Source organism: Lactuca virosa, chromosome 1, assembly GCF_052849685.1.
Source record: "Lactuca virosa cultivar CGN04683 chromosome 1, Lactuca_virosa_CGN04683_v6, whole genome shotgun sequence".
Taxonomy (NCBI): domain Eukaryota; kingdom Viridiplantae; phylum Streptophyta; class Magnoliopsida; order Asterales; family Asteraceae; genus Lactuca; species Lactuca virosa.
This window is the reverse complement of record NC_136426.1, coordinates 231,800,242-231,872,330: the sequence shown is the minus strand read 5'-3', so window position 1 is coordinate 231,872,330 and position 72,089 is coordinate 231,800,242. Positions and strand designations below refer to the sequence as shown.

The 72,089-nt window shown below is 35.3% G+C and overlaps 1 protein-coding gene and 1 long non-coding RNA gene across 2 annotated transcripts; one reads left to right on the top strand and one right to left on the bottom strand.

Moving 5' to 3' along the window:
- Positions 1–29,660: 29,660 nt before the first annotated feature.
- LOC145108919 (uncharacterized) lies at positions 29,661–44,075 on the bottom strand. Its single transcript, XR_013708646.1, has 3 exons — positions 43,922–44,075; positions 30,761–30,978; positions 29,661–29,827 (listed from the first exon to the last, which is right to left on the bottom strand). It is a non-coding gene; the product is annotated as an uncharacterized LOC145108919 (long non-coding RNA).
- AGL26 (tRNA (cytidine(34)-2'-O)-methyltransferase) lies at positions 34,827–37,534 on the top strand. Its single transcript, XM_079083876.1, has 7 exons — positions 34,827–35,034; positions 35,166–35,266; positions 35,884–35,952; positions 36,427–36,485; positions 36,676–36,736; positions 36,814–36,867; positions 37,213–37,534. The coding sequence occupies exons 1-7, from the start codon at positions 34,860–34,862 to the stop codon at positions 37,492–37,494; spliced, it is 801 nt and encodes a 266-aa protein (XP_078940002.1). The 5' UTR covers positions 34,827–34,859; the 3' UTR covers positions 37,495–37,534.
- Positions 44,076–72,089: the final 28,014 nt, after the last annotated feature.

The window sequence follows — 72,089 nt, the reverse complement described above, 5'->3', positions numbered from 1 at the left end:
AGGAGCCGACTCGACGAGTCGGTTAGGGTTTGTCCCGATGAGCTGTCTATGCTGTAACTCGGCGAGTTAGGGTTTAACTCGACGAGCTGGACCTTCACAAAGACTTCTGGGGGACGACTGGACTCGACGTGTCACAAGAGTGCACTCAGTGAGTCAGGTCAAACTGGGTCTGTTGACTCATGATTTACTTCTGTTGACTTTAAGGTTTGGCCAACATTAGTAGTGAAGACCATGGACGGGTAAAATGGTCTTTTACCCATTCCAAGAGTTGAGAGAATGAGAGAACAACCTTAGGTGTAATTGAGTATGAGTGGAGTATTGATTTGAGATACGTATCTAATGTGTTAGGCGGAGGCTAGTTTGAGATTTCCGAGTGCGAGACTTTTTCTTGCTAGCTTACAAGGTGAGTCTTCTCACTATACTTACCATGAGTGGTACTTTCGTGTGATTGAGATGTTTATTGTGCTTATCTGTGTATCTTAATATTTTGCATCATGTCTTGTGATTTATGGTGAATATTGTTATTATGAATTTATTGAGTTGGGACCAGAGGGTCCCACTGAGACACATTGACCGGAGGGACTTTTTGAGTTATAGCCTAGAGTGGCTAATGAGCTGTGTGTGGTATTTTGGGGAACTCACTAAGCTTCATGCTTACCGTGTTATGTGTTATGTGTTTCAGGTACTTCTTAGGATCACGGGAAGGCGCCAGCTTGATTGTGCACACACCTGCATCGGAAATATGTTTTTTTTGGATCTTGGATTTGTGTTATAAAAAGTTTTTGAGACATGTGTTTTGATAACTTGATGTTTGTGGAAATTGTGATTTTGAAATGAGATATTTGGGTTTTTAAATGAAAAATTTTGTTTGAAAAATTACGTTGTTACAATGTCACAGGATATTAATTGTATATATGGGTAAGTCACTGGATGATTATAAAGACATTCTCAAAGTAGTTAAGAAGAACCAATAGAATGTATATGAGATAATCAGTTTAAAAGAATATATTTATGTAAAGAGATACACAAGATGTTGACTTCAAAACATATATATATATATATAATTATGAATTATAATTGAATTATGACTTCATTATGGAATGAAGAGTAAGTTTTTTTTGGAATTAGGTCGAAGAAAAATAAAATAGCACAGTCCACTATAAAATTAGAATACACTAGTTTACAAGCTGAAATCAAATATGTTTAGATGAGTGAGTTCATTGAAAAACTATGTTGAGTCCTACCATTCAAGGATAACATAGAAATAATTTGTGACTTCAAGGGTATACTTAATCAAACTAAGATACTCTATGTAACACCGTAAATTTTCAAACAAAAATTTTCATTTAAAAGCTCAATTATCTTATTTCAAAATCACAAAGATTCCACAAACATCAAGTTATCAAAAAACATGTCCTAAAATTGTTTATATGTCACACCCCCAAACCGGAACGGCGGAAACGTTCGGGGGTGGATGATTTCATGTATAGTATCACCACAATTGCATCATAGTAATCAAAGTAAGCACAACCATTACATTGATTAAGTAAAACATTTACATCTGTTTGATTGGTGTTTATACACTTCAAAAGTATAACAAAAGAAAAAGACGTGACTCTAAACGCTCCGTATTCTCAAAACTCCAGAAGGTACATGTCTATTGATTTCCTGAGAATACAAGCAGTTTTGAAAGAGTATCAGCATAACGCTGGTGAGTTCATAAGCATGTTTTTGAAAGGAAAAATCGGTTAATGAATCAATGAATGTATTCGTTTGCTTCCAAGAAAATCCATTATTTTCTAACATGTGTATTTTGTTACGGAATCTCATATCGTAATAGTTCATATATCTAGTTACCATTGAATGTGTTGTGCATTGTTTGATTGAATAAGAAACCTCTTTTTACATGAAAAACCCTAGTTATCACCAGTATGTATAGTAAGTTTGGAAAGCTCTGAAAACTTTAATATGTATAGTAGTTCTATTACTTTATAATAAAACTAATTAAAGTTATTACCATTCATACATTAATCGTATATTCTTAGTACCAAATTTATGAGTTGTTATAACCATACTTGACCATTTAATTGCCTGAACGACGTTCTTCAGGCGTCGGAATCGAAATGACTTTGTCACCCAGGCCTGCCGGCCTAACTCTAGCTAGCAGTTATGGTGTGGGATTGTCAATCCCGTATAGATCTATACACAAACTCATGTTTTCCCTCCAGGAGACTCTGGTTATAATCTCAGGGCTTTTGTTAATACTTAGGTAAGTACGCGAAGAATGCTCACTCATAAAATGCTATACTAACGATTAAATGTAGAATAAAATGAATTATTGAATTTAGCTTGCTGTCTATATATCTCATAAACTACACATTATATATTTTATATATCTGATTGCATTGAATCTACGTTTTGCACATTGATATGTTAATTGTTCCATAAACTATGCCTTTTATAGTTTATATGTTCGTTAATTCATTCAATTCATGTATTCCATTGAAAGTTTTGTGATAAAAACTTCCCTTATGCTCTGCATAATACAAAAGGGGTAAAATATCTATATATTTTATAAAAGTATAGAAACTGTGTGATTGTATCTGTTTTAAGTTTATTGAAATCCATTTTGTATACGTTTCACAAAATCGTTTATGTTTGACTTGTATTCCCCCCTGAAAATGTTAAAAATCATAAAAGCGTAGGGGTATGAACTCACTGTTAGTTGCGTACAAGTGTCGAATCAACGAACTGAAATGGAGACCCTCGAGTTGTAGTGTGGCACTTAACGGAATCCGGGACTTGATTGAATCGAGGAAAAGTGGGTTTTCAGACTAAAGCACCACTTAGGAAGTGTGTACGGCCGTGAATGAGGTTTACGGCCGTGAAGGGGGTTTATGGCCGTGAACTGTCTACGACCGTGAACTGTTTACGGCTGTGAACTCCTCTCGAAGGGTGTACGGCCTTTGAAGGTTTGAAGTGTGTACGGCCGTGAACTGGTGTGCGGTCAATGAAGATTTGCAGATTTGAAGGGTGTACGGTCGTACACTCAAGATCAAGGATGCTGAATTCGATGAAAAACGTGTTCTAGATGCTCCGAAATGACTCCCAACGATGATTTTCGATGATTCTCGGAAGAATAAGTGTGTTTTTGGGGTGTACGGTCAAGGGCTTAGAGAGAGAAGGAGGGAGTGTCCAGTCAGAAAAGAGTAAATGAGGGGTAGGGTCTCGTATTTATAGGGGTTTCGTGGTCGGTGGCGGGGTCCACCCGACGATGGCCGTAAACGAGTGTACGGTCGTACACGGGTTTACGGCCATAAACTCACTTAGGACGAAAACCGATGTTTTGATCGATGGATAATTCGAAATTTCATGAAGTTTTGGTTCCGACACATATAAAATTTTAATTATATAAAACTAGATGATTTTCTAAACCAAGAAGTTTGACGGAAACTTAATAAAATTCAAATTTTATTAACGGAAATCGGATAACGGAAATGGAAAAAAAACGTTCGGGTTGTCACATTATAACACAAATCCAGGATCCTCCAAAAACATATCTCCAACTCAGATGTGTGTACAATCAAACCGGTGCCTTCCCGTGATCCTGAGAGGTACCTGAAACACATAACACATAACACGGTAAGCACGAAGCTTAGTGAGTTGCCCAAAATATCACACCCATCACATTAGTCATTTGAGGCTAACTCAATACGACCCACTGGTCAATGTGTCTCGGTGGAGACCCTCAAGTCCCACAACTCGGGTGGACCCTCTGGTCCTAACTCAATAAGCTCATAATAATAATACTCAACAAAAATCACAAAGACATAATGCAGAATATCACAATACACAGGTCAGCACATAAGAGACCTCGGTTACACAAAGATACCACTCATGGTAAGAATAGTGAGAAGACTCACCTCGCAAGAAATCGGATAATCTCAAACTCAAATCACCGGTCTAGCCTCCGCCTAACACATACGACAATTATCCCTAATTAATAACGACTCTCAATGAAACTAGACTAACCCTTCTACAAACTCACAGAAGGGTAAAAGACCATTTTACCCCTCCATGGCCTTAATAGTCCAAAAATTAACCAAACCCTAAAAGTCAACGCCAGCGAGTACGTTACGCGTACAAGGTCTCTACGCTGGGCGTACTCCGATGCCACACATGCATCGGGGATTATCAACCCTACGTTGCGCGTACTGGGATTACGCTCGGCGTACGCCCCAGTTTTTCTCTTTCTACTATTTTGGTCTTAATCAGTTAAGACCTTGGCTCATATCACAGATCTAGACTCCCTAAAGGCTCTTACTCCATAAATTCAGTGACTTTAAGCCTTTACATGGCTGATAAAGTCACAAACACCCAAAAATCTCATTCTCTTATCTCAAAATGCTCATATCTCATACATGGGTTGATTCAAACGTCCAAGTCTTGATTTTTATGACACTATTCCCATAAAGACACTCAAAGGAGCTGCTCATAATCTCTGGAGCTCATTTTCTCATAAATCATGCAACTTTGGGACCAAAACCCTAAAATGGTCTAACATAATGCACAAAACAAAATAGTGAGAAAGCTTTGAGCTTTATACCTCCAAATAAAGCTCCCAACACAGATATGCTCAGATATATTGTTGGGTTTTAGTATATTACAACATCCTATGGTGCACCTACAACCCTAAAGGCTTTGGATCTATGTTTTCTCTAATTATACATGCAATATTGTTCCAAAACTTTAAGCCTACAACTAGCATACAAATGATATAAACAACATAAAATACTAGTTAGGAGTTTACCTCTTTATGTAGCTTGTAGAACTTGTGGTATTTGGCCTTTAAGAACTTAGCACCAATAGTATGAAATGCCTCAAATGGAATCACAACACACCATGAACAAAGGATGACATTTTGAGAGAGAATACTAGCCACCAGAATCGTCCATAGTTCTCTAAGAAAAGATGCACACGATTTTGGTCATGGAGCAACATATTTATATGTAGGATTCCAAAGGTCATGGGTTAACCCTAATCCATACCCATGGGTTTATGATCCATGGTTCATGTGGTCCAACTCTTTATGTATCCATACATAAACTTAGCCCAACATGGATCATAAGCCCAACATATAAATATCACTAATTTACACAATTAGTCCCCATTGATTTAATTAGTCTCTTTTGATCACTAAATTAATTCCAAACTAATTCTTGATCAATACTAACTAAATCATATGATTTCATATTAATATATTAGAACTTATAATATATTAATAAACCATAAATAACCTCTTCTCAAAAAGTCCATCCTAACAAATTGTCCTGATGATATGCAACCCAAATGGACCATGCTACTCTTGGGTCAAGTACATACCAATTATAGTTATGGGCTTAGACACCTAATCCAACAGTCTCCCACTTGGATAAGTCTAATAACTATTATTGCAAGTATGACTCCAAAATCCCGACTAGCAATCGTAGCTCTTAAAAGCCGTTGTCGAACTCTGACATTGTCAATGACGCGTCTAATAGATAAGGGATCATATATTCCTCCATTCTACAAGATATCATATGGACTGAGACATGGATTATAATCATTCTCTCTGTCCATCTGCTTTTTCCTGATTTCCGATTTATGACGACCGACTAATTGAACAAATCAAATCAGTCTAGGCTCGGCCGAGCGCTTAGGGGTGTCATCACTAAATCATCGAGGGGACCACAGATATCACTTTTATCTCTCTAAGGTTAAAAGGAATTGATAAACTTCGACTCATATGCTTGCTCTATATACTCATCAAATAACACACAACGATATGTTTTATAACACCAAATTACTGGTGCGTTTACATATGTCAATGTGCAACCGACTTGTAAATACAACTCACATGTCTCAGTTTCAAGAATATAAGATATTATCGTCTCACTAATCACTCGTGATAAAATCCATGAAGTGATTTATATGAGCGTGGGTTGAATCTAATACTCGAATCTTATTCCAGAAGTACTCATGAACACTGCATCCACCTTGTCCTACGCAAACTACAGACCCATTCATGACAGCCTTGCCTCAATACCTACTTCCAAAGTATGATTGATTGTGGATGGTTTGAATAACCTAGTTATTCGGGAAGTCAAAACATGCAAAGTGAAACACAATAATAATACTAATCCTATATGGCCCAAAAACTTTTGAGTCATATTGATTACTCATTATTCATTGTATAATGTTTCAAATAATCAACTTAATACTTGAATTAAAACAATAGCTATGCCATGCTCCATGCATGCACATTATGTTTGTCTATGGTCCTTACTTTGTGAAATAGATCAATTGAACACATCTTCAATGAAACTTATTTCACAATTCCAAATCTTTATCACCAGTGTAAGAATTCCAAATTCTTGTCACTGCCAGAATGTGTTAGATTCTAAACTATCATGCAATGATTCCTTTGTAATGTCTAGGTACCAAAAGTCACGGAGACTTGACAACTGATATTACAAAGTATTCCAATGGAGAGCAATTCCATGGAAACGAAGTCTCATATTCAAAGTACATTCCTTTAAACATCCTTCTTGCATTAAGTTTTCTAATCTTACATAGATTTAAAGAATAACTTCCACTTATGGAAACATTTCCATATTCCCATTTTGACTATCACTTCTGAACAAGAGTTAGCTCTTCTCAGAGTATGTCAATGGTCCTTTCCAAAATTTTAAAATATACTTCCAACTGTCCATGAGCAACCAATCTTTGGTAAACCTCAGATTGCCCTCGACAATTGCTTAACCATTTTAGTCATATTCGGTTCTAGACCTTTTTCTCTCTTAATGCCCTAGGCATTTGGAAAATTTAGAACGGATGAATATTATAGCACATGTAATCGATCCTATATCCGAAGCATATGGGACACGATTCATGATGTCTCACATAAAGACATTATACTAGACCAGTCTTTTGCTATAATATTTCTATTTCTATTTGACATGTTCTCATAATTCGAATTATGAAAAGGGATGCCGTAATCATAATCGAATTTTAGAACGCAAATAATATTTCCATATATAGAATTTCCTTATGTTGAACCATTCCAACATAACATTCATATATATATATATATATATATATATATATATATATATATATATATATATATATATATATATATATATTTGACTAAATTTGATTAAAATCTCAATCTAAGCTTTTAGAATTGAAATGAAGTATGAATTCCTCTCCCTTAATTATAGCAAAACAACTTTTCAAACCCTGCAACTTGGCGAATTGAAACCTTTGTTTTCTATAATTAACATTACTAACTTGAAACACTTACCATAATTGATTATGCTCCCACTAGCATAATAATTACTTTACTAGCATAACACTTATGCTCCCACTAGCTATGACATGTACCCAGAAATCAGCTGGACTTCTAGAAATCAATACTTATTGACTTTCATTACCAAAGTTCAGATTTATAAAATAAGATAAATTTCAAAAAATTTCTTTATTTATAAAAATTGCGGAAAACTTATCCTTACAATGCAAATACAAGTGAAAATATGTTGTTATCTATTCCTAAGCAATCTATCATAACTCTTAAGGAGCAGCTCACAAGCCTGATCATCGAACCATGCGATCGAAATCCATCTCTTCGCGATCAGACTCAACATACTCTTCCTTTAAGCTTCCTTTCATTTCTTCGATTCTTCAAAACATCAAAATGTAATTATATTACATCATGTATTAAGAATCTCCAAATAGGAGCTTAATAGAGTAGACAGTGGACTTATCTAAAGCAGAATCATACACTCTGACTTTACCATCCTTGTGGTCCTTCAGGTAGATATGGTATCTTTGCAACCAATGCCCCTTCTCTTGGCAATAGAAACATATGGAATCTTTAGTAATGGTACACGAGACTATCTCAGAATTAGCCTTTCTCTTTACCATTTGGTCAACCGGGTTGACTATGGCCGATCCCTTTCCATTGGGAAGAGAAGACTTTTCTGGACTTCCAATGTTTCCATTGTCAATGTCCATGTAAGTTTGGGAAGTAGATATTCCAATCAAATTTGCTTTACCAGTGCTCCAAATCATTACTGATTCAGCAGCAACAAGCAAATAGGTAAGATCATTAAGGGTCATGTTGTGGTCTGCCATATAGTAGTCCTTAAGGGAACCCACTATATGACTTAGGAAGTGATTGAAGAACCCAGTCAACGCCAACTTCCTTAAGACTTCGACACCAATCTCTTCCATCTTGTCAATATGTAACTTCATCTCCAAGACGTGAGCACATACAGACTTTCCTTCCTGCCAATAGGGCTTTGAGAGACCTAGAACTTGTGGGTTAGGGAGAATTATTGGAGACGACGGAAGTGAAGTTCCACTAAATCACAAAGAATGGATTAACCTTTCACCTTGATTGCCTTGTGGAAAATCATATTTATAAAGAAAGTTTTTTCAAAAGATTTGGGAAGACTAGTTGTCTGAACTTAGACATTTATGAGGGAGAAATTCAAGTTTAGTTGATTTTAGTCCTTAATATAACACCTAAATGAAATATTAAGGCTAGGACCCAACACAATACTTTACAATTCGAAAGAGGGATGTCGTAATCCAAACTGCAAAATATTTGAAGGTAGGTAAATGACGATTTACCAATTTCCACCACGAAAAACGAAAAAGAATTTTAGGTTTTAAGTGAATTGAAATTCCTAGATCATTTTAGATTCATTGAACCATTCAATGGCATGTTTAAATCTCGATTGTGCCCTTCAAGTTTGTGACTGGGATGCCGAGGATCACAAACAAGGTGTGAATAACCATGCAAATTAGCTTGATACACCCAATGTTACAACAACCTAATCAATGTGTCGGTTAACCACACACGCTCCACTAACGACTTAACAAGGTGCAAAGTGCAATTTCATGGGTTAGCACCATATTCACATTTTCCTAAGTAACTAAAATTTGAGAATTTATAAGTGTTTAGTTACTTTATATTTATCATTATACTTTTAATGAAGGGAGAATTAGAGTCCTATCTTACTCATTCGGCTAACGACCCTCCACCAGTCAAGGAAGCGGTGGGTGAGAGTGGACACCCATTAAACTGCCATTTTATAGGCAGTAACCTTATACCCCCCTTATAGACCGGCTTCGTGAATGAGGCCTACTAACGGTAAGACTGACTTTGTTCTTATACATATATATATATATATATATATATATATATATATATATATATATATATATATATATATATATATATATATATATATATATAAATGTTAAACCTATAATATTATAATAGTATAAGGGTATATTTTACACATTTAAAATACTTGGTGGTTTAATCTATTAATTAAACTATACTCTTAATTTAATTAACCTTAAACCATGTCATTTATGGAGTTATTAACTTTCTTTTAATTAAACACTTTAATTAACTTAATAAAGTTCATAAGGTTTGAATTTTAACCTTTTAAAAATTCTAGGATTTGGAATTAAAGTGATCATGAGAGAGACTTTACAAATTCCAAAACTTGAGGGCAAGTTTTGAAACTTGTCAAAACCTTTCAAATCCATAACTTATGAGTTTAAAGTGGTTTAATGAAAAAACTCTTCAAGTTCCATAACTTGAGGACAAGTTATGGAAGACTTTAAAATCATTTAAGAAAATAAGACTCTTCATTTTCATAACCTATGAAACTTTATGAGTTTTAAAATTCTTGAATGAGACTTTTCATGTAACTTGAGGACAAGTTACAAAACTCATATCAAAAATATTTTAGATCAAACTTTGAACAATAACTATCATCATACAACTTTTTATTGACCAAAAACAAACTCATAAATTAAGATAATTCATATTAAACAAATTTTAAGAAATTAGCCTAATCATATAAACTAATACAAGTCTTGAAACCTTGACAATTATCTTGCTTTTGGATGAGGATAATCATTACCATAGCATCAAAATCAAATTTTATGAACAAAAACATTTTGTGGTAATGATCATAATCCAAAACAAGCCAAAAAACTCGAAAATCTGCATTCAGGATGTCACACTCCCGAACCAGACGGCGGAAACGTCCGGGGGCTCGTGTGACTAACAATTGAATTATCATCACAATGAATATACATGAAACATAACACATTCATCACCAACATTAGATATAACAACCAAAATTGTTCACATAAAGTACATTGTTATAAATTACATAAGTTCAAAATGTTAATAATACGAGGAGCGATGTTACATAAAATAAAACCATGCATACTTGAAAATCTTCCTGCTTAACGATTACCTGAGAATACAAGTTATTTTGAAAACGGTCAACATATATAATGTTGGTGAGTTCATAAGTATGTTTGAATAAAAGTCTTTGTATCCTTGTAAAAACCCAGAAAATCCGATATTTTCTGTAAAGTGTCTGAAAATGATGTGAAAATCAAGTATAGATGCATGTGTGAATTTCGTAGTAGTAACATATATGAATGTAGTTTAGATTTCTTTGTATTGTAAGTAAGTGATAAGTGAATATTAGTATTTCCCCAGAAAATCCGATATTTTCTGATTTGTTATAATGTCGAGGTTCTTGTATCGTTAAATAAGTTGTTTTGTATTGACACAATCGAAGGGTTAATCTCCGAAATGTTAAATTGGTATTGGAATCTCTATATGAGCCGTTATAATTATACATGATAATGACTAGGTTGCCTGTCTTAACATTTTTCCAAATGTCGGTATTTGCTCAAGGTTTTGTCGCCCTAGACTGGCCTAGTCTAGCTGTAGCGAACAACTAAGGCGTGGGGGGTCACCCCGTATAGATCTATACACAAACTCTCGCTCTCCCTCTAGGAGACTCTGATTATAACTACAAGCTACGACTGTGCACTCAAGGTGCCACCCGACACGTCTCACTAGATTCTCAACCTTTCGTACTATGTTTAATGTTTACATGTATGTTATACGTTATCCATCCAAAGGTACATTTATACGTATACAAAGTTCAATAGTTATGTAAAGGTATAGTTACAATCTACTAAGCATGTGAATTTCAGTCCAAGCCCAATTAGCATGTAACTGGGTCACAAAGGCCCATTAACATGTAAGTGGGTAATTTGGGCCCAATAGGCATGTAAGTAGACCACCAAGGCCCAACAAACATGTGACCCATAGGTCAGGCCCAGATTAACATGTAAATGGGTCGCAAGGCCCAATAAACATGTCATGGAAAATATTGGGCTCAATATACACTTAAATGGGCCCTTAAGGCCCATTGGCCATGTAACGTGAATATTAGGCCCAATAAATTTGTTATCGTTGTATTACGTCCATTTGTTATTATTTCGTTATTTGTTTTAGTTCGAGATTTACTGAATTGAATATAAAAAGTCCTCTTTTGTGAAAACGACGTTCTTGGTCGATAAGTTTCAAAATTTTCAATTAAGGCCCAAATTTTTGTAAAAATGACACTTTAGTCCATAATTTGTAAAAATTTGTAATTTTGTCCCAATGTCTAGAAATTCACGGTTTTAGTCCAAAAATATATATTTTGACATTTAAGGCCCAGTTTTACAGAAAATTGCATTTTCAACCCCTTGTTTGTAAAAATTTACACTTTCGGCCCAATTTTGATAAAAGTTACATTTTTGGTCCAATTTAGAAATAATCGTTATTTTCACCCCTAAATTTGGTTTATTTACATTTTTTACTCAAACTTTGGCCAAATAACATTTTTAATCCCAAAACTTCATTTTTTCGCAAATTTGGGCCGAAAACCGTGAGGCCCAAATGTTTGGCCCATTAAGCTCAAATTTACATTTTTGGCCCTTTGGAAAGTATGTTTAACATAAAGATCCCTTTTTATACACGTAGGACCTGTTTGGTCCCTATGAGTACATAAATGTCACTTTTGCCCTTATCTTTTGTTTTCTTGACAATTTTGACCCTTAGCAAGATTTTTGTTTTAACTTTTATTTCTTAAACATGTAATCACTTTTGGCTTGATAGTATGATGTATATAGTGTCTTAGTTCATGGATCTTTACTCAATGTCACTTAGAATGTCGATATTTGTTTAGATCTAACACATTTTTACAAAATAAACTAAGAATTCACACAAGACATACAAAATAAACTAAGAATTCTCCTCCAAAAATCATATGAAAACCGAAAAAAAGGGGGTATGAAGCTCACCTTTGCTTGATGTTTCGGTTTTTGAAGAAAGAATGGAAAGGATTTTGGTCCTAGCAACACGTTGAAGTGGATCTCGAACTTATGAAGCTTCTAAGGTGTGATCATGGAATAAAACTATGTAAGGAGTTTTTCATGTTAAGATGAAAGAAGATACTTGTGTTTGACAATAACTTACCAAATATTGGAATGACTTGATGAAGATTCTTAGAACTCTAGCCAATTTTCGAGATCTTGGAGAAAGGAGAAGATTCTTTGAGAGTGTTTGGAGAGTGCTTGGAAAGTGTTTGGAAGAGTGTGTGTGTGTGTGTGTGTGTGTGTGCTTAGCTCTCGGCCGAGATATCAAGAAGAAAGGGGAGAGAAGGATGAGGTGACTTTGCATGGAAATATGTGAGACCATGCATTGTTACATGGTGAACAATATGGAGGTGGCACCTCCAAAGTCAACCCCCCTCCATTTCATTTTTCATTTTTTTTGTTAAATGGTGTTGGGCCGAGAGTTTGGGCCAAAAAGGTAGGAATGGAATAGTTTGAGCCCAATAAACTTTAGTTAGGATTTTTGGAACCTAATCATAAAATTTTCGGCCTATTGGTCCCTTGGAAACACTTACGGTCCAAATAGAATAAAAGAATGGGTTTATGACTCACTAAGGTTAACTGGATTAGCTATGGCCCAATAAGGCCCATTAGGGTTAGAATGAATCATTCTAGGCCCAAATGGTCCAAAATGTTATAGATTTGTGAATTGGGTCCATTTAGAATCCGAATAGGGTTTCCAAGCCCATAATAGTTGAATTGGATGCTTATTGGTCCATCAGGCCCAACAAGGAAATCCTAGTCGAATATGGACTCAAACCGGGATTCTTAGGGTTTTCAGACTCTTTGATGAACATGAAAGGTGAATTTAAATGAGCATTGAGTGATATTTGTTTAGAGTATATGTTTTACAATAGTTGAATGATTACACGGGAATAGAATTTCCTAGCCAAAATGCTAGTTGTGACACAGGACTGCCAACTCGTCGAGTCCCTTGATGCACTCGACGAGTCCAAGACAATATTCAAGCAACTCGGTGAGTCACCCAGTGGACTCGGCGAGTTCATTGGGCAGAAGACAGAAAAATCGATTTTTTTGCTTTGAAAACTTATAAAACATCATGTATATTAGAAAACAACCCATGTCTCTAATACCACTTTTGGGTTTTAGTATATTACAACATCTTATGGTGCACATACAACCCTAAAAGATTTGGATCTATGTTTTCTCTAATTATACATGCAATATTGTTTCCAAAGCTTTAAGCCTACAACTAGCATATAAATGATATAAACAACATAAAATACTAGTTAGGAGTTTACCTCTTTATGTAGCTTGTAGAACTTGTGGTATTTGGCCTTTAAGAACTTAGAACCAATAATATGAAATGCCTCAAATGTAATCACAACACACCATGAACAAAGGATGACATTTTGAGAGAGAATACTAGCCACCAAAATCGTCCATAGTTTTCTAAGAAAAGATGCACCCGATTTTGGTCATGGAGCAACATATTTATATGTAGGATTCCAAAGGTCATGGGTTAACCCTAATCTATACCCATGGGTTTATGATCCATGGTTCATGTGGCCCAACTCTTTATGTATCCATACATAAACTTAGTCCAACATGGATCATAAGCCCAACATATAAATATCACTAATTTACACAATTAGTCCCCATTGATTTAATTAGTCTCTTTTGATCACTAAATTAATTCCAAACTAATTCTTGATCAATACTAATTAAATCATATGATTCTTATTAATATATTAGAACTTATAATATATTAATAAACCATAAATAACCTCTTCTCAAAAAGTCCATCCTAACAAATTGTCCTGATGATATGCAACCCAAATGGACCATGCTACTCTCGGGTCAAGTACATACCAATTATAGTTATGGGATTAGACACCTAATCCAACATCTATAGCCTGGACTCCCACTCCTTCTTCTTCAAAGCTCCTTCTTCACTCCAAGAACATAGGGTTTGATAGGGTTGTTTGTCTGAGAATGGTGGCCAGGAATGAGGCCATCATATCATTTATATAGGGACACACCCCAAATTAGGGTTTTCACTCTGGGACTAGTACGCCCAGCGTACCCTCTGGTATACCCAGCGTACTAGGTGGCTTCCGCGTCAAAAACATGCATATGAGTACGCTGAGCGTACACTCACGTACGCCCTGCTTACTCATTTACCACCTTTTCTAAATAAGGGATAAACTTGACAATTTACCAAAAGAACAAGGGTTTATAAGGTATACCTGTTCTTGGGATGTTACAATTCTCTCCCACTAGAATCAGACTTCGCCCTCGAAGTCAGGCTCCGAAAATAACTCTAGATACTGCTTGTGTATCTCGGACTCCGGCTCCCAAGTGCAATCGGACCGCTTCCGATGTTGCCACTGGACCTGAACCAGGGGCACCTCCTTGTTCCTCAGAACCTTCACCTTCCGATCCAAAATCACAATCGGTCTCTCAATATAATTCAGGCTCGCATCTACCTGAATGTCCTCTAATGGTACTAATGCCGTCTCATCGGCTACATACTTCCTCAACTGGGACACGTGGAAGGTGTTATGAATTTGGCTCAACTCTACTGGTAGCTCTAACCGGTAGGCTACCCTACCTACTCTGGCGATCACTCTTAAAGGACCAATGTATCGAGGCCCCAGCTTGCCCCGTTTCCTGAATCGGATCACCCCTTTCCATGGGGATACCTTCAGGAGGACAAAATCTCCAACCTGGAACTCTAGCTTGGATCGTCGCCGATCCGCGTAACTCTTTTGGCAACTCTGGGCTGTCAGTAACCTCTGTCTGACCTGCTGAATCTGCTCGTTCGTCTTAAGTACTATCTCGGTGCCACCCATCACTCGCTGCCCTACCTCTCCCCAATAAATGGGAGTCCGACACCTCCTCCCATATAGAATCTCAAAGGGAGGCATACCAATACTCGAATGATGGCTGTTGTTGTAAGAAAACTCAGCCAAGGGGTAATAAGTGTCTCAACTTCCTCTGAAGTCCATAACACATGTACGCATCATGTCCTCAAGCATCTGAATCGTCCTCTCGCTCTGCCTGTCTGTCTGCGGATAGTATGTGGTACTGAAATGTAACCGGGTACCCAACTCCTCATGAAATTTCTTCCAGAACCTAAAAGTAAAGCGCACGTCTCGATCTGACACTATCGAGGTCGGCACTCCATGCCGAGCTACTACCTCTATCACATAAATCTCGGCCAGTCTCTCTGCAGACGAGCTCTCGCTGATAGCAAAGAAGTGAGCAGTCTTCGTCAGCCGGTCCACAATCACCCATATTGCGTCAACCCCACGCGCAGTTCTCGGTAACTTGGTGATAAAGTCCATAGAAATTTGTTCCCACTTCCACTAGGGAATCTCTAAAGGCTGCAAATGACCATGTGGACGTTGGTGCTCCGCCTTAACCCGACGACAGGTCAAGCACCTCTCTATAACCCATGCCACGTCCCTCTTCAGACATGGCCACTAATAGTCTCTCTTCAGGTCCAAATACTGATGGATTTTGAGCATTCTAACACTTCCTAAGTGTACATGCAACCCTAATAACCTTGGATCTATGTTTGTCTAATTATCATGCAAAGTTGAAATTCCAAGGTTATATTCCTATCTAGCATACATGGTGAACATTTTTAACTTGAATGAAAGATAGAATAACTTACCTTGTTGTTGATTATGATCCTTGAAACCTTGTGAGCCTAGCACCCCAAGTGTGATGCCTCAAATTCTTCACACAACACCAAATGCAAAGGAGTAAACTTTGAGAGAATCTTACACTTGCAAAATTGGCTCTAGCCCTCTTGTTTCTTAGTGTAGCCGATTTTGGGGAGAACACCTTTGTTTATATAGTGTGTTGTATTAGGTAAACCCTAATGTAACATGACTCTTCATTTCTTGATCCATGGGTTAACTCCATGGAGCATCCTATGGGTGGAACCCAACTTGATAATCCATGGAGCCTCTTAGCCCACTATATAACATATGGAAGATTTACATAATCTACCCATATATTTAATTAGTTATCTTTTGATCACTTAATTAATTCTAAATTAATTCTTGATCAAACTAATTAAATAATATTATTAATATATTAGAACTTATAATATATTAATAAACCATAAGCGTTATTTCTCTCATTTTAGTTTATTCAATTGCATGGTGCCATGCAACCCAAATGGACCATGCCGGGTCGGGTCAAGTACATACCAGAAATAGTTATGGACTTAGACACCTTATCCAACAGTCTCCCACTTGGATAAGTCTAATAACTATAACTGCAATACTTCAGGAACCGATCGGCAATCGTAGCTCTTTCAAGGTCTCTCGGAACTGAGAAGATGATGATACGCCATTTAAGATAAGTGATCATATAATCCTCTGTTCTAGATATCAGCTGGACAAATACATGGAAAAATGTCTTACTTACTGTACAGCAGTTTGTTTCCCGATTTCCGATTTGTTTGACAAAGAACTTAATTGAACACATCAACTTAGTTCTGACCGGGCCCGGTACATAGGTCAAAACAAAATCATCGAGGGCCCATATATCAGCTTCTAATCCAAGAAGGAACAGATAAACTTCGACTCATATGCTTGTTCTACTACTCATTGAATTATACACAAGAGCACGTTTTATAACATCGAGTTACCAATGCGTTTTCGTACAATCAATGCATAACCAACTCATAAGTAACAAATCATATATCTAGGTTTGAAGACTTATATGATATTACCGTCTCACGATCACTCGAGATAAATTCCATGAAGTGATTCTAGTGAGCGTGGGTTGAGTCCAATGCTCAGAACTTATGAGCACTCATGAGTGTTGTAGCCATGTCCAACAACTTAGACCTCTGCAACCAATCATGATAGTCTTGATTCATACCTACTTCCGACATATGACCGACTGTGGAGGTTCAAATAATATGATATACCAAAAATAATTATTCTGGAAGTCAAAACATGCAAAAGAAATATAGTAAACGATCGACAAGATATAGCAACACTTTACTCATAAATAAAACACCTTTTATTCATCATCTAATGTCAATTACACTTTACAAATTTCAAGGTTATCTAACTACTAAATCTAATATCATCCTTCAGCCCTATGCTCCGAGCATGCTGGAGATGCTTAACCCGAGTCAGTCCCTTCGTGAGGGGATCTGCTGGATTCTCATCCGATGATACCCTCTTTGCCACGAGGAGTCCTTCTTCTATTCGATGTCTGATGAAATGGTATTTTCTGTCGATGTGTCTGGATCTCCCGTGATCCCTTGGTTCCTTGGCTAAGGCAACTGCACTTTCACTATCACAGAAAATTTCCATTGGCTCTTTAATAGCTGGTGCAACTCCAAGGTCTCCAATGAAGTTCTTCAGCCATATCGCCTCCTTTGCTGCCTCGCTAGCTGCTATATACTCTGATTCGCAAGTTGAATCAGCCACTGTCTCTTGCTTGGAACTCTTCCAAGAAATTGCTCCTCCGTTTAAGGTAAAGACCCAGCCTGACTGAGAGCGGAAATTATCCCTATCAGTCTGAAAGCTAGCATCACTATACCCTACAACTCTCAAGTCTTCACTCCCACCGAGGGTAAGGACCCAGTCCTTAGTCCTCCGTAGGTACTTGAGGATATTCTTTACCGCAGTCCAGTGTGCCTTGCCAGGGTTCCCCTGATACCTGCTAACCATGCTCAAAGCAAAGGCTACATCAGGTCGAGTACACGTCATAGCATACATGATCGATCCTACAGCCAAAGCATAAGGTATTCGACTCATTTATGCTATCTCAGCCTCAGTACTAGGGCTTTGTGTCTTACTCAATCTGGCGTTACTCTGGATGGGTAACTCTCCTTTCTTGGAGTCCTGCATGCCGAATCTCTTCAGCACCTTATCCAAGTAGGTACTCTGACTAAGTCCAATTAGTCTTTTACTCCGGTCTCTCAAGATCCTTATCCCTAGAATATAGGCAGCTTCTCCTAGGTCCTTCATAGAGAAACACTTCCCAAGCCAGGACTTAACTTCCTGCAGAGTTGGGATGTCATTTCCTATGAGTAGTATGTCATCCACATACAATACCAAAAAGCTAACTATACTCCCACTAGCCTTGACATATAGACAAGATTCATCTTCACTCCTAGATAAGCCAAATTCTTTGACTTTCTCATCAAAGCAAAGATTCCATCTGCGAGGTGCTTTCTTTAACCCATAAATGGATTTCTCAAGCTTACACACTCTATTAGGGTACTCTGTATTGACAAAACCCTCTGGCTGACTCATGTAAACATCCTCAGCCAACTTTCCATTAAGGAAAGCGGTTTTGACATCCATTTGCCATATTTCATAGTCATGAAATGCAGCTATGGCTAACAGAACCCTAATAGACTTAATCTTGGCCACTGGAGAAAAGGTCTCATCATAATCAACTCCCGGAGTTTGTGAGAAACCCTTTACAACCAGTCGTGCCTTATAAGTGTGTACATTATCATCCATGTCGGTCTTCTTCTTGAAGATCCATTTGCACCCTACAGTCTTACGACCTGGTACATTCTCAACCAAGTTCCAAACTTGATTGACATACATGGACTGTATCTCGCTGTCCATTGCCTCTTTCCACTTGGCTGACTCAGGGCCTGCCATGGCTTCCGCGTAACTGTTAGGTTCATCCAGACCTATCAGTGTCTCATCACTGATAAGTGTATCACCTTCCGCAGTAATATGGAATCCATAGTAATGCTCAGGTGCATTCCTAACCCTTGTGGAACGCCTCAGAGGTACAGACTTGTCAATTGGCTCAACAGGAGTTTCCTCCTCAAGTTGAGTGCTAGGGTTTGAAGTTCCTTCACCACTTGACTCTTGAATTTCTTCAAGGTCAACTTGCCTCCCACTGTCTCCTTGGCTTATGAACTCTCTCTCTCTCTCGAAAGAAAGCTCTCCTAGCTACAAAGACCACATTTTCACTAGGTCTGTAGAAGAGGTAACCAAAGGATTTCTGTGGGTAGCCGATGAAAATACACCTCTCACTTCGAGGTTCGAGCTTATCATGAGTCTCGCGTCTCACGAAAGCCTCGCAACCCCAAATCTTAATGTGGTCTAGTTTGGGTACTTTACCAGTCCACATCTCATGAGGAGTTTTGGCAACTTTCTTTGTGGGGACTAGATTAAGGATATGGGCGGCAGTCTCTAAGGCATACCCCCAAAATGAGATTGGTAGCGAGGCTCGACTCATCATGGAACGAACCGTATCCAACAAGGTTCGATTACACCTCTCAGCTACACCATTCAACTGCGGTGTCCTGGGAGGTGTCAATTGTGAGACAATCCCACATTCCCTAAGATAGTCGAGGAACTCTGAACTAAGATACTCACCACCTCGATCGGATCGAAGCATCTTAATGTTCCTGCCCAATTGATTCTCGACTTCCTGTTTAAACTCTTTAAACCTCTCAAAAGTCTCTGACTTATGCTTGATTAAGTAGACATATCCATATCTACTGTAATCATCAGTAAAAGTCAAATAATAACGATTAGCATCCCTTGTGGCATGTTTGAAGGGCCCACACACATCCGTGTGTATAAGATCCAACAAACCTTCACCCCTCTCACAAGAACCTGTGAAGGGTGACTTTGTCATTTTTCCAAGTAAGCATGATTCGCAACTATCATTTGACTTTAGGTCAAATGACTCCAAGACTCCATCCTTTTGGAGTTGGCCTATGCGTTTCTTGCTTATATGTCCAAGACGGCAATGCCATAATGATGCTTTATCCAAGTTATTATCATTAACAAAATCAATACACAATACATTATTTCCTAAGTTATCAACCACAGATACAGTTTCATACACACCATCACAAGGTAATGCTTTAAAATAAAGAACATTATTAAAGAAAGCATTAATCGAACCAACTTCATTATCAAATGAAAAGGTGAAACCTTGTTTATACAATGCATGAAAGGAAATAATATTTCTTGCCATTACTGGTGAATAACAACATTTATTCAAATCTAAACTAAACCCACTACTTAGCGATAAAGTATAAAATCCAATCTTGGTGACAGGTAAAGCTTTCCTATTCCCCATGATTAAGTTTATTCTTCCATGCTCCACATTCTCACTTCTTCTTAGTCCCTGCAAATCAGAACAGATATGAATACCACAACCGGTATCAAGGACCCAAGAGTTAGAATGGGGTGAGTTATTAGATAAGATAGTGTAAATACCTGCATGGTTGGGTTTAACTTTCCCATCCTTCACATCTTGCTGGTACTTTGGGCAGTTCCGCTTCCAATGTGACTTTTCATGGCAATAGAAGCATTCAGCCTCTTTTGGGTCAGAATAAGGAGTGACGAAACCTTTCTTGGTTCCACTTGAAGAAGAGCCATCAAGGGTCCTAGCCTTGGTACCCTTCGAAGAGCTCTTCCTCTTCTTCCCTCGACCTCTCCCGATTGCCAAAACCGGGGCGGAGTTTGGAGTAGGAGTGTTAACAACTGACTTACCCTTAAGACCTGTTTCTGCGGTCTTGAGGAGTCCCTGAAGTTTGCTGAGTGTGACCTCTTCCTTATTCATGTGATATGTCATGCGGAACTGATCATAGCACGATGGTAAGGAGTGCAAAATGATATCTATTGCAATCTCCTCAGGGAAGTTCACATTAAGCTTCAGCAACCGATCCACATACCTTTGCATTTTCTGCATGTGGCTCGGGACGGATTCCCCGTCCTTCATCATGGTTGTTATGATAGAGCATATGATTTCATACCTCTCTTGTCGTGCACTTTGATGGTATCTTTCCATCAGATCTTGGTGCATTTCAAAAGGGTAGAAGTCCTCATAGGACTTTTGGAGTTCCGCTGTCATGGTGGCCACCATGATGCATGCCACTTTTGTAGCATCCCTTTCATGTGCCCGGAAGTCAGCGATCTCCTGGGGAGTTGCAGTGGTCTCATCAATCTCCTTAAGATCCTTGTCAAGGACATATTCTTTGTCCTCGTAGCGGGTAATCATCCTGATGTTTCTGATCCATTCATTGAAGTTGGATCCATCAAAAGTGACTTTCCCACACAAGTTCATAAGGGTAAAGGAGCCATTAGGATTAGAGCCAGAAGCAGCATTGTTTGAAGACATCTGAAAGAAGAGAACAAGATTAGTTTAGATATTAAGAGAGTCCTTAATAAAACACCCAAATGTAATATTAAGACTAGGATCCACTCACAATATATTATAACTTAGAAGAGGTATGTCGTAATCCAAGCTATAACATATTTGAAAGGTAGGTGAATGACGATTCACCAATTTCCACCATGAAAAACGAAATATAAATATTAGGTTTTTAATTGGTTCTTAGAAATTCCTAGATTCTTTTGAGATTCAATGAACTTTTCAAAGGCATGTTTCAATCTCGAGTGTGCCCTCCAAGTTTTGTGACTGGGATACCGAGGATCACAAAACGAGGTGTGAAGTAACCATACAAATCACTTGGTACCCTTAAAGTTTATCACTCAATCGATGTGCCGGTAAACCACAAACGCTCCACCGATACTATGATAAACCTTAAGTCACCCTTTACCTACCTTGTTAAGTCCAAGTTAGTGTGCCGGTTAACCACACACGCTCCACCAACGACTTAAACAAAGTGTAAAGTGTAATTTCATGGATTAGCACCTTATTCACATTTTTCCTAAAGTAACTGAGATTGGGAATTTAATAAAAGCATTTAGTTACTTTATAATATTCATCATACTTTTAATGAGAATTTATAAGTCCTTGTCCTACCCGTTCGGCTAACGACCCTCCACCGATCAAGGAAGCGGTGGGTGAGAGTGGACACCCATTAAGTTGCCATTTTATAGGCAACAACCTTATACCCCCCTTATAGACCGGCTTCGTGAATGAGGCGTACTAGCGGTAAGACGACTTGATCTTATACATATATATATTAGTAACTTATAATATTATAAAGTATAAGGGTTGAATTTTAACTTTTAAAATTCTAAGGGTTGGAACTAAAGTTTTAATCAAGACTTTACTTGTTCCAAAACTTTAGGGCAAGTTTTGTAAACTTCCAAAACTTTTCATTTCTTATAACTTATGAATTAATTGAGTAATAAAAATGAAGACTCTTCATTTTTATAACTCTTGTGTTCTTTTAATGGCTTTAATAAAAGTGAGACTTTTGGTTTTCCATAACTTGAGGACAAGTTATGGACTCCATTAAAACACATTATGATCATGAATTAAACTACCAAGAAGGTTACAAACAATTCCTATGATCATCTAATCTTCATAAGTTCAAAACATGAATATGAATACTTTCAAGAATCAAAAATTACACTTAAAAACTTGTAATTTTGATAATTGTCATTGTAAATGGATTAGCATAAACCTTACACCATCTAAAACAAGTTTTAAAACACCAAAACAGTTTAGGGTAATGTTTCTAGTCCATTTCCAGCAACAATTGTCGAAATTCTGAAAACTGCAGCCTCTACTCGTCGAGTGCAAGAACAGACTCGACGAGTAACTTGCATTTGTTCATGGACTCGTCGAGTCCCCCCATGGACTCGGCGAGTTCATACGAGCTAGAAAATAGAAAAACGATTTTTTCAAGCAGTTTGCACAAAAAAACAACAAACAAGCCTAGGCTCTGATACCACTGATGGATTTTGAGCATTCTAACACTTCCTAAGTGTACATGCAACCCTAATAACCTTGGATCTATGTTTGTCTAATTATCATGCAAAGTTGAAATTCCAAGGTTATATTCCTATCTAGCATACATGGGGAACATTTTTAACTTGAATAAAAGATAGAATAACTTACCTTGTTGTTGATTATGATCCTTGAAACCTTATGAGCCTAGCACCCCAAGTGTGATACCTCAAATGCTTCACACAACACCAAATGCAAAGGAGTAAACTTTGAGAGAATCTTACACTTGCAAAATCGGCTCTAGCCCTCTTGTTTCTTAGTGTAGCCGATTTTGGGGAGAACACCTTTGTTTATATAGTGTGTTGTATTAGGTAAACCCTAATGTAACATGACTCTTCATTTCTTGATCCATGGGTTAACTCCATGGAGCATCCATGGAGCATCCTATGGGTGGAACCCAACTTGATAATCCATGGTGCCTCTTAGCCCACTATATAAGATATGGAAGATTTACATAATCTACCCATATATTTAATTAGTTATCTTTTGATCACTTAATTAATTCTAAATTAATTCTTGATCAAACTAATTAAATAATATTATTAATATATTAGAACTTATAATATATTAATAAACCATAAGTGTTATTTCTCTCATTTTAGTTTATCCAATTGCATGGTGCCATGCAACCCAAATGGACCATGCTGGGTCGGGTCAAGTACATACCAGAAATAGTTATGGACTTATACACCTTATCCAACAAATACATCTTAGTGGCCCCTGGGTGGATCGAGAATCTCGATCTATGTGCCTCCTCCAACAATACTCGACGAGCTCCTCCTGTATAGGGCACCCAAATCCGCCCATGGAAAGTCATAAGCCCACGACTGTCCGTCACAAACTCGAAAACCTGCCCAATCACACGTTCTCTCTTGCGGTTCTTCGGTCTCACAGCCTCCACCTGAGCCTCTCGGATGGTATCTAAGACTGGAGTCATCACCGTCATCCTCATACACACATCCCGGATTGGAGCACTCTCGGATCTGCGACTCAAGGCATCGGCTACCACATTAGCCTTGCCTAGGTGATATAAGATCTCACAGTCGTAGTCCTTCACTACATCCAACCATCTCCTCTGTCTCATATTCAGGTTGGGTTGATCCATCAGGTATTTCAGGCTCTTATGGTCCGTGTATATGGTACACCGGACACCATAAAGATAGTGGCGCCAAATCTTGAGGGCGAACACCACCTCCCCTAACTCCAAATCATGGGTGGGATACCTCGTCTCATGAGGCTTCAGCTGCCTCGACGCATATGCTATCACGTGACCCCTCTGCATTAACACTGCACCCATCCTTGAAATAAGACGCATCACAATAGATTACGAAGTCCTCCACTCCCTCCGGAAGGACTAACACCGGAGCTTCGTACAATCTCTAGCGAAGAGTTTCGAATGATGTCTACTGCTTAGGCCCCCAAGCAAAAGTAACGCCCTTTCGGGTCAATCTGGTGAGAGGAAACGCAATCTTGGAGAAATCCTTGATAAATCTCCGATAGTAGACGACCAATCCCAGAAAAGTCCTGATCTCGGATGGGGATCTCGGCACCTCCCATCGCATAACTGCCTCAATCTTGGCCGGATCGACCAATATCCTATTCTGATTAACGAGGTGTCCCAGGAACTGGACCTCTCGTAACCAGAATTTACACTTGGAGAATTTGGCATACAGCCTCTCCGACCTCAATACCCCAAGAACCTCTCGCAGATGCTCCTCATGCTGCTCTCTGGACCTCGAATACACCAAGATGTCATCGATAAACACGATCACCGACCGGTCCAACATAGGCCTGCACACCCGGTTCATGAGATCCATGAACGTTGCCGGTGCGTTGGTGAGCCCGAAAGGCATCACCACAAACTCGTAATGCCCATAACGATAACTAAAGGCCGTCTTCTGAATATTATCCTCGCATACTCTCATCTGGTGATATCCAGATCTCAAATCAATCTTGGAAAACCAAGATGCCCCCTGTAACTGATCGAATAAATCGTCGATCCTCGGAAGTGGATAACGGTTCTTGACCATTAGCTTGTTCAACTCCCGGTAATCAATACACATCCGGTGTGAACCATCCTTTTTCTTGACAAAAAGGATCGGCGCTCCCCACGGTGAGCTACTCGGTCTGATAAAACCCTTCCCCAGCAGCTCCTGGAGCTGTGAGGATAACTCCTGCATCTCTGGTGGCGCAAGTTGATAAGGTGCCTTGGAAATAGGTGTCGCTCCCGGAACCAAATCAATCCGGAACTCCACCTGCCTCTCGGGAGGCACACCCGACAACTCCTCGGGGAAACATCTGGAAACTCGCACACTATCGGAACCTCGGCGGTAGAACTCGGCCTCTTTATGGCACCCCGCGTATCCATCACGTACACCAAAAAGCCCATACAGCCCTGGTGTAGACTCTGTCTCGCTCTGGCAACAGAGCAGAATGCTGACCCAGATCTGGTACCCTCGCCATACATTGTAAGCACTCCCCCACTAGGGTCTCGTATAGTCACCAACTGACGCTCGCAGGCGATCACTGCTCCAAAACGGCTCAACCAATCCATGCCCACGATGACACAGACATCACCAATCGCTATCGGCACCAGATCTATCGGGAACTTGATGCCAAAAATCTCCAGCACACATCCTCGGAATACATCAGTAGCAAAAACTGCATGCTCGTCAGCTATGGAAACCCTCAGAGGTCGACTCAACGCCTCATGTCGGATACTGATGTGACGACTAAAAGCTAAAGACACGAAGGATCGACTCGCACCTGAGTCAAATAACACCAAAGCAGGTACATAACTCACAAGAAATGTACCTAAATACAGCACGAAATAAGAACAATAAATCTCAAAATAAATAAATAAGGAAATACGTACCAGCCACGACATCAGGTGCTGCGCGGACCTCCTCCGCTGTCAACTGAAAAGCTCTCCCACGAGCCCTCGGAGCCTCGGCCTTCACCGGCTGATTGTCAATAGCACGCAAAGCAGCAGGAGTGGAACCCTGGGTTGATCCCTGAACAAGCTGAGGGCACTCGGCCTTCCGATGGCCGGTCTGATTGCAGTGAAAAAAACTGCAAATCCCTTGGGGCAATCCTCCGCCATATGCCCCTCCTTGCCACATTTGTAGCAAATCCCCGCCTGACAAGATCCCTCATGACTCTTGTCGCACTTGCCACAAGTGCGGCCCTTCTGGCCTCCTGCTCTCGAATCAGTGTTCTTGCCCGCTTTGCTGCCGGCTGTGATTGTGTCGGCCTCCAGTCTCTCCCCTAAGACTCCGCCTCCTCCCTGGCCTGAGTCTCCAGCTCGATCTCCCTCCTCCTGGCATTTTCCTAAAGCTCGGAAAATTTACGATAAGACGAGTTCGCCACGAACTCTCGAATATCCCTCCTCAGAATGCTCAAATACCGGCTCATGCGTGCTTGCTCAGTAGACACGTTCTCAGGGCAAAACAACGCCCTCTCATGAAACATCCGTGTAATCTCAGTCACCGACTTTGTCTTCTGCTTGAGAGACACAAACTCCTGGCCCAACCGTTCCCTCTCCACAGGGGGAACATACTTATCTTGGAACATCAATGTAAACCTCTCCCAAGTCACTGCAGTATGCTCTGCAGGAGTAAAACTGGCTGTCACAAACTTCCACCAGTCCTTCGCTCCCAAGCGAAGCTGGTTCAACACGAACCGAACCCTCAAATGCTCTGGGCATGAACATGTGTAAAAACATCCCTCAATATCATAGATCCACCTCATAGCAGCAATCGAATCCTGTGTCCCATCAAACTCAGGTGGCTTCATGTTGCTGAACTCCCGAAACAACAACGAGTCACCTCCCTGTGGCCTGGCAGTAGCGACAACTGCGGTGGCTGTAGCAGCATCGGCCTCAGTAACAACGACATATCGCTCATCAAAAGTCTCAATGAATGTGGTATTAATAGACCCAAACATCTCTGGAATCTCCGCTCGAATAGCTGCGGCCACCTCCTCGTGAATCATCCAACGAATCTCATCATCACTAGTCCCACTGCTCTCGGGGTTGTGGCGTGTACCCACCATGATGTCTCTGAAACACAACACAAAATCATTAGAGACTTGCTCGAGCATACTCACACTCGATCACTCATCCCTACTTGTTCCTTCGAATCCTAAGGATTCTTACTTGGGTTGCATACAAATCCGGTGCTTTCAGTAGTACGAGCCCAATACTACCTTCCATACCAACCTGTAGTCACCCCAAGTCCTCCTCCTAGGACCCCAGTACACAAGTACTCTATCTCTCACGAATAACAGACTACCCTCTCAGAAGATCTCTCATATGCTCATCTAGGTATCTCTCCTAGATTATCCCTTGACTCAAGACTTTCTCTCTCTCAGCACATACTCAAAGCATATAACAGATAGCAACGACTCCTAAGCTAAGGCATCACAAATCAGGCAACTCTAGCCCTAAAATATGAAATACCTAGCCTGTCCTCTAGCATGCATTACTAATATCTCATAAATATCTCATAACACAATAAATAAGGGTATTTTGGGAAATCACCGTTCGGACTCTGGCTGATTGTACACATTGCTCCAACTCGTTTTCTCTTAAAAACTCTTGCTCGGTTTTAGAAAAATCATTTCTTTTGAAATTTTTTCTCAAATCCTCAGTTTGAGTTCAGACATATCCGAAGGTGCATCCGAATCCCTCAAACCAAGGCTCTGATACCAACTTGTAACACCGTAAATTTTCAAACAAAAATTTTCATTTAAAAGCTCAATTATCTTATTTCAAAATCACAAAGATTCCACAAACATCAAGTTATCAAAACACATGTCCCAAAACTGTTTATAACACAAATCCAGGATCCTCCAAAAACATATCTCCAACTCAGATGTGTGTACAATCAAGCCGGTGCCTTCCTGTGATCCTGAGAGGTACCTGAAACACATAACACATAACACGGTAAGCACGAAGCTTGGTGAGTTCCCCAAAATACCACACCCATCACATTAGCCACTTTAGGCTAACTCATAACGACCCTCTGGTCAATGTGTCTCAGTGGAGACCCTCCGGTCCCACAACTCGGGTGGACCCTCCGGTCCTAACTCAATAAGCTCATAATAATAATACTCAGCAAAAATCACAAAGACATAATGCAGAATATCACAATACACAGTTAAGCACATAAGACACCTCAGTCACACAAAGATACCACACATGGTAAGTATAGTGAGAAGACTCACCTCACAAGAAATCGGATAATCTCGAACTCAAATCACCGGTCTAGCCTCCGCCTAACACATACAACAATTATCCCTAATTAATAACGACTCTCAATGAAGCTAAACTAAACCTTCTACAAACTCACAGAAGGGTAAAAGACCATTTTACCCCTCCATGGCCTTAATAGTCCACAAATTGACCAAACCCTAAAAGTCAACCAAAAGTCAACGTCAGCGACTACGCTGCACGTACAATATCTCTACGTTGGGCGTACTCTGATGCCACGCATGCATCAGGGATTCTCAACCCTATGTTGTACGTACTGGGATTACGCTCGGCGTACGCCCCAGTTTTGCTCTTTCTACTCTTTTGGTCTTAATCAGTTAAGACCTTGGCTCATATCACAGATCTGGACTCCCTAAAGGCTCTTACTCCATAAAGTCAGTGACTTTAAGCCTTTGCATGGCTGATAAAGTCACAAACACCCAAAACTCTCATTCTCTTATCTCAAAATGCTCATATCTCATGCATGGGTTGATTTAAACGTCCAAGTCTTGATTTTTATGATACTATTCCCCTAAAGACCCTAAAAGGAGCTGCTCATAATCTCTGGAGCTCATTTTCTCATAAAGCATGCAACTTTGGGACCAAAACCCTAAAATGGTCTAACATGATGCACAAAACAAAATAGTGAGAAAGCTTTGAGCTTTATACCTCCAAATGAAGCTCCCAACACATATATGCTCAGATCTATAGCCTGTACTCCCACTCCTTCTTCTTTAAAGCTCCTTCTTCACTCCAAGAACACACAAAATCACTTAATGCTCTTAAATGGACACACACAAGCTCAAGAACGAGGATTAGGGTTTGAGATGGTTGTTTGTTTGAGAATGGTGGCCAGGATTGAGGCCATCATATCCTTTATATAGGGACACACCCCAAATTAGGGTTTTCACTCTGGGCCTAGTACGCCCAGCGTACTAGGTGGCTTCCACGTCAAAAACACGCATATGAGTACGTTGAGCGTACACTCGCGTACGCCCCGCGTACTCATTTACCACCTTTTCTCAATAAGGGCTAAACTTGACAATTTACCAAAAGAACAAGGGCTTATAAGGTATACCTAGTCTTGGGATGTTACACTCTAAATCACATCAGAACACCAATTATATTCTCCAAGATATTTAACTGTACTTAGAATAAAGTTAAATATGGAGATGATCGTTTTCATAGAGTTCACACAAACTAAATTTAGTCATATCCATTAATAAAGTCTTTCCTTTAAGCTAAGTATGAATGGTTACACTTCAGCTATAAGACTTTGTTATTCTAAAAATGGGATTTTTATTTGGACTTAGTATTTGGATATTGGAACATTATAACAAATATCTGAATATTGTTTTGATATATTGGGATATGATCTTCACAATAATACTTGTTGTGTTCTATATTAACATATTTAATACATGAATAATCTTATTATTCTAAAAGTTGCAACGTCCCAAAACTGTTAGAAAATTGTTCAATATAAACATTAGAGTATCATAAAAAAAGTGTGGAATCTCTGGTGGATGCAATGCAATCATGTCGGGTCCTTCCCCTTGTTACAAGAAGTACCTGAAATATTTAAACTTAAATCCGTAAGTACAAAGATTAGTGATTTTGTCAAAATTACACATGCCATATATATCAATACATATCATGTGAATGTTGTGGTCCTCCTAAAGTTTTACAATCACTTTCGTTGTTGTAGTCCTCCTGCAGTCTTTACTGCTATGGTTCTCCCATAGCCTTTCATACGGTCACCATGGTTCTCCCATGGTCTTTCATACAGTTGACATGATCCTCCCATGGTATTTCATAAAGTTTCCATGGTCCTCCCATGGTCTTTCTTTGAGTTGCCATGGTCCTGCCATGGTCTTTTATGCAAAAGTCACAAAGAAAGTCTAACATCCTACAAAGTATAGTAAGAAGATTAATCGGAACAGAAATCACATATTAAAACCACTGGAGTGGCTAAGATGGTTGTCCAGCTCCCTGAACACCTACTTCCTATAATAGTAATCTCTACGGGAAAGTATCACTTAATAACACTTCATTATATTTCTTTTATTCATTGTCATTAGATTTATAACAATCGGTCCGCACTTGATTATGTGTCTCAGTTATCACGTTAAGATTATCTTACTCTCAATGAACATGATTAATCTATCCCTTAGATAAATCTTTGTCTCCTTCAGTTTCACTTTTATTTTAATCCAAATCTCTGAGCCCAAATACTTGGTCATCCCAAAACATGTCTCTATGATTAAGTTCAAATTCAATATTTATTAGAATTATAACTATGTTCTATGTCACATCATTTACGAGGCTCTATTTTCTAAAATTGTATTTAAAATTTAATTAAAAATGGATTCTAACTCCTTTTAAACAGATACTCTAAGCCATATGTCCATTAGTTTAAGAACACAAATAATATTAGATTGGTCCTAGTAAAAAACCTAATTTCCATTACATGTGAAATAAAGAAACTGAGAAAGCCAAGTGTACCTCATGTACGATGCATGTACATCATCATCCAACCCCAAGGCCGATGAAAATTTTTCTCCTTTGAAGCCTTTTTTCCAACGATGCCCTTTCTCTGGCGATATCTCCTTCTTGCTACTCGATCTCTCCTTTGTATCTCCCTATCTCTTTCCATCATCTTTCGTTTGTCAGGGCTCTGTCGGAACTCATACTCCTACGTGTCGGGTTATGAAGTCAGGGCTCTGTCGGAATTCACACAATTTACTAGGCTCAATGTTCTAAAATTATATTTAAAATTTAATTAAAAATGGAATCTAACTCCTTTTAACCAAATACTCCAATATATAAGTCCATTAGTTTAACCAGAGTACATACGTGGAAAAGACTCAATTTAACGTCTTACTGTTAAGCCGAGTAAGAACATTCTTAAGTATTTGTGAAGAACCAAAGACATATTCCTAGTTCTTGGTGGCAAGGATACGTTAAGAGCGAGTGGTTATAGTGATGCCAACTTTCAAACAGATTGAGACAACTTTTGTGCTCAATCTAGGTGGGTATTCTTGTTGAATGGTGGAATGGTAACTTGGAATAGTTCCAAGTAGAAAATGGTGGTTGATTCTACTTGTGATTCAAAGTACATCGCAACCAGCAAAGCATCAAAGGAAGCAGTTTGGTTGAATAATTTCATCGGGGATCTTGGAGTAGTGTTGACTATTAAAGAACCAATGGAACTCCTTTGCGGTTACTTTGACCAAAGAACCAAAGGATCTTGGAAGGACCAAGCACATTGTGAGAAAGTACCATTATATCCAACATAGATCTGAAGATGGGCATTTATTGGTGAAATGAGTATCATCAGAGGATAATCATGTTGATCCTTTTATTAAGGCATTGAGCAAGGCCAATCATATCGAGCATGCTAGGAGTATTGGATTAAGAGATGATGTTAGTGATTAGTTGATAACTTGAAACTTTGTAACAATACAAATTGTAATTGTTTTGATGATTAAATAATAGAGATTTGTTTATGAGTATGTGTATTGCCTTCTTTAATTATTTATTATTGTGTTTCACTTGGTATGTTTACTTCCAGAATTAATTCTATTATTCAAATTTCATAGGCGGTCATACTTTTGGAAGTAAGTAGTGAATTAAGGCTGTCAACACAACATTATTAGATTGTTCATAGTAGTTGAACATGACATGGTGATTACTACTATACTCATGAGTACTTGAAATAGGGATTTAAGTATTAGTTAAACCCGAACTTAGAGATTACTTCATGGATTCAATCAGGAGTTGTTCTAAGATGATAATATATAATATTCTTAAAGCAGAGATATATAACTCATAGTCTGCAAATCAGTTGTGCATTGGTTTACACAAACACATCTCGTAACTGGATGTTATAAATATTAATTCCATGTATGATTTCGTAAGTAAAATGTATGATTATGTAGTCAAAGTTTATTCATTTCGTTTGCCTTAATAGGAAAAGCGATATATTTGGGCCCCTCGATAATTTGATGTTAGCAATATAGTGTTGGACCTAGACAGGAATAAGTTGATATGTTCAGTTAGTACTCTAAGGACGTCATGACAAATTGAGAGACCGGGAAACATAATATTGGACCATGAGATTAATTATAATCAATGTCTCATGTCCATACGATATCATGAAGAATGAAGAAGTATTTGATCACTTATCTTAGGGTCGATGTCTAACATGAATTAGAGTTCGTCATAGGCTTTAGAAAGTACACTTTACTGTTTGGTACAAGGTTATACTTGCAATTGTAGTTATAAACATATCCAAGTGGGAGACTATTAAATTAAGGTGTCTAGCTGTAAAGAGTGACGCTCTCAAATGAGAGGTCATAGGTTCAAGTCTCATTAGGAGACATAGGTGGTGTTTAGGAGTAAATTAGGAATAAATTAGTTTGTCGTTTAAAAAAAAAAGCAAATTCCTTTTTGGGTTGACCTCATAACTAGAAATAGATTAGAATGACATTTGGAGAAAAAGAAAATGATTTATTAATTTTTTATGATTAATAAATTAATTGGATTGATTAAATTGATTTAGAAATAATCATAATTAATTTGAAATCAATTTTGGGTTGATTGGAATTAATGGAGGGTACAAGGGCGGATTTATAATTTTTGAATAGGTGAGCAAATGAAGGATTTTATGTACTTCCTTGCTTGGATGGTTTTGGAGGGTCCTTGAGGAGCTTATGGAAGCCTTTAGGGATTGATAAGGATAACACTTTGATTGTGATTAAAATAATATTATTTTAAATTCAAATTAGAGTTTATTTTTTCTGTTTTTTTTCTTTTAGTTTTTTTTTTTAAAAAAAAATTATGTATTTTTATTTTTATCGTTTTTTTAATATCTTTACTACACACTTGAAGGTACTAGTGTTTTTCTTTATTTTTGTTTTTATTTTTTGATTTTCTTTTTTATTTTTTGATTTTCTTTTTTATTTTTGTTTTTTTATTTTTAAACTAAATATCGTTTTGAGTTTTTAATGCTTAACAATTATAATATTTTAAATAAGAAGAATATTAATGATCATAATATTTTTCGTTTCATATTCTTTTGAATCATATTATTTTTCGATCATAAAATTTCGAGTCACGTTATTTTGAATCGTAGTATTTTGAATCATATGATTTTGCATAAATAATATATTCAACTAAATATAGTTTTTGTCAAAAACAAATTATGGATCATTATATATTTTGAATCATTTAATTTTGAATAAAAAATATATAATTAAGGATTATAAAATATTTTAGCCTAAATATTTTTAGATCATAACAAATTAAGGATCATAAACAAGTTGAATCAAAAGTTATTTTTGAATCATAAATATTTTGAATTAGCACATTTTGTATCATATTATGTTCAATATTTTTTTAAAAAAATAATATTTCTTAAAATTAAAAATAAATACTTCAAAAACTTATTTTTGAAAAACTCTTTGCACAAAAAAATTTATTTTTTATGATCTATGGAGAATTTTTTTCTGGGTTTTTTTTATAAAACATTTTTTTTTTGTTTTTCAAAATTTCATGATTGTGCTCATTTTGTAGAGAATTAAATTTTAAAAAGTTTAGATTTTCATATTTATTTTTTCAAAGAAAAAAAAAAGTTGTCACCAAAAAACGAAGTGAGTGGAAAATGTTATTAACAAAATGCATTTAGTATTCAAATATTTAATCTTTAACAATTAATATCCTTTTAGTTTTTAAAAACATTAATTATCAAAGTATAGGATTATAAACGACGCTGGAAGGGTTTTTTTTTTTTTTTCTTCTTTCCTTTTACCCATTTAGCCTTCAAACAATTAACCTTTGACGGAAAATGTCAAAATATCACACATAATTACAAAAACGTCATATCATCTCGCGAGATATTGACGATAAATAAAATCAAATCACCACCTTTTAATTTTTTCAATCCTGCAGCAATGATTTGTACTTGTAGTCCTCACCTATTTTTTAGTCCTCACTCGATCTAACTTTTATATATATATATATATATATATATATATATATATATATATATATATATATATATATATATATATATATATTCGAAGGATAGACCTAAGAATGTGCTTTTATTTGATAACATAGTCACACATTCATTTTTTTGGTGTAATAATAGGTGTAAGAATGTGTTTAATTGGATTGGGTGACTTCAAAACTTGTTGATGATAATTTTGTAATTTCTTGTTCTTGTCTAGCTTCTTGGTAACTTTGTTTTAATAAATGATATATATATATATATATATATATGTCATTTGTTCGTATTCCACGAATCCTCTATGATGTGGTTGTGTTACTTTTCTTCTCTCAAAATATTAATATATTGTCTTTGAAAAAACAAACACCATCTAAGCTGAAAGGAGAAGGACTAAGTTGAAAATAGTAATAATAGAGGGACCAAAGTTGGTAGAAGACAATAACTTAGAAAGGAGAAGGACTAAGTTGAAAATAATAATAATCGAGGGACCAAAGTTGGTAGAAGACAATAACTTAGCTCTCGAATAAAAATTCATTCTTTCCATAGCCTTGGCACTAACACACCGAGAGAGATAGGACGCAGAGCATAAAAATGGAGACAACGGCAGGTTTTAAAACCCTAGGTTTTATGACGACGCCATGTTACATCCACTGTTCAGGAATAGCTTCATTTCGTCGTTGCCCATCTTTCTTGCTTAAATTCAAAAATAAATTCAACTCCCCGCTTACTCATTACTCCTCTCGCTCGTCTCCCGTCTGTTCACTGTGTATACCGCTTTCTTTCTCTCAGCATCGTACTTAATTTAATTAGTTAGGACTGTAGTCGATTTTCGAGGATGCGGAGTTATTTAAAGCTTAGTTTTGATGAATTACAAGTAGCATTCTGTGTATTTTGCAGCTGAAAATTCGACTGGGGATTCATTGGTTAGTGGGATTGGTGTGGCGGGAAGCAAGGTGTCCGAGGGTAAACTTCTTCAAGTTGTTTTGGTTTCTCCACAGGTAAACTTATTGCTTCAGTTCATACTAAAAATAAACACTATTTCGGCCAGCTGAGGTGTTCGGAATTCACCCAGATAACTCCATTGCCTTTTAATCTGTCTAATAATAACTATATTAGTAATATCTTTAAAGATATATTACATATTAAATCTTTATTATATAAACATTTTGGTATTTAAATTTTCGATAATAATTTAGTTTAACATTTTTTTGCATGATCTGAAGTCTAATCTAAACGATTTTTAAATGTTGAACTAAGTTTTTGTAAGACTAGGTTTGAGGTCTTTACATTTTGTTCTTTTTCCACAGGAAATGTTTTTATAAACAACGGCCTTCAGAAATCTGAATAGAAATCTCGCTTTAGTTTTGCACATGAGCATTGGATTTTGTTAAAAAACAAGCATAATGTGATAGATACAAACCTCTAAACAGTAGTATTGCTTTGTTACTTGTTGTACTTTGTTGCATTACACTTGTACTATGTACAAGTGTAAAATTAGTCATGATACTATGTTTGGTAAGTTTGATTGTTTGTAATTTTTGAGTTGATCCGCATGATTTATCCAAAATTAATGGCATGTGGGCATTGCTTTTGAAATTTATATGATCTGTTGCAGATTCCTGGAAACACTGGGTGCATTGCTAGAAGCTGTGCAGCTTCAGGTGTTGGGCTACACCTGGTTGAGGTAAGCACATCAGCCTTTGTTGTTCTAAGTTTATTTTACAAATTAGCTTAGAAAATATATTAAACAAAAGTTGGTTTATTTACAACTTACATTGTTTAATCATAACTTATAGGGATATCATATCACAAGTTTAGCAGTATTGAATCTAAAACTGTTGTGTTTCTTACAACTAATGAAAGAGATGAATAAATAGTATCTAACTTTCACAGCGGAGGTTGATACGAACTCAAATTGACCAAAAGAAATATAGTAGCCGAATGATTAAAAAGAAAATAGAAGCTTCTTGAGTTTTCCTTACAATTCTAATGTAAATTTTGTAATGCCTTGTATTCAACCCTAGCACTCTTATTCATACATATCCTAACTTTGGTAACTAACAAAATAAACATAGATTAGGAATGATAAAACATAAAGAATAACCAGCATTTGCAAGGATTCGATAAGTTAAAATGGTAAAACATTTTCCTCCTTCAGCCACTGGGATTTGAGGTGGATGATACAAAGCTAAAGCGGGCTGGACTTGATTACTGGCCGTATCCTACCATCAAAATTGTTCATTTGATGGAATGAAATTAGATTAGAATCTTATTTTTAAAAATTAACTCGTACATATGGTTTTATTATATACTCTTATATTTGGGTTTTTAACCAGCTCATTTCATTAATCATTACATTGTTTATTCCATTCTATCCAGAATGTTCTTTCCTTAATCTTTACATCAGATATGTAGTTGTTAAAGTGCACAGCTCATGGGCAGATTTTCGAGACTATTTCAAACAACAGGTAGTTATTTTTTTTAAAGCTTTTCTTCAGCTGTTATTCACTTATTCTCTTATAACTTTGATCATTTGTGATAACAGAAAGGTGAAAAAAGGCTGCTGGCATTTACTAAAAGAGGGACAAACATTCATTCTGTAAGTCACCAAGACTCCTATTATTTGGGTTGGGTTCAACAAAAATAAATAAATAATTAATTTGTCTATTATAGCATCCTTCTTTTGTTTTCTTTTCTTCCTATAATAAATAACATCGTAATTTGAGAAATCTATAGCAATGTCATCAAAATACGAAGCAAATTGGGTAGGTCTTTCAAAGTATAATTGAAATTGAAACTACAATGCTATAATTAATAAATACCAAGGAGGGAGTTTGTATTTAAAAAAACTGAAATTACAATGTTATCATTATATTTTGGGTAAATGTCAATTGTTGTAATAGGAATAAAAAAAATGAATTGGTATATATAAAATCTCATGCAGGATTTCTCGTATCGAAGAGGGGACTGGCTCGTATTTGGGTCAGAAACCACGGGCCTACCACCGGAAGCTTTGGTTGACTGCAAAAGTGAACCACTTGGTGGCGGTTTGATTAAAATTCCAATGATTGAAACTTATGTACGATGTCTTAATCTATCTGTTAGTGTCGGCATTGGTTTGTATGAAGCTTCACGACAACTAAACTATGAGCAGCTTCAATCCCATTCCCATAACCAACCGTGTCACGATACCCGCTTACCTTTAACCGAAGATGTTTTTGCATAAATTCATGAAATCAAACAAAAGACTGTTGATTCTTCTTCTATTACCTAAGAATTAGTATGTGGTGAGAGGTTAAATACGAGGAAATACATAACAATTCTATGACTGAACAAAAATTTCAAAGTATAATATTCTAATAAGAAAACTGGTAAATTTCAATCCTTTAATTTCGTAAATACACAACTGTTATTTCTTGCACTTATCCTACTTTTGGCATTTTACCCTACCTATACTTGTATCTACTATCTAGTATTGTGTCGTGTAGTGAGCCTTGACCAGTGTCATGCGACAATTTTTAATCTGTTTTGTCTTATTTAAAATAATTTAACAGACAAAGTTCATGATTTCTTGTATATGGAAAAAACATACATGCGCTACTTATTAGAAAAAGTTCTATTGCGAGAGAGATTAATTCTAACCTCAAGAAAGATACAAATTTGTAAGAGAATATGAAGTTGGATAACAAGTACTTCATAGGTTAATACGGCGACAAATTTGTATAGAAATTATTAAATTTGATATCTCATTCACAATGTGCCTAATCTAAAAGGCCAGTTTCTGGTTTGATGTCACTATTTCATTATGTTTTAACAATGGACAAATTATTGGAATCCAACATCAATTAAAAACCAAAATAACATAACAAAAAAGGTAAACACCAAGATGTAAAACAGTGTAGATAAAATAAACCAGCTGCAACCTATAGCTTCCATTGACATGCGAACATATTGTAGAATAATGAATGTTTGTTGTACTATAACATTAGTAGAAAGTATACGTTCAGTCCATCTCCAAATTGAAACGCTACTTAATGGCAAAGGTTTTATAGAAGCCGAAACTTATTCATCTCCAAATTGAAACGCTACTTAATGGCAAAGGTTTTATAGAAGCCGAAACTTATTCAACTAGTGCACTCAGAGTTTTTCTTCTTTCAATACTAGTTTCAGGATCTGATCAAATCATATTATTACTGTTTACAAGATTAATGATAAGGATATTGACTCTTATGTTGCTTCTTGGTAGCCGGACGGTGGTCATTCAACAAGCTGGTGATATGGAGCGGATTGAGAATATGGATATTGCTCTGAAAATTAAAGAAATTAAATTGAAATGGTGTGCAAAAGGGGAGGAAAATACCAAATTTTCCATGGTACTTTGAAAAGAAAAAGGAGACAGATGGGCAAGGGCGGACCTAAGTGGTTCCTGTGGGTGTGTGGGTGGGGGGTTCTGGGCCACTACTCCGTTTCATGCAATGTCTTTAAAAATTAGTGCCACTATTATTATATAGATCCAAAAAAAACATGGTGCCATTATTATTTAAATTTATGCGTTCGCATCGGTAGGTTGCCATTAAATTGAGTAAAAAAAAGGAGGGAAGTTGGATTACGATTCCTACCGAAGTCAAAGCTGTGTTTTTTGATCATTAAAAAAAAATTCCAACGGTTCACGGGGGTCCTATCCAAAACCGAAGCTTCAGGTTCAAGAGCATAAGTTCGCTGCAGATGACAACGTTAGAGGAAGGGTTCTCGATACAGGAAGTCATAGAGATAGTTTGGACCAAAGAGCTTCTAGCCTAGCGGTATCTGGTGTTGTCTTCTCTCATTAAGGTCGAGGGTTCAAGTCCCTTTAGGGACATATGTGGAGATTTAGGAGTAGAATAAATTTGCCGTTCAAAAAAAAAAAAAAAAATAGAGACAGTTTGGGTTATGGTGGTAACAAAGCTCCACGTCTCGATGGGTTGTAATTCTTCATTTATAACCATGTTTCCAAAGGTTGAAAGGCCGTTGTTTATTATAGATTATAGGCATATGTATCCATTTGATATGATGTCATAAGAATATAGCTGGTTCTTGGCTTCTTGGCAACCAGTTAGCTAGAGTAGTCGATTTTGTCATAAGTGTGTAGTCAGCTTTGTTTAAAGGGAGGCTGATTTTGGATGAGCCTTTGATCATGAATAAGATGATTTAGTGGTACAAACAAAGGAAGAAAATACTGTTTTTTTGAAGATTGATTTTGTAAATCTTATGACTCGTTAAGTTGGGATTATTTATTACAAGTGATGACGTTTCTAGGTTTTGATGAGAGGTGGGGTAGGTGGATAAATGCAATTTTGGTCTCTGATAGTTTCTTATTAATAATAACATATGTCTTGGTCAATGACATTCCATCTAAATAGTTTCTTATAAATAATATATTTGTGACAACTTGTTATTGTTGTGACCATATATGATCATATGTTATTAGTGAATATAATTCTAACATGATTCTTGAGCATAAAGATCCAACAATCTCCTACTTGCATAAGACTCATGATAGATTGATATAGACAGTGGTAAACGTCTAACAACGCTTCAATGCTTCTAACAACATATGGAGAAATGCCATTCAACAACATCCAATTCCTAAAAAGATCAAAGCTCCAATCGATGTATAAGGTAAGTTATCAGTTATTCTGTTGTTACAGACATAATGTTGAACATGAGATATAGATCGCAATAAATCTTATTAATATTCAACTTTTAGTAAGACGCCTTAGATGTCTAACTTTCAATACTAATAGAAACAAATCCCTTCTTCACTACATATGTCTCTTGTGTAGTTCATATTATACCTAATAATAACTTTTATAACTGTCTGATCAAAGAATAACATTTAACCATATCAAAATATAACATTCCCCACACTCAAGTTCGTTATATGTAAATCAGGTTTAAGAATACAAATATATTACTTTTATCAAACATCACTCATGAAAGCGATCAACAAGTATCTATGAACTTGGCTACAACGCTTTGTCTACTCTCATCTTCTGAAAGTCAACCAATCAAATTCTTATTAGTTTTACCTCATAGTTGTTCCCACAACTATAACTAGGGATGAGCGTTTGGACCGAATAACCGAACCGAAACTGAAACCAAATTAGAACCGAATAAGCTATCTGGTTCGGTTCTCAGTTTTGTATTTTACGCTTATTTAGTTCTCGGGTTTATTCGGTCCAGTTTAACCGAATAAAGGCTTAGTCGGTTCTAAAGGAACCGGAACCGAAAATTGAAAAGTTTTTGGCAAGCTTGATGTTAAAGGTAATTCCATATTCCATTCCATTGTTTTGTTTTTGTTTTTGTTTTTTTTTTTTTTGTTTTTTTTTAATCATATTTGTAGATTTTTAACAACTTTGAATTTGAACTGTTAATGTCTTTGTTATTTGTTCGATTTGCCCAATTTACACAATTTATATGTTATTTTTTTTGGATATGTTATTTTTGGTTTTATATTTAATGAGATACATGCCCCTAATCAGTGGGTATTGAATAAGGGTGAGCATGAGTCATTTTTGACCTAAAACCGAACCTAAACCAACAAGCTTCGGTTTTAAAAAAACTAAACCCAAACGCAAACCAAAACCAATAGGTTTGGTTTCTCGGTATTCCACGGGTTCAGTTTTGGGTTTAAACCAAATCAAACCGATTTCTAGTTTTTGCTTAGGAAAAGACTTTATTATATAGAGTAAGATTTTTGTTTGAGTTTCATCCCGGTCTCAATTGATGCTTAAAAGAAATAGAATTACCCTCTCTTTTGTAAGAAGAAAGTTGTGCATCGGTTTAATCTCGTGGGGGATGTGGGACGAAGTTGAGATTTTAAGAAAATAAGTTTGTGGACGCGCCTCTCCTTTCAAAATAAAAGTTACGATAAATGGAAGCCAAAAATCGAACACGAGACGTAAGGGATGGAGGTCCTAACAACCTTTAACCATATATATATATATATATATATATATATATATATATATAGAGAGAGAGAGAGAGAGAGAGAGAGAAAAAAAAAAGTTCAATAGAGAACCATTATTAATCAACGAACCAATGAATCAATCCAAAGCGTTGAAATTTAAAGCGATCAACGGTAAAGGAAGAGTTGTAAACTTTTACAATGGACGCACATGCACCGGATTATAACAAAACTCACTTCCTTTTTTCGTTTAAAATTTTTATTAGGCCATGTTTTTTATCGGAAAAAAAAACCGAATATACCGTTATTCAAGATTTTTTGTCCTCTTTCCATAAAGAACCATGATGATATATAAAAACGAACTTTTTTTTTCGAAAAAAATCCACTTCATTTTCTTTGTTGAAAAGTTAAGGCCTATTTTTTTATAGAAAAAAAAAATTAATAAATATATCAAAATTCATACTTTTTTGTACTTTTTAAACATAGATCTATATTCATGTTTAAAAAAAATGATATTTCAGTTCAGATTCAAATTGTGAACCTGTTCAGATTCATATTGTGAATCTTCTCAGATTCACAGTGTTCCATAATAGTAAGTCAGATTCGCAATGTGATTCTGAACTGATCGAGCTTTTTCACATTGTGATTGTTAAAAATTGAAATATTTACAGTTTAGATTCACAGTGTGAATCTACATTGATCAAGGTTTTTTTTTTAGTCGGTGTTGATGTTTATTAATATTTTTGGTATAATTAGTTTTTTTTTAAATAAACTTAAATATTGAAAAAAACTAACAAAATGAAGTGAGTTTTTTCGGAAAAAAAAGTTCGTTATTTATACATCAACATGGATCTCTATGGAAAGAGGACGAAAAACCGAGAACAACGGTATATTCGATTTTTTTTTTCGATAAAACATGTGACCTAAAAAAAATTTAAACGAAAAAAAAAATGTGAGTTTTTTGGTAAGGAGGTGAATTTTTTGATATAATCCGATGTGTGTGCGTCCAATGTACAAATGTACATCTATTTCTTTGGTTGTTGGTCATTATGATTTCCGACGCTCACGATTGATTCATTGGTTCATTTTTAATTATGGTTCTCTATTGAACCTCACCCTATATATATATATATATATATATATATATATATATATATATATATATATATATATATATATATAATCGGTTCGGTTTGGGTTTGCTCGATTTCATATATTTACAAAACCGAACCCAAACTGGTTTTTTCGGTTTTAAGAAATATAAACCCAAAACCGACAGTTAAGGTTTGGTTTCGGTTTTTCGGTTTCGTCGGTTTTTTTTTGGTTTTTCGGTTTCTAGGTTCGGTTTTGGTCACTTAGTATTGAGAGATGAGTTTTCTGTTTCAACATGTTTGCGGAATTTTAGGCCAACTTTGAACTGTCATAGCGACTTCATTAATTGTTTGATTTCCCCGATCCGGTTTATTCGTTTTTTTCGGTGTTTTGGTTCATTTCGATGCTTAAACATATAGTACATGTTTTTCAGTTAATAATCGAACTGAACCGGTAATACTCGAACTGAACCGGTAATACCCGTACCGAACCAAATATTGGTATGATCGGTCTCGTTTTCGATTACTACTTTTCGTCTAATGCAATTTTCAATTTATTTGGTTCCAGTCTGGTTAGGTCCGATTTCGGACCAAATACTTCCCTAACTATATATAACCGACTATGGAACTTTTTAGAATAACTAGATTATTCATGGATTAAACATGTTAATATAGACTACAACAAATATTAATGAAAACATTATATATTAATATACCATAACAATACAATAGTTGTTATAGCGGTCCAATATCTAAATACTAAATCCAAATCACATATTGCTACTAGAATAACGAAGTCCTAAGCTTAAGCATGACCTTTTGTGCTTAGCTTATGGGAGGGATTCATGAATGTCTCAAACTTAATTCTAATATGTGTGAATTTTACGAATACAATCATTTTTTAGTTAACTTTATTCCAAATATAGTTAAATATTTTGAGAACATGATTGGTGTTCTAACATGACAGAGTCTTTAGCTGGAATAAATGTACTCTCGTTGTCACAAAAGATTTCTAGGTACTCGTTGAAGGACTTATCCTAGTTTTTCAATGAAGTTCTTCATCTAATCGTATTAAATTTGCAACTTCCGAAGCAACCCTTGAATCTAGATTATTTTTATAAATTTGCAATCTCCCTTTTAATCCAATGATAATGCCAAAAGATACCTAATACCTCAAATCATTGAGTAATGCCCATATTGGATGTTTTGACCCACAAGTGTGCTCCTCGTAATCTCAATAACCGGGTTGTCGGCAGTGTAAATGTCTGTCGAGTGGAGTGTGATGGTGTGAGGTGGTCCAACGATGTATTGTGGAATTTTAGGGATTTCTGAATTCATTACATCATCGTGGGAGGAATATGATTCAATAGTCGTCGAGGGAAAGGGAGGTAAAGGGTTTGTTTTCACACAAATTTGAGAATAGGAGTGAGTGGAGGAGAGCCGACGAACATGGGTGAGGTTTCGGTGGTTGCCATGGTTGTTCAGAGCGGTGGTGATGTTGTTGGGTTCTCGAACAGGGAAGCGACGCAGTTGGCCGGTGATGGTGTTACGAAGGATAGAAACAGAGGGGAAGGGAGAGATGAAAGATGGGACAAAGTAGAATAGAGAGAACATACCTGAAAACCGACATTGATGCAGTGGTGCGATGCGATGGTGGCGAGAAGATGAAACACAAAGTTTCTTTGTACTTTTACTTGTAATTGAAATTAACCGGTGCGTTTATTTGTTTTTCAAACAAACAGTGAAGTTGACCTGGACTTTTACTTGTAATTGAAATTAGTCCTTTTTTTTATTCGGTGAAAAATTGATTATCATTGTAAAGGTTTTAAAGTCGGGTGATAATTGAGACCAAAATGATAGCACTATATGACATGTTTTTTCTTTTCAGAAAGTGAAGCATAGATAAAAATGTTAGGTATATCCAAATATCCATATAGAACTATATTGCAGTGTCCTATAAGAATTTTCCACCATTTCATAATTTTCTTCAAAAATCATATCAATCTATCTTTTTTTTAATGCTTTTAAAACACTCACATATCACCCTCTTATGTGTTCATTCGAAAATTCCATTCTCTTTATTTAAAAAAATTCTCCTCTCTTGTTTAACCCCAAATATTTCAACAATCATAAAGAATCAAACAATCAAATAAATATGACAATTTTGGTATATAAATCGATTAAATGCACCGAATCCCCGACAACGTTTCCATTTTGATGGGTGTCGAATCCATCAAACAAATAAATCATATTTGCACTTATATGATTTAAATAGTAATAGTGGCAAACATAATTGATCCTTAGGGACTCAATTTTAATTTATAAATACACCAAAATAATCATGTTTTTATTCCTTATGCGTAAAAAGTAAATATAGGGGAGAATTTTGATAACGAATAAACTAAAATGAAACACGGTAAAAGAAATACTAGAAACAAAAACAAAAACAATTTGGTTTTAAGTTCTATTTTCCTAATGATGCAAGCTAATGATGATTGATGTCAAATTGAATTCTAATCTAAGTTGGTACTTGGAAGAATTAACAAGCTCTAACATTTCCCAAAAACGTCTAATACTCCTCACAATCTCGAGAGCTTAAGAATGCGTGATTTATGGTTTACATTAAAATCATTCAATGGAAATCATATTAATGTTTGTTACTTGTTTTAATTCACAAACGAATTTTGTAAATCAAATGATTTGAATGATCTAACCCTAATTCAAGTGTCCAACATAAATCAAAAAGAGACTAATTAAATATATGGAGTTGATTGTGTAAATAATCTATTCTTGTATAGTGGGATAATGATCCATGGTTTGTATGGATTGGGTTAAAACCCATAAGGTGCTCCATGGATAGTCTATGGAGGTTACACACCCATGGATCATGGAATATGGAAAGTCATGACAATTAGGGTTTACATGGTGTAACCCTACTTGTGCCACAACTATATAAAGGACCCCATGCAAGCAAAATCGGCACTACTACTACAAGCAAGTAAGAGGGCTAGTCGATTTTTGAGTATAGTGAACTTCTCTCAAGGTTATTCCAAGAATTGTGGTGTTGTGTGAAGCATTTGAGGCATCACATTTGGGGTGCTAGGCTCACAAAGTCATCAAGGAATCCAAACTACTAAAAGGTATGTTATTCTACTTGAGTTTTGTATTACAAGTTCCCCATAACATGCTAGATAGGAACTAAACATTGGAAAATTAAATTTGCATGTATTTAGAGAAAACATAGATCCAAGGTTTTAGGGTTGCATGTACACCATAGGAGTGCTAGAATGCTCAAAACCCAACAAATATATCTTTTGTATGTGAATAGATGCTTTTCCTATTCAAAACACACTCTTTTGTGTGATTTGGAAAGACCATGTTGTACAAAGTTGAACTTGTAATCAAACTTAAGTAAATATATGAAAATATGTATTTCACGAATGAATATCTTGCATTGTGAAATGATTGCGTGCGATATAACAAACTTACTTGATTGGTTTATATTTTTTCACGACGTTCGAATTTTTCTAACCCTCACGAATCAATAACCAAATGATCAAGGGATTGTAATATCTAACAACTACCTTAATGCTAATATAAAATGATCCAACATACAAGAGCCAATCGAAACCACCCAGGTCCCTAGAATAACCCAAACCCTATACCTATGGACCCAGAAGCTATCGAAGCACTAGTATCCCAAAGAGTCGCTGCTGCTATGGCTAATTACGAAATCAATAGGAATACGGGATCATGAGGTAGAAGTGGAGGATAAAGTTCCCAGGGAGACAATCGAGGTCTACCTAGGGCTTGTTCTTATAAGGATTTTATGAACTGCATGCCGAAATCCTTCTATAGGAACGAAGGTGTAGTAGTTTTAACCCGCTGGATAGAGAAAATGGAGTATGTCTTTGAGATTGGCTTTTGAAAAGAGGAATGCAAAGTGAAGTTTGTTATCTGCACCCTGGAAGATGTAATCCTCACCTAGTGGAATAGCTATGTAAAGACAATGGGCATTAGCAATGCTAATTCCATGTCTTGGAGCGAACTGAAGAAGCTTATGATAGAGGAGTATTGTCCACACGAGGAGATGCAGAAGCTGGAACAAGAACTATGGAATTTGGAGATGAAAGGAGCATATGTGATTGCATACACGAACTATTTTAATGATCTGGCTACCTTGTGTCCCGCAATAGTCACTTCAGAATACAAGAAGGTAGAAAGATACATTTTTGGTCTGCTACAGCCTATTCAAGGATTAGCTACTGCCTCTAAGCCGACCACCTATGATAGTGCCAAAAGGTTGGCCTTCAGCCTGACAAACCAAGAAATACATTGTGGCACCATGGTTTAAAAGGCTGATATTCCAAAGGAGAGGAGTGACAAAAGTAAGGCTGGAAGAGATTCCAGCCTATTGAAATGGTTATCATTTCAATATATCTTTTTGTTATGAGTAGCAATATCGAAGTCACTTAAATGTCGAAGTCTACACAATATTTTGAGATTAGTTGATAGCATTGTATAGTTGCCTATATATAGTGTTGTAGGTAAGAGTGTTAACAACAATTTTTTTTCACATGCTCATAACAATTACGTTATTGGAGCTATCACATTGTACTCTTCCTACTTTCCTAGTCTATTTGAGCTTAAAAGAATTATTTACATGTTGTGTTCATACTTTACACATTGATTTAATTCGTTTATTGATTTCATAACTCATTAGACTATCTTGCGACCACACGTAACTCCACCTTATTTAATCGGTATATGGCTAGGTCCAAGAATGTCGCTCTTTGAACGAATCCTCCATACTTCCTTCTTCTCTTTAATCTACTCCGAGATTTACCTGTGATAATAACTATCGTTCTAAATGCAAAGTAATACTTTTATTAACATGTTTTTATTTATTTGGCATTAATTTACTTTCACATATCACTCACCAGCTCTTTAGGCCCCTTCATGATTCTTCTAGACTCAAATATATATCATGTGCTTTCGACAGGACGAGCCCATACTATCTTCTACACATATATATAATTTTTTTTGGAGATCACACAAAGTTTCTCAAATTACTGGGTGATTCAGATATTATTTACTTATATATTTCATTAGTGTTCTTAGATTATCCTAAGAATACACACTAATTGTTCTTATTTTCCGATTATCTTCCCATTGGCAAAATGAATCGTGCAAGCACGACCATGCATAACACCGAATCAAATAGTCCTTCAAAACATTGATCCTACCCTAAGAAACAATCAAATAAGAACATGCAATAAGGCAAAATTTTCTAAGCCTATGTTATCCTAATTATGCACAGTCATGGCATTCGTGCTACAAGCTGCTTAAATGGATCTAACTTAACACTACAAATAAACATTGTTTAGGCATATAGACCACGTGAAGGCACACAACACATAAGGCAATCATCCTTATTTAAACATTTCATAATCATCAACAATACGTAATTATTAACTTCCTAGTATGCTTCATCACATAAGCACACAAGGCATCTACTCTTATTCAGATAGTTCTAGCATGCTTAACATCATCAATTGCATAAGCATTAACTTTCTAACATATAAAACATATCAATGATTAATGTCACACACTAACCGTTGAACTACAGATGACTGCATGTTTCACATTCGCTCCTTTTCTTACAACTTAATTTGGGATAAAGAATAATGTTCTCAGCTTCAGAGAAACAATCAAACAAGAACATGCAATGAGACTAAGTTCACGTTCCTAACCCAACAATTTGGAATTTTTTTCTAAAGAAAAGTTTTTTCTTCCAAAATTGTACTTTAAAACTCGTTTATTTATTTATTTTTTGTGCTTTCTTTGACTCATTTTAATGAATTATTTTCAAAACTTGTCTCATTTAAAACAAATTATCAAAACTTGTTTCAATTTAAATAAGTTTTTCAAATTTAAGTCTTGGTTTGAACATATACGAATAAACGAACTCTCATACCAAGTTGTAATGTCTTAAACCACTTGTGTTGTGGTGACTTGGTAAAACATGTGGAAGATATGGTGGATAGGTTATTGACCCATGTTCAAATCCTGACACTACTCAACCCTTGTGGCCATGGAGGTTCGCCTGCAGTGACTCCAAAGCATGATGCATAGTCTCATGTTCGCAACGGGAGATTAGTCGGTGCGCGAAAGCTGACCCGGAAAACCGCGTTAGGGAAGTTCCCTTTTCGAAGAAAAAAAGTTGTAATGTCATATATTAAGCACAGTTTAATAACCAAAATGATCGAAAATACAATTATTAGTTTCTAATTCGACATTAACCTCCAAAAGATATAACTTTAAAGTGGTTATTGCAAATTGAATAATCTTATTAAAATTATATAATAAATATGGAGTATATTAAAATGGGAAAATGATTTGGCAGGGTAATTACCTTTTCGTATTTTTCATGTTTAGGCAACTTTTTTTGTACACATTTGACTATTTAACTTGTTAAATTTGTTCACATATTACCATTGTCATCTGCTATAGCGGTGACAATGATAATATGTGAACACATTTAACAAGTTAAATGGTTAAATATGTACAAAAAAAAGTTTTCTAAATGTGAACAATTTTTTTTTATAAATTTCTTAAGACTTTTTATAATTTCTTACAATATTTTTATGATATTTTTTCCTATAGGTTTTTCTAATACAATGTTTTAAACTTTGCTTATATTTTTTTATACTTTCATATAATTTTAATGCAAGTGCTTTTAAACCAAACATTTTATAAATGTTTTAAATTTTTTCTTACAAGTTTTGAGCTTTTTTTTAACATTTTCGTACAATTTGTTTTATCACTTTCATACAATTATTTCTAAACTTTTTTTTACAACATTTTAAAGTGTTTCACAAATTTTGTATAACAATTTAATACTTTTTTATAACATTTTAAAATACTTTCGTTAAATACTAGTTTAAAACGTTGTATTAAAAAAATTAAAAGTTTATAAACTTCTAATTAAAAAGTATTAAAAAGTTGTAATGATTTTAAAACAATTACATTATATAGATTTTTTTTATTATTTTTTATCTGATACGTAATATTTTCTTATAATTTGTTTAAAAGACCCTTCATATTTATTGTTACATACTTACATATTTAATTTATTTAATTTTATTGTTAAATACTATTTACTTTAAAAATATTGTATATGCTTAAAAACAAAAGAAAAATAATATAAAATGCTATATAAAATATTTCATAAATAAAAACATATTTATTAGTTAAAAAGTAAGTTTAGAAGTGATCAATATTTGAAAAAAAATAATACTAATAAATATGAAAAATAAAATCGCTATTAAAAATAGAGAAAATGACTTATCATGGTAATTAATATTTCGTTTTGTTCACATTTAGACAATTTTTTTTGTACACATTTGACTATTTAACTTGCTAAATGTGTTTACATGTTACCATTATCAAATGTTATAGCCGGTGACAATGATAATATGTGAACAAATATAACAAATTAAATGGTCAAATATATATAAAAAAAGTTGTATAAATATGAATAAAACGACAAAAATGATTATATTAATAAGTCATTTTTCCTATTAAAATCAATTAAATAAATCATAATAATTTTAATAGTTAATGAGTTGGCTAAAAAGACACTACATTTTACCATATAGACACTTTAATTAACTTTTGAAATATTTTTATTGACTGAAATTGCATTGTTTTCGGAAAAAACTGATTTTAAATAGTTAATTATAAATTGATTTTTTATAAAAATATCACTAAAATATCCAAGAGGTGTCTTATTAGCATATCCTAATTAATCTTTGTGTTCATTAATTAATCTTTGTGTTCATTATGTAATAGACGGATGGATAGCTTTTTTAAGGAAAAGTAGAAAGACAAATACGATTCCATTTTAGATGGGTGAAGTGTCGTTTTTACTTGAACTCTTGTCGGTCCAGAATGTGTATATAGATCGAGCCACGTGTCTATTTTGGTTAGTCCTGCATTTTGCCCTACAACTTCAATGTGTCCTTGGCTGCCCATGTGTTGTTTGTCTTCTCGACATTTTCACTCTCTATTCTTTAATTTAAGACTAAACTGCACAAATGGTCCCTGTGGTTTGTTCAAAATTGCCACTTTGGTCCAAAAAAGTTTGGACTAGCACCAGAGGTCCAAAGTTTTCATTTTGTTGCTTGTTTGGTCCAATCTGTTTTGATTTTTTTCAAAATGATGGAATTGCCCCTGTTAATATGATTTTCTTTTTTTCTTAATTGTTTTTCTGATTTTCAGATTTAAAAAAAATAAAAAAATAAAAAATAAAATTAAATCTCTCTCTCTCTCTCTCTCTCTCTCTCTCTCTCTCGTTGGTTGAAAAGAGATTAACGGGAGGAACCTCAATCAAAGAAGCTCACGAAAAAGATGCATCTTCTCAATCGGAAATTCACCATAAAGCTCTTGCCCCAAATCCAACTTCATCTATGAAATCCACCTTCAAGATCTGTGCATCGATTGTGTCAACTGTGCCCGCCAGAAATCGCTCGTCCAGAATCCACCACTGTCGCCGTCATCCTTTATCTCCTTTGCTCTGACGACGACTTCGCCTTTACAAACCCTACATCGATGAACACGACAACAAACCCGACTCAGTTCGTCTCTCTTTATCAATTCTTTCTTCACCAGTCGTCCCCTTGTTGGTGGTGGTTTCGAGTTGCTAGGGTTTGCAGCGTCTCGTTTCTTCTTTAGATCTCTTAGCAGATTTCATACACTCAAATGTGACTCAACGAAGGCGAAGAAGGTGAAGGCAGAAAAACCCTTTCTTTATTGTGGTGTTTGTGTGTGTGTTTAATGCTTTTCAGATCTGTTGTGGTGTTTGTGTGTGTGTGTTTAATGCTTTTCACATCGTCTTATGTATCCTATTTGATCTTCCCCCATAATCCATAATCTTGATTCTTATTAGGATCCGGAAAAGGCCTGGTGAGTTTACCATCATCAGTAAGAATCAGGGAAGTGATGGCAACATGTTTTGAACTGATGCAACCCATTTAGATTCACCCCCAAAACCCATCAACAAATTGATAGATTTTGGGGAGACCCGGATGGACCCGACAAAGGAAGAAATATGATTCCATGGTTTGTAGTTTCAGGTGAAGCAATTGGTGGTGTGGTGTGGGAGATCAATGGTTTTGAGGAACGGATGAGCGGGAGCCGTATCTTTGGAGGTTCACCAAAAGAAGCTTGACATGAGATCTGGGTTTTGTTGGAAAAAGCTTGAAATGAGATATGGTGTTGTTCTGGTTCTGATGGCAAATTCTTGTATTTTGATGTTCTTGATGAATTTTTGGGGAAGAAACTTAAAGAGCTTTTGTAAAGGGAAAGTAATGAAGAAGGAATGGGCATTAACGAGAGAGAGAGAGAGAGAGAGAGAGAGAGAGATGATATTTAATTTTACTTTTTTAAATCTGAAAATCAGAAAAACAATTAAGAAAAAAGAGAAAATCATATTAACAGGGGCAAATCCGTCATTTTGAAAAAAAATCAAAACAGATTGGACCAAACAAGCAACAAAATGAAAACTTTGGACCTCTGGTGCTAGTCCAAAGTTTTTTGGACCAAAGTGGCAATTTTGAACAAACCACAGAGACCATTTGTGCAGTTTAGTCTTAATTTAACTAAGCCAACGTTTCTTTTAATTTAAGAAATAAAAGACATTCTGACATTAGTCACATTGCCTTTAAAAATATTGATTCATCTTTTCGAATAAATATACATTTTTTGCCTAGGTTTTAACTAATATTTATTTCCTGAGAAAATGACAAAAATAGCCAATTATCCTAATCACTTTGCGGAAAATAGCCAAAAAAAATCGATATTGCAAAAATGGCCTTCAAAATCGCAGATGGGAATGATCCATCTGCGATTTGACTATTCCATCTACGAATGTACAAGTGGCTAAAGCACAAGTGTGCTTTAGCCACTTGTACATTCGCAAGTGGATTGAATTTTTTTTTGTATATATAGGGGCTTTTCAGGGTTAAAATCGCAGATGGACTGTGTCCATCTGCGATTTACTCTGTATTCCATCTGCGAATTTGCAATTTTTTTTTAATTTTTTTTTAAATTTGACTATGAAATCAATTGGTTTGACTACGAAATAATGTTACTATATATATAAACTTTTGTAGAAAATTATCAGTTTAGTTGTTATTTGTTTAGGAAATTTCTCTAAAATCTCTCTAAAAAATGATTGAATATTTGGTTTGTCTTGTAACCGGTGGGAGATGACAAGTTATTGAAACAAATCTGAAATACGTATGTCCACAGGGAGGTATTTCTGAATTTGCTTTGATATTTTCTGAGTATATTAGTTATAGTGATTTTGTATCTTTGGTGAGAAGCAAAATTGGTTTGTTAGACAAATATAGAATTAGTCTTCGTTTCCATCATCCTGAATTAAATTATTATATAGCTATAGTTGAAGATATGGATGTTAGAATGTTGATAAATGTAATCAAATGTAGTGGAGGAAGGGCTGTCAAAGTGTTTGTGGTGGTTGATGAAGTAGATGAGGTTAATGAGGGTGGTCACAGTGGAAATCAGCCGGTTGGTAATTTATGCAGCTATAAAGGGAGCAACGATCCGATAAGTACTTTCAATACTCCTAGTGTACCTCAGTTTCACAGTGTTGCTGAAAATGTTAATGTTAGTTATTCACCTATTAACTATGTGGATCCTGAGAATTACAAGTATGTTGGTGATGATGATGTTGGTACATACCTTAATGATGTGGGTGGTCGTTGTGATGATGTTGCCGAACAAGAAGTTAAAGTTATGAATAGGCGTGTAGTAGATAAAAATAAAAAGAAAAAAAATCGATTCAAAAAAATGAAAAAAAGCATGTTTACGGGGATTATGTTGATGTTGCTGATGTACGTTTAGATATAACCGACCTACAAAGCAATTCAGATAGAGATGAGTTGGGTGAGGAAGTTAAAGCTAAGTTTCCCGATAACCTTTTTTACGGTATGCCGCCTGTACCAGCATGCCCAGTTGATATTAATGAAGATATCCCAACACAGATGGTAGACATGAATCTTCAAAAGATTGAATGTGAGAGTATATTTAAGAACAAAGAACTTTTAAAGCGGTGTATTGGTAAAAAATGTCTTCGAGAAGGCTTTCAGACGAGGACAAGTAGATCCACCAAATCAAGGTATGAAGCTGTGTGTGTTTCGAAAAATTGTTCTTGGTTACTAAGAGCAAAAGCAATTAAAAATTCTGATGGACTTTTCCAAGTGAATAAATTTGTTGATGTACACACATGTTCTTCAACAATTTTGCAACCTAATCATCGACAAGCAAACAAATATGTTTTGGGTGAATATCTTGCTGATGTTTTGGCTGAAGACTATAGTAGAGTTTATCGAGGAAAAGATATTATTAATGATATGAATGCTCAATTGAATATCAATATCTCATACCATCAGGCATGGCGTGCGAAGCAATATGCATTGTTGTTGTTAAGGGGTACGAAAGAAGATTCTTTTACCAAACTTCCGGCGTATTGTCACAATTTGGTCAAACATAATCCGGGTACGGTGACACATATTAAAACAGATGGTGATGATCGCTTTGAGTTTTTGTACGTCGCACTCGGTTGCTCGGTTAGTATTATAATATTTTATTAAATTTTTCATTTTTATTTTGGTGTATTTGAATAGATATACAATGTATTGTAGGTACGCGCTTTTGTCAAATATTGTAAATCGACCCTAGTAGTAGATGGAGCCCACCTAAAGGGTGAGTTCAAAGGTACCATGTTACTTGCAGTTACTAAGGACGGACAAAACCAAATATTACCGGTTGCATATGGTATATGCAAAAATGAGTGTACCGATTCTTGGACATGGTTTTTTCAAAAACTACGTGATTGCATAGGAAATATGCAGGAGCTTACAATTATATCTGATAGGTCTCCATCTATAGCAACATCCGTTGCCAACATTTTTCCTCACGCTCATCATGGAATATGTGGTGTCCATTTGTATTTCAACATAGTATCTAGATTCGGGAAGAGTAACACAGTTAAAGGAATTTTTTGGGAAGCTTGTAGGGCGTACACAGTTGATGCTTTTGACGCTGCCATGGATGTTATGAAAAAGACAAAACAACCAGTATGGGAGTACTTAAAAAGTATAAATCCAGAAACTTGGTCAAGGGCACACTTTAAAGGGAACCGATACAATCTTATGTCGTCCAACAGTGCGGAGTCTATAAATGCATTATCTAGACACGCACGTAAGGTGCCAATACTTATGTTGATCGATTTTTTTTGTGCAACAATGCAACAATGGTGGTTTCAAAGACGTAACTTTGCAGATATTAAGTAAATTTTTAATATTAATGTTTTATTAATTTAATGTTATTGATCTTAACTTCTTCGTTTTGCCTGTTTTTTTAGCGGAAGCAACAACAATACTTACCCCTTGGGCCAATGAAATTGTAAAAGAAAACAAAAAAACTTTTACTAAGTGGGATGTTCGCATGATCTCAAATACGAAATGCAAGGTCAAAAAGGGGGCACAAAATGTGATTGTTGATTTCCAACATATGTCATGTACATGTAGGCATTGGCAACTTGATGGGATACCTTGTGGTCATGTCATAAGATGTTTAACAGTGAACAATTACCAAGACTGCTCGAGGTATGCATTAAATGCTTACTTTACCGAAACATTGAGGAAAACGTATGAGGAATCAATAAATCCTTTGCCAAAGCCATCCGAATGGGATATCCCCGATGATTTGATGATTGTTAAGCCACCTATAATGGATAAACGTCATGTAATTGTTGTAATGTTTGTAATGGTTCATGGAATTCTTGTTAGTAATGTATTCTAATGTATTGTGAAAACTAATGCAATGGGCATTTATTAATTGAAATTAAACATAGGAGATGCATCCAATACATACGAAATACATGAAAATAGCATAGTACTCACATAATAAACTGAAATAGATTTTAAACAAACGGGATATATTTCAAAATATTCCAAGGGGCTTCAAACTGGAATTCCAACCCGTCACTTAATGACTTGTATTCCTCCTTAGCAGCTTCCAAGATGACCTCCTCAGTAGCATTTAAACGAGTGTCGTCAATTTTGGTATAAAGATCGTTGAATAATAGAACTTCGGTTTTCATTTCATACCATCTTGCTAAGATGTCTAGTTCGTCACGATCGTTTCTTGTAGTCATTCGGTTTTCAGCGTTGAAAATATTGGTTAAACGGCTCCAAAACATTGGATCGTTCAACTTGCTTGTCTCGTACACATGAATATAAGCATGTGTAAGAACCAAGAACTCTTCATTGCTCCATGATATAGAACTCATTTTGATTGAAACAAAGAGAGTAAAATCTCAAAAACAATATTTGAACAGCTGTATTGGTTGTTTAGTAAACTATTTATTTAACTTAATGTCAATTTATAGTAGTTTATACACAAAATCGCAGTCCAATCTTCTAATATGTCTGCAATTCATAGTCAAAATTAACTGACGAACGCATTGTACTATACTTATAACACAACAGATCATTGTTCGAGTTGACAAGTCATCCCCGTCGAATGACAACACAATACACTGCTACTTGAGTTGACAAGCCATTGCACCGGGAAAATAAGGAGTCGCTATAAATACTTGTTAATATCCATTTTAATTGTATCGTATTACTTCCCCCTTGCAATTATGGACTCACCTGTACCACATATATGGAGGAACGAAGAGGAGGTCGCTTTGGTTCAAGCTTGGATTGTAACTGTAGAGGAGGATTTTCCACCGGGTCCCCCACAAGTTCGCGCTGGATCATTTTGGTCTCATGTCTGTCATTTGTTTCACCATTTAATGGGGCGTACTTAATATCGAAGAAGAAGAGATGTCAAAGCGAAGTTTCTGGATTTGAAAATAAAGGTGAAACAATTTCAACGTATTTATAACGAGTTGGATAATGAACATGCAAATACGGATGAAGACATTCTGCGACAGGTGGCTTTGGAACTATACCGTTTTGAATATGATGGTAGCGAGTTTACCCACTTAGATGCATGGAATCTTTTAAAGAATGTCCCTCATTTTTAATATGCATGTTGGTTAAGTTAATTGTTTTTCGTTAGTTAAGTTGCTTGTTGTTGTATGTGTGTTTTGTTACTATTTAATAAATGTCCCTTACTTTTAATGTATGTTGTTTCCTCAATCGCTAATACATAATACGACATAAAATAAATAACTAATACATAATACGACATAAAATATAAACGGGGTACATGAATAACTAATACATAACACGACATAAAATAAAAACGGGGTACATAAATAACTAATACATAATACGACATAAAATATAAAGGGGCTACATGAATAACTACTGCATTGAGGGAGGTAACAGGACCATCGTTTCATTTGGTATTTCCCAAAGCACATGTGATGGTATAGTATTCACCAACTCAGATCCATATGCAAGTCGATACACGAAATTAGTGAACTTGTAATCAACCATTTCGTGAATGACTTCAGACGTACGTGTTCTTAGACATGCTATAGCGTGGCCACATGGTATACCGCTTTTTTGCCATTTCCCACAACTACATACCCTTCGTTCAAGTTGTACGTTGGTGGTGGCAAAATTGTCATCGACTTCAAATGTATCCCCATACAAACGTCTTGCCATCCAATTATAAGACTTGTTGACACGTTTTTGAACCTTACTCTCAACATAAGGGGTCAACCCACCAGACAACCTCCCTGGAAAATTTGATAATTTTAGAAAAATAATAACACAAGAAAAAAACTAAATATAACAATCTCCCTTACCCGCCACTTCAGCCCGTTCACCATACTTTGATTGTATCGACGTATTGATTACTCAATTATCGTTGTTATAGGAAACTCACGTGTGGATATAATTTGCAAAATTTCAGGGACGTCAATCGATTTATCATTGTAACGTACTTTTGGGGAAAATGCTCGTGTCCATTTTGAAATTGCTATATCGTTAAGCCAGTAAATTGGACTCCTAAGCAAGGTGCAGAAAGGTGGTTTCCTACATGCACTTTGCAACCTTTCCAGACACAAGTAAAAATCATGAACGCTATATGCATTGCATGACTTCCAAAACAACGATTCAACTTTCGTATCGTTATGTCCGACAGACTCACGTATTTTTCGAGCTATATCTTTAGGACAATAGCCATGATACGAATCCGGGTAGGCACTCTGAACACCAAAGTCTATTTTATCACATAGGTTGCTTATGAAACCAACCTCTGTATCCTCACCTAAACAATCTTTTAACCTCATCATGAACCATCTCCATGATTCTTCACACTCTAAGGTTCCCAAACCAATTGCTAAGAGTAGGGGTTCATGATTTCCATCTAAAGCCACTGCGAAGTACATTGTTGTCAGATAGCTCCCAAGAAGGGGTAAATAACCCACATATATCAATGGTATCATGCACCTAAGAAAGGTACGAATCTGCATAAAAAAAACAAACATAAATTACTGATAAGTAAAGAGTACACGAGATACATTAGCAAGAAATCTTAAGTAAGTAAATAAAACTATTATGTTATACCACGCAACCTAAAGCCACAAAACAGAATTGAAAGCGGTTGGTATCCGTTTTCTTGATGGATGTGAAGGTATTAGGATTTGTTCTTTGTAGATTATGCAGGAACATTGGTAGCTGAGTAAAGCTTCTTTCGGTGTAAGTACTCATTTTCACAAGCAATGAAAGTGTATTATAATCATCACACAAATACAATTTTAATTATATACAAATTGGTGTTTCTCTACAATTCATATTTCATAGTTCAACTTTTTAAATTCGTAGTCAAACCAGTTCATTTCATAGTCAAACATCACTGACCGACAAGACAAGACAATGTACTTGTATGCAGTTCATAGTTCAACTTTTTAAATTCGTAATCAAACCAGTTCATTTCATAGTCAAACATCACTGACCGACAAGACAAGACAATGTACTTGTATGCAGTTCATAGTTCAACTTTTTAAATTCGTAGTCAAACCAGTTCATTTCATAGTCAAACATCACTGACCGACAAGACAAGACAATGTACTAGTATGCAGTTCATAGTTCAACTTTTTAAATTCGTAGTCAAACCAGTTCATTTCATAGTCAAAGATACTTGTTTGTAATAAAATTTCTTCTATAAATGGGTGTAATGTAATTCCATTAAATTTATATGTGAAATTAATTCATATTAGATAGACTAAAAAAGGCGAATGACATACTGTAATTGCGGAGGTGAACGTATCATTAGGATTTCGGGTACAGCTAAAAACCCAGGAAGATTGTTTTACGCTCGCCCATATTTGGTATCATGTTCTTAACGTCATTCATATTTAAACCCTCGTGTTTACATGGCAACAATTGTTACTGTCAATGTTTAAATTTATAGGGACCAAAATGCGGGTTTATCAGTTGGGTTGATGAAGAGAAGGACCAATCATCTATGGTAATAGCTAAAGTAGCTAACTCTAATAAACTCTTTCAATCAGAAAATAAGAAGTTAAAGATAGCGTTGGTTTGTAGTTGGGTGTTGTTCTTGGCAGTTCTTGTTTGCAAGTTGTAAGCTTTTTAATATTGTTTTGATAGTTTTGAAGTTGTTAGGTCAATAAATTGTTGTATTTGTACTTATGTTTAGAACAGTGTACTTGTAACGTTAAAACAAATGTTGTTGTCGTGTTGTAAGTATTGATAAGTTATTAGTAGGTCATTAATTTGTTGTAATTGTTGTAACGTTAAAACTAAAAATAAACTAATAATCAAATCCAACATTAATTTACATATACAAAAATATAATCCAACTACATAGGACCAAGACTCGACCCCCAATAAATTTTTGCCATCCGTTGGCGAAACTCTAAAGCTGCGTTCTTTGGGTCAATAAGTTCACGTATTGGTTGACCTGAAACTAATTGCTCCATAAACATACAAACAAAAACACCACAATCTCCCAAATGACTACTTTGTTGGGGAACATTTTCTTCATAAATGAATTGCATATTCAATGGAATCCTTGGGATGTTCCTTCGGGCCCAATAGTTAATCTTGTCCAAATAATTTGCCACCCGAGATTCAAATTTGGTAAAGGTTCCATCAGATTTGAATTTTTCATAAGCCACTCTACCGAGACTGTCATAAATATGGACTTCCATTGACGCCAATCGTAGTTCCCCAAATAGCCAGTGATTAGGGGATGAATGAATCGGCAATAGGACCTGTATAAGGATCAGAAAATAAAATTATGTTTTTTATATCACAATACAAAAACATAACGACAATAACGATAATATTTTCAATATTAAAAATTAAGTTTACCGTATCGACATCCCACCAAGCAACCATGAAGTTGGGGTACGTAGCAATACCAGCCATAAACGCCCTCCAATCCTGCCCTTCTTCCAAAGCATGGCAAACAAAAAAATTTGGAGGCATTATTGTATGTCGGTCGCCCTCAAACCGTCTCTCCATCAATAGTCTATACCAAATGGTTATACGCTGCACAAAATTATGATACTTTTGTTATTGACTAAAAAACAAATTACTTTTAAAATAATAAATTAACAATTATTTTACCGATGACTCCAACCATCCGTCGTGTGTATGCCCAAACAAGGTGCTCCAAAAATCTCTATCTAACACGAAATTAAACAAACGATGTTGGACATCATATGAATGAAATAAATAATTGTGGATGACAACCTCACCGCCTGCTACGTAAGGTTGCAGGCGCAACACGGAGAAGTCGTGAGCAACAGCAAAAGCTGGAGGAGGAACGGGGCTTGTTGATTTGATATCAACCTTCTTTTTTGCTCTTCTTTTTTGCTTCGGTGTCGTGTGCAACTAAAAACAATATTCAAATGTTTAAATCTCTATCTTTCAGATAATTCACATAAACATAAAATTATAAGTTTATAAATTAAGCGAATACCTCGGTGTAAGGAGGGCACAAATACTGTGATGGTTTTCGAGTCCTCGGTTTATCGGGTGTAACTTCTTTGCCATCAACACCATAATCATCATAATAATCTACATTTCCCGTAATTATTACTTCATCTTCGTCCGACACCTAATTTAATAAACAATAATCTCTAATTAAAAAAATGTTTCAATCTACTAAAAACAAAATAAAAATAAATGTAAGTATAAGAACCTCTTTAGCTTCATTATAATCATTTATATCAAACACATCATCATCAAATTTGTTCCCCGCATTGTCATTACTCTCCTCCAACTCCTACATTAAAAATAAAACATTATACTTATTAACGAAAGACACATTAAAAATTAATTATTAAAATCGTAAAGGTAATATCTATAACAACCTTGTCGTCTTCAATATCACCAAAAATATTTTCAGTTGTATTATTTTTATTCATCACTTCATCTTGTACAACCTACATTTTCAAATATAAAATATGAACACAACTATTCATATATGTTAATAAAATTAAAAAAAATAATGTAGCGTGTAACTAACCCGTTCATCAAATTTTGTTTGGAATACTGCATGCTCCTCAAAACTGATGTCATTCCAAAATTCTTCATTATTCACTTCTTCAACAAAAACCTCTCTAGGTTCTCGGTTCATAAACACATGCTGCTCCAGTGCATGTAGCCGTTTCAACACCTCGTCTAGGTTGTGTTTCCCACTGCCCCTACCTCTACCATGAGAGCGACCACTGGACGACATACTAGACGAAGATTCGTCTTGTCTCCTAAAATGGTCCCGTACTGGGGATGAAACTGATTTCCGTTCACCATATACATACTCTTGAAATGACATATAATAACAAGATGTCATCTCACCATCACTCGGTAACATGTTTTGTCTTGGTGGTTGTCCCTCCTAAAAAATTTAACATATTAAAAATGCATATAAAAGTATAATAATGAAGATTATTAATAATAAAAAAAAATATTTATAAACCTGTATCTTTGAAAAAATCTTGTTCACATCAACCCATTTCAATTTTTTTGTCCCACTCCATCGTTTCATCCGAGGCATGTCTCTATTTTTTCTCAATACAAATCCACATGCACGAACAGCCGGAAGCATCTCATATATCCACATCTACAATTTTTACAATTATAGTAATAAAAGTTAAAATTAAAATAAAAAACATAACAATAAAACAATTTAAATATAAGTAAATTTTTATACCCTTATTGGAGCCGTAAATCCTGAGACAGAGTATTTTAAAGTTTGACGACGCTCAGGAAGTGATAAATATTTATTTATCTTGTTCCATGTATCCTCAAGGTCATCATACGTAAAATCCCATAGATAGCTACCCCAAGCGAAACTAACAAAACAAAAAAAAAATTAGTTATAATATAAATTAACATTAATAATATAAAACTTTCAACGTAAACAAAATATACCTGTTCCAGACATCCAAATTCTCAGCCAAAAAAACCAATATTGTGGCACCCGATCATTTATTTCTTTTCCCAAAAAACCTTCACACAAAATGTATATCAAACATACTCTAACTGCATCGGCGTCGTCAACTTCTAAGAATGGTTGATTTAAAATAAAACTTTTCAGGTCGCCGATTTTCACCGAACTATTTGTATAGTTCGGAAATAGCCGCTCACGCAATAAACATCTTTTTTTATTAGTTACTATTTTTTCTGACACTTTTTTCCCGATGTTTTTTGGATACTCCCCAAAATTGAAGCCGGTTATCAAACAAAACTCTTCCGGCCCATATACCATTTTCGTATCGCCTACTCTAAAATATAACCGTTTTATTCCATCTGGAGATAAAACAGCGTCCGGCCGGATCTGATGAAGGAACATTTTATGGAACAACAATCCGTCCCCTTGTAAACGAGGGACATCCAACAAATAACCAAATACGGTATCTCTAAATATGTCACGCCTGACACCATCTAACACTTCAAATACTTCCCATATATTACACCCCGAGCCTTTTAAGTTTACAATTGCTTTCACATTGAAATAATTAAAATCATGCTGCACAAAACACAAAAACATAATAGAGAACTAAACAAATATTTCGTTTTAAAATATATGATTATTAAGTGCAATAATAACATAAACAATAATAACAATGCAAATACAAATATTTAATAAATAATTTATATATTTACGATAAAAAACAATAACATACATATAGTATAACAATTTTTCAACTTAAACGACAAATATATAAACAATTTTCCAAGTTATACGACAAATATACAAACAATTTTTATCTTTATAATTATATAAAATAACATTTTCTAACCATATAAACAAACAATTTTTCAAATAAAACAACAACTAAATTAACAATTTTCCAAGTTATACGACAAATATATACAAATTTTCAACTTATACGACAAATACAAACAATTTCTAACGATACTATAAAAATTTTTATACTTCAAAAACAAATATATACAAATTTTCAACTTATACGACAAATATATATACAAACGACTATTGTACACATACTGTAATTTAACCATTTTTCAATTTATAAAAACAATTACACGATAAGAATATACAATTTTTCAAGTTATACAACAACTATACAAACGACAAATAACATATTGTAAACATTATTCTAACAATTTATTTAACTAATAACTTAAAAAAACGAGCATATTCTAACCATTTTACTAAATGTACAACCACCCGATGCACACTCTACGCAGTCTCTACTTGTACATTCATACAACCACTAACAAAATAGCATTTAAACTTTAAGTTTACTAATAACAAATATTAAAACTATCAAATACAACAAAATTACTCTTTCACAAACATTATAATTTCTTTTTTTTTTTACATTAACTAATACAATAAATAATAAAATAATAAAGACATATACTAAATAAATGTTAATTACAACATTAAAAGAGTTAAAATCTAACCATATTTGCGGAATTGTTGAAATAATCCTCCATTTTCTTCAAAAAATCGTCAAAAGGAATCCCCGAGAGAGAGTTTTTCTGTAATGAAGAGTGAAAAATGAAGAAAAAAAAAACCTTATATAAGAAAATCGGCATAAAATCGCAGATGGCTACAGTAAATCGCAGATGGATTTTTCCATCTGCGAATGTACAAGCGGCTAAAGCACAACTGTGCTTTAACCGCTTGTACATTCGCAGATGGAAAGCCCAAATCGCAGATGAGGCTATTCCATCTGCGAAATCAATGGCCAAATTTGTAATTTCAATTTTTTTGGCTAAATTTGTAATGTAATTAGTGTAATTGGTTAAATTTGTCATTTTCTCTTATTTCCTAGTTTATTAATAATTATTACAATTATTTAGTAGCATTACCGTATTCTATAAAATTTTATATAGGTTTTTGTGTACACGAATCAAGAATACTTAAATTCTTGATCTAAGTTGAGTAATTGAGTTATCTTAAATTGTTTTTGTTAGTTGGATAGATAAAATATGTCTATCGAAATTTTCTATGTACTTGTTTTTTAATTGATTAAAAGTTTCATATATAAAAGACTAATATTTGGATAAAGGTGCACGTGACAATCATCTAAAAAGGGAAGGTCACGAAAAAAGTTCTCTAATACTTTGATACATAATATGACCGTCGTGTGTGTTATTTTATTTGTGGTTTGTTAAACATGTGTTTTAAGAATAAATGTAAGTTAAATTTTTCCTTCTTTTTTCTGATAAAGGAATGTTAATATGCATTTAATGTGTGCCATATCTATGATTTATAGTCTACTTTTTGGCAAGAGAAGTGATTCGTACACAACAGTTTTTTTTCCATACACAACAATTTATACATTATAAAGTTGTATAGTACAACATTTTAAAGCACAAATTGTTATGTATGGAGAAAAATTGTTGTGTACAAATCATCTCCTTCGTCTTGGACCAGATCTAGCATTGTTCTCAACGGTTTGTGTAGCTATAAATCTTATTGTATTCATTGAAATCTGTTGACTTTGGCAAACAAAGTTTTTGTTAGATTCAATTAGTGAAAATATTTTCTAAATGGAATCCTTAAAAGAATTGATTATGACTTAACATGTACTATTAAGTTTTTAATAAAATAAAATTTGACATTAATTATATCAGTTTTCTAATAAAATGGATTTTTGACATCAATAATGTAATCATTGTTAGAAACTATAAGTAGAAACTATAAGTTGTAAACTGTGTGATTCGACGGAATATATATGTATATATAATATGCAAAACGTAATACAATGTGAATTATATCTAAGAGTGCACATTAGGTTTATGAAAACAAAAACGTAAAAACATTATATGCTTTTCTACTCCATTTGCGTGGAAAATATCTTGAAAATAATAAAAAAAATATATTGTAAAAACGAATAAACCTTAAAAAAAACATGTATAAAAATGAAATTTGAAAACTAAATTAGTAATTAAAAAATATATAAAATACAAGCTGGAAAAACTGTTGGGAAATTTTGTAAAAAACTACAAATTGGGCAAAAGTTTTAGAAAAAATGAAATCTTTTGTAATAATATAAAAGTTTGGCTAAAATTTTAGAAAATAAAAGGTTGGATGGGCAGGAGTTGGATTAGGATACGGGCAAGTGAGTGGGCTATTCGGATCCAAAATTTGCCAAATGCATAGAAAACAATGAAAGAGTATGATTCCTATTAGGTTGAGAGGAATCAAATCTACACTTCTTGAATCACACGCACATAACACCTGTTGGGAAAGTTAGGGTTTGTGGTGGAGATCTGGATACCAACTTGGATCGTGATATCACTTTCCGAACTGATATTTCTACCCTATGCCTGGGTTACAAGAAATTCAGCCTAGGATAATCCAAGTGGACACTTACGTTTCTAGGCACAGAAGACGTAAGCCAATATGCTAGAGGATTCTGTGAAAGTATGATGAAACGAGAGCTTAAGATCGTAACCCTCTTCTGTAGAGGAAGAGTTGTTTATATATTAAACACGATTAGGGTTTCATTAGGGTTGGGCCGTCATTAGTTGCTTTGGAAGCAAGTAATGTTAATCCGGATTTAATGAGGATTTAGGGTTACCAAAAACTAACGAGTTTCGTTAGTTTTACCATAATCACCCTCAAGAAATTGAATTTTCCATTATGTTCTCATATGTAAAATTCGGTGAGGTTTTGGGGCGCTGCCCCAAATCCCGCGGGGGCTCTGCCCCTCGACCCCGCGGGGGCGCTGCCCCATTATGTTCCCATATGTAAAATTCGGTGAGGTTTTGGGACCCCAGCCAGGGGCTCTGCCCCTTGGACCCCGCTAGGGGCGCTGCCCCTAGACCCCGCCAAAGGGGCGCTGCCCCTTTGGAAACCTCGGACCCGGGGGCGTTGCCCTCGGACCCCCGACTAGTCGTCGAACTGGCTTCTAATTCGATCTTATACATGCGTGCACTCCGCACAACCCCGTACATATAATAGAGTACAAATTATGAAGCCCCTTAGCTCACATGTTAGTTCCAGTTACTTAAAATGACATGGTGACACTAAAATCACCAACAACACCTTGATATGGTTTACTACTTTTCAAAATGGTCATTGTTGTATCAAGGTGTTTCTCTTCAAGGGGTTGAGGATTCAAGTCTCGCGGTGGACAAGATATGCAGATTAAGAGTAGGATTTAGAGATTTAGCCGTTCCAAAAAAATATGATTCTTATAAATATTATATAAAATATCAAAAAATGAAAAGGTGGATGGACAGGAGTTGGATTAGGATCTAGGCAAGCAGGTGGGCTAACCCATATCCAATATATCTGACATGCATACATAACAATGAGAAGAAAGAGTATGATTCCTCTTAGGCTGAGATGAATTGAACTTTGAACCTCTTGAATCATAAACACATGACATCCTCATCATTCAACTAGATATCATTTACTTTTAGAACACCATAGAATTCTTAAAAACATTATCTAAAATTATTAAAGTCAATGTTCACATATTATAAATTGTTAGAGTTATATAACTAAGGGCTTAAAACATAGGTTTAGTAACTAATGAATCTTTATATATTAGAGATCGTGTATGGTCAATTTTACGCATTGATATTTCTTCTTTAGAATGAATGGGCTATTAAGACATTCAATTAAAGATAAATAGTGAGGAACACTTAGGTGTAGCAACAAAAACAATGAGCTAGATTCAAAGTATACATATTCTTTAGATCTTGTAAGGGGACTCCAAAAAAGGAAAACATGAGTACATGTACTCGTCTATCAAGATATTTGATTAGGTTGACGGAAATTATAAAATCTACAGGTTAAAATCGTTTATAGAAAAACCACCCAAACAACTAGAGTTGTATGACTAGTGCCGCCCGCCACATGCAAATTGAGCTACTTTCGAGCATACCTAAATTTTGGTCGTTTCTTCAAGTTCTTTTCATTATGGCTATCAGACAGCTTAAAGTGCCTCTAAATACTAATGGTGTTGCAATTGGACCCAACTAGATGTGTTGCCCCTTGACTCCTTCATTTCCTTTCGTTCAAGATTAAAATATTATCACGTACAAGTGTCTATTACGCACCTTATAAATGTATTATATCATAGTTAAAATCCCTATTTGACAATCATGCTAATTTTAGATAACATACAATGTTGGTGACATGAAAATTACTAACAATTATATATCAAATTATGTATCAATTTGCAACTAAAAGTTTATTAATTATGCATAGACAAAATTGCAAAAATGGTCCCTGTGGTATGCATTTTTTTTGGGGTTTTAGTCCAAACCACGACTTTTTTGGATTGGTGGTCCTTTTGAGCTAGTTTCCTTGTACTTTTGGTCCCTGTCCAAACTAAAAAGACTATTATACCCTTAATGAATTTAATTTTCATTTTTCTTTCACTTTTTAAAATTATTATTATTATTAAATATAAAATTAGGCCCACATGTCCACCCTCTCTCTCTCTCCCCCCTCTCTCTCTCTCCAACTCGATTCCTTCCCCAAACCATGTTGCTGCCATTTCCGATAAACCATTTCTTCCCATCAATGGTAAATTGAAATTTCAGTGGTCATCAGATGAACACCTTACTCTTTAATCACCACCGCCCCTGATTTCTCCTCCTCCCACGAACCAAGAAAGTTCCAAATAATGATCATGGAAACGAAGATATGTGAGTTTTCATAACCTAAAGTTTATTGATTACAATCAACCTAGAACCAGATGCGAGAACTAAAGAGAAGAAAATGAGCAAGAAATCGACTTTCTTTAATGCTTGCTTGTACCAGTCTTGCTTGCAGTCGAACACTTAACGGGAACGAGACTCAGCCTCTTCACCAATGAAGATGGATGCGAAGCAACATGGGAAATCCGTCAGAGATGTAGAATCGATTTGAGTTCTAATTTTAGGGTTCTAGATTCGATTTTAGTTCTGATTTTAGGGTTCTAGAATCGACTTCAACCTCATAACACACATAGATGTAGCGTCAGATATGGAGGTCTTCATACTTATAAACCCTTTTATACATGTTCGTTTATGGTCGCCGGAATCTAATCGAAACCCTAGCAGCTTCTCGCACCAGAGATAAGGGTTTTCAGGGTTTAAAGGGTAGGGTGCAAATGGTTTTTGGAGTATTTTCTGCTGGTGTATAAACAAGCTACATGACGATGATGAAGAAAGTGTCATGTAACCGAAGAAGTGGGAGATGAAGGGGTGGGGATGAATGTTTGTTTTGGATATTGGTATTAGGATGAACATGATTTTGAAGATGCAACAATATATGGTTATGTTCTTGATTTTTTGGGACAAACAAACAACTGGAGGTGGTGGATTTCATAGTAAAAGATGAAATGGTCGGCATTCCTGGTAGGATTATGAGAGAGAGAGAGAGAGAGAGGAGAGAGAGAGGTGGGCCCCATAATTTTTATTAATAAAACTTTAAATTAAATAGCAAAAACCATAAAAAAATGTATCAGAACGGCATTTTAGTCTTTTCAGTTTTCTGGGGGACCAAAAATGCAAGGAAACTAGCTCAAAATGACTACCAATCCTAAAAAGTCGTGGTTTGGACTAAAACCCCCAAAAAATGCATACCACAGGGACCATTTTTGCAATTTTGTCTTATGCATATATAAAAAGACCGATGTTTTTATTAAAACTGATAAAATTTTAAAAATCCGTTCAAGAAGCATATTTTAAAAATTATGACCTAATATAGGTTAATTTTGGAAAAATCACAATATCATTTTTGAAGTATATTAAAAGGTATCCTATAATTTCAATATATGTATACAAAATACATATATTAAACAAAAAAATCGCTATATTATTTTTTATTAATATCTAAATTTTCATGTTTTCATTTAATACAATAAAGCGACTATAAAATATTTTAAAATGTCCGAAAAATACAATCGATTATGGACATCTGTTGAAAAAAAAAACCATGGAAGAATGCAATTAGGCTGTCCGGTATGGTTGCAACGGACGGGTTCGTGGTCTAGCTGGCCACGAACCACAACCGTGCACACCATCCCGGTGGCTCGTGGTGGTTCGTGGTCGTGGGGAATCGTGGTCGGGACAACGAATGGAAACAGACAATGTAATTGGCTGTTGAGTAACGACCATATTTAGGGTTTAAAATCTTTTTTTTTTTAAATTTTACTTTTCAAACAACATTAAACCTCTTCAATAAATACCACACCTATTCATTCATTTTACTCACACAATTCTTTTCTCTTCTTCTCACAATCACACACTTCTTTTGCTTGATAAATTCAAAACCAATGGCTCCTAAAATGATGAATTGGTCAGAAAATGAAGAAGAAAACTTAGCATTAGCATGAGTAGCTGTTTCCGAAGACCCAAGAATACCTCCTAATTTTTGGGTAAAAGTTGGAAACGTTTTCCATGATTTAATGAGTTGCCAAAATCGTAATCTTGATGAAATATGTTCGAAGTTTCACGACATGAGGGTTAAATGCATTGAATTCAATGAGATTTATAACTTTGTTATAAACTACATAGACGAAGGTGACCCGTTTGCTATGGCCATGCACCAATATGAAGACATGAAACACACGTCGTTTAAACACGTCAAAGCTTGACGAAAATTGAGAGAGTCACCAAAATTTAGTCATTAAAAATAAGGGTTAAAAACTAGTTTAAGTGTTGTTTTTGGTTGCATTTTATGTTTTTTTTATTATTATCTTTTTTATTTTATGTTGTGTGTTTTAAATTAATGTAATATTTGTTTTATTGAATAAAAAAATAATTAAAAAAAATATGTTTATTGTGTTTGTGAATTAAATTTAAATAAAAAAATTTGTTTTATTGTGTTTTAATATATTTTTGAATTAAATTTAAATAAAAAAAAATGAGGTGGAGTGATGTGTTTAGTGGTAGGTATCCCATGGTTAGTGGTAGAGAGTGTGATTTGTTGATATTCAAAGAAACCCCACATGCATTTTACCCGGCTTTTTAAATACCAAGTCATTTGATATACGTGAAAGTGAAATACTAAAACCTATGTTCATCAACTCATCAACTCGTCATGGTGGTTTTGCTTTTGACCAGATCAAATTTGCGCATCTAAATTCCCACTTTCACCTGTACATCTCCGGTTCACCACCATCCAACTCACAATAACCCGAAGGGCTGGCTTTTGTAGTTAGCTTTTTATTACATAGAAAAAACTGTAAAAATAGTTTTTTGTGCTTGTCAAAAATATACAGTTTCGACCTATAAAAATTTAACGGTTCAATGGTTCAATTTTGATATCTAAAGTGATTTGAGGCCTTAGCAAAATAAAAAATAGGCACTTACAGCTAAAAAAAATAGGATGACTTTTTGTTTTTACGTTTTTTTTAAATGGGTAATTGTTATAAATTTATCATTATAGTATTTTTGTAATAGTATTAGTTGTTTAGTTTTTTTTTCTCGCTACAAAATAAACATTTTCTTGGAAACATGTTATTATTTTAAACTTATAAAACAATGAGAAAAAACAAGCAAAGAAAACAAAAACACCTAATTATGAACTTATGATATTGAATTGTTTTCGAGCAACACAAATAACAATTTTTGAATCTTTTTCAAGGCTATAGCAACAAGAATTAAAAAACTTTGTGATGTTAAAGTTTTAAGTTATCTATAGAATATAAAAAAAACACATAAATTAATTTTTTATCAGAAAACTATCATGAAAATAAGTGAACAACAATAATAAAATCTTGCAATTTATACCAATCCACAAATTATATTAACACAAATTAGAGATCAGAAATCAGAATTGGTGAGCCTGTCTAAAATCAGATTAAAATGAATACAAGATCAATTTTTTTGAAGGACACATGAAATCAGATTATCAAATGAATACAAGATCAATTTTTTTGAAGGACGCATGGAAATAGATTATCGAGTCGATGTATTAAGAAAGATTAAAATTAGAAAACAGAAAACAAAAACTAAATTTGGATATTAGAAGGTTATGTGGAAAAAGCAGAATTGATATATTATGAATCGATTTGTTTGTTATCATTGAAAAATTCATAATTGATTCATAGAGTCATTCGATGGATGGTGGTGTGAAGCATAATGTGATGATTATTCCAGAATAATCGCATATCCCTTATTCTTCTCTCTTCTCTACTGAATTTTTTTTGGCTCCATTTTCTTTCTTTTTTCCGCTTAGCCGCTACACACGATATAACATGTTTTTTTTTCTATACTAACATAATAAGATATATAAAAATGAAAACCTAAAAATTTGGAGGCCCTGGGTCATTACACAAGCAACCCCACCCGTTGGCACAACCTTGTTGGTCTTATCAACTTGAAAAAACTATTATACCCCTTATATTTGGATTTTTATACATTTATGTTAATGTTTTTAATTAATTAAAAATACAAGAAGGCCCCACCCATCTCTTTCTCTCTCTCTCTCTCTCTCTCTCTCTCTCTCTCCCTCTCTCTCTGCGTGCCACCACTTAACTCCTTTTTTGTTTATCTCTTTTAAAAACACACGCTCACAAACAAACACACGTTATCAAGAACATACACACCCTATGAAAAATACATACACACTCTCAAGAATACATACACCTTCATCTCTGCCTGCCACATCGTTCGCCAACTACCTTCATCCCCTTCACCCTCACCCATATCTCTCTTTTCTTTACCAGATGAAACTTCACCACCGACCACCACACCATTGTTCATCAATTTTCTGCCAGAAAATCCTACCAGTTGCTTCTTCCTCTCAAATATGAAACCCATATCCCATCTGCCCTATATTATCCTCTATAGTCGATGCCCCTAATTCTTTAGAGATAGCGTACACAAACCCTAATCATATCCATATCTTGCCACCCTGACCAGAACAAGTGGTGGTAATGAAAGATTGTCTCGGTGGTGATGACGTTTCCATCTAGAATAGGTGGCGGCGATGGAGATGTTTCTCTACTATTGAAACGCGTTTGGTGATGCAGGTTTGAAGCTTTTGTGGCGTAAGGTTTTTGTAAGGGTTGAATGGAGGTTGACACATGTGAAGTTAGGGTTCTAGAGGTGGTGCTCCATCAAAAAAAGGGTACTCCGGTGAAGTCAGTTCCAGAGAAGTTAGGGATCCAGTGGTGGTAGTGGGAGGATTTCATCCATAAAGGATATATATATATATATATATATATATATATATATATAGAGAGAGAGAGAGAGAGAGAGAGAGAAAGAGAGAGAGAGAGAGAGAGAGAGAAAGAAAGAGAGAGAGAGTTAAAGAAAGGTAGGGTGA

Excerpts from the sequence above, each read along its gene's own strand:
- AGL26 (XM_079083876.1), top strand. The coding sequence starts at position 34,860 with ATGGAGACAACGGCAGGTTTTAAAACCCTAGGTTTTATGACGACGCCA. Across the intron at positions 35,953-36,426 it reads TTGGGCTACACCTGGTTGAG|CCACTGGGATTTGAGGTGGA; the intron begins GTAAGCACATCA and ends TTCCTCCTTCAG. Across the intron at positions 36,486-36,675 it reads GCTGGACTTGATTACTGGCC|ATATGTAGTTGTTAAAGTGC; the intron begins GTATCCTACCAT and ends TCTTTACATCAG.